Source organism: Peromyscus leucopus, chromosome 7 (genome assembly GCF_004664715.2).
Source record: "Peromyscus leucopus breed LL Stock chromosome 7, UCI_PerLeu_2.1, whole genome shotgun sequence".
Classification (NCBI taxonomy): Eukaryota; Metazoa; Chordata; class Mammalia; order Rodentia; family Cricetidae; genus Peromyscus; species Peromyscus leucopus.
Genome location: NC_051069.1, coordinates 88,190,792 through 88,262,880, shown reverse-complemented (window position 1 = coordinate 88,262,880; position 72,089 = coordinate 88,190,792). Strand labels below are relative to the sequence as shown.

General features: G+C 42.3%; 1 protein-coding gene across 2 annotated transcripts; it reads left to right on the top strand.

Moving 5' to 3' along the window:
• Positions 1-34,933: 34,933 nt before the first annotated feature.
• Cldn18 (claudin 18) lies at positions 34,934-60,683 on the top strand. Of its 2 annotated transcripts, none has more exons than XM_028869996.2 (5): positions 34,934-35,189; positions 54,749-54,913; positions 55,511-55,628; positions 57,418-57,528; positions 59,611-60,683. In XM_028869996.2, the coding sequence occupies exons 1-5, from the start codon at positions 34,970-34,972 to the stop codon at positions 59,780-59,782; spliced, it is 786 nt and encodes a 261-aa protein (XP_028725829.1). In that variant the 5' UTR covers positions 34,934-34,969; the 3' UTR covers positions 59,783-60,683. The 2 variants fall into 2 exon arrangements, with proteins under 2 accessions (XP_028725829.1, XP_028725828.1); XM_028869995.2 differs by lacking the exon at positions 34,934-35,189 and adding an exon at positions 43,030-43,403.
• Positions 60,684-72,089: the final 11,406 nt, after the last annotated feature.

Below are 72,089 nucleotides of genomic sequence, written 5' to 3'. Positions count from 1 at the left end.
CACACAGAACTAAGTAAAACCATCAGACCTTTCCTGTGAGTCTGCCCAGTCCACACAAGGAGGAGAATATACAACCTCGCTGACCTGAGACTGGGAGAAAGTCAGATAGTGAGGATGTCTAACTTGAATCAGAAACAACTCTCCGACAACAGAAGATATTAACATTCTTCAAGCATGCTTACAGATGGTTCACTTTGATTCCCCCGCCTAGGTTTATTTACCAAGTGTTCTGTTCTTCTACAGTTAAGATTCTCTAATACAAATAGCCTAAGCTAGCCTTGAACTCTCAGTCCTTCTGGCTCAGCCTTCCTACTACACTGCCATGCCCAGATCAGAAATTTTATACCCACACAAAAGTAGCCCAGGCTGGCCTCAATCTCATGGCAGCCCTTCTGCCTCAGTCTCCAAATTCTGGGTTATATGCATGAACTACCATGTCTAGATTATTTAATTTTTGAAAAGGAAAAATATATTGCAGAAGTACATCTCTTCCTCGCAGGAAAAGGCTGCAAATTTTCACTGAGTTTCTAGGTCAGGGTCTAGTCCAGGGAGCCAGCTCCAGATTTTAATATTGCCATTGCCTCCTCTATCTTGAGGCATAATTTTCTTTGTGAGTGCCACAATTATGCTAGACAAGTGATGACTTTGATACTAAAGGAAGAAAATTAGAAATAATTTCTTTTAATTGTCTGGCTTCTGAAACTCATTACATGTGACACAGATGCTTTCAACAGCACAGAACCAGACTGAGATTACTAACTCCAAAAATCCAGCTAAAATGGGAGGCGGAGGTCAGTCCGGAGGAGAATAAAAACCAACGTCTTGTACTGCTTCTCTGAGCCCAAGAATTTCTTTTCACAGCTCTTTGTCCCCACTGAAGTTGGTGATATGGCTTTTTAAACAGTCCTTACTGGAAGGTCTAAACCTCAAAGGACTCCCAATACCACATACAAGATGCACGATATCCCCATGAGGGTCATAGCCCAAGAACATGAACGGATTATGGGCAATAAGATTAAATGGACCATAATGTATACATACCTCTCCCCTTCAAGGAAGCACAGGGTAACAGCAGTTTTAAGGAGGCATATTAGCTTTCTCTGGAGGGGCAGGATCAATAAAACATAGACAAAATTATTAAAGAATTTATTAGACTGAGGGGTCTGGGCCATAGCTCAGTTAGCAGAGTGCCTGCTGCCTAAGCATGGAGACTTGAGTGGATTCTCAGATCCCACATAAAAAAAAAAAAAGGCCAGGAGTAGTGGCAGATGTCTGTAACTCCAGTGTGGGAGAGGGAGCGAGGGGACAGGTGGATCCCTGAAGCTCACTGGCCATTCAGCCTACTTCAATCAATGAGTTCCGGGTTCCGTGAAAGACCTTGTCTCAAAAAAATTGAAAATAAAGTTGGAAAGCAATCAAGAAACACTTGAATTTGACTTTTGTCCACTACACACATGCACAGCCACCCACAACCATGTACATGGAAACATGTATGTACTCTGCATGCACACACACAGCAACATACATACACATACACACAGAGCTTGGCTCACACAGTGAAAGACTGAACAGCCACACTGTGCTGGTCTGCAGGAAGAAGAGTGAAGAGTACCAACAGCTTTTCAGTCCAAGAAACCAAAAGCCTCCAAGCAAGAAGAACCAATAATACAGCCTAGGTCCAAGCCTGGAGGCCTGTAAGCCCCCTGGAGAGCTGTTACCACAAGACCACATCTAAAGACTAAAGAATTGGGCTGGAGAGATGGCTCAGAGGTTAAGAGCATTGGCTACTTTTCTAGAGGATCTAGATTCCATTCCCAGCACTACATGGTGGCTCACAAGCACCTGTAACTCCAGTTCCAGGGGATTTGACTCCCTCTTCTGGCATCTGTGGGCACAAGGCATGCATATGGTATGTAGTCATACATGCAGAAAAAAATTGCTTGTACACATAAAGTAGTAAAACAATCATAATGTTTAAAAAAAAAAAACCAAAAAGCTGAAGAATCTGGAATCTGATGTCCACAGGCCATGGCAGAAAAATGTACCCATTCAAGAATGAGTCTTGTCTGTAGCAAGATTTCCCCTTTTCCCACTCTCTGCTCCATCTAGGACCCCAATTATTTACTAGTGTTCCCCACATTGGGATGGGTCTTCACCTATCAGTTCTGTGCTCTCATGCCAACCATCCCTAGAAACACCTTCACAGACACACCCAGAAGTGTTGCCTTCCCAATTTCCCAGGTATCTCTCAGTCTAGTCTAGTTGACAACCAAGGCTAGCCATCACAAAGGTGGTACCATGAAATGTCTCTAGATCTTAAACGCACTGAGTTGCTCAGAACTTCACAACTTGGGTTGTGGTCAAGGCCCGTGCCACTGAGCCTGATGAGACCCACTTGGATGGAAGCAGAAAACTGACTCCTGCAAGGTGCCCTCTGACTTCCACCCACATGTGTCCATGGCATGGACACATCAAAATAAAGATGAGTTTTAAATTTTTTACATCTTTCAAACGTTCACCCATCTCTGTCATAAGAGGCTAGCCAAGGGCACGGCTCTGAGGACAGAGCCTCAGGTAGCAACTCATCCAGTCACATTGCTGCCCAGTGGCAAGAACCCTGTTCTTAGGTATCCCAAATCTCTCAGTCCTCTTGATATGGAGTGGTCCATTCATGCAGGCCCTGCAACTTTCATTGCTTATTAACTTTCATCTCAATGTCTAAATTTAATGGATTCTTGAAGTCTAGAAATCAGAACCCTTTTTGGGTTAAGTTTAAGGCTCCCTGGCAGAAGACGAATCTTTGGGCTCTGTGGCAATTTTAAAAAGAAGTTTAATTGAAGTCTGAAATGTTGCATAAATGGAAGATATAAGTTTTAATTGAAAAATAATTATAACCACTTAATCATTTTTAAATGAGGGCTGTAATTGCAGTCAGCACACAATAGCCACATACAGACAGTAAGATCCCTGCAATAAAGCAGGGATGGTACAGCTTGATTTGCTAATAGCGCTTCCACTTCTCCTCCCTTTTGTCTCAAAGATTAATTCAGGCAAGGGCTATTAGTGCTGTTAATTGGTTCTGCAATTTAGACCTTGTGTCTGTGAATGAATGACTGATGCAGTCGCTCAGCCAATAAATGGGAGCACTTCGTCAACGCTCCCCATTGTCCAGCAGGGCATCATCCTGGCCGCCCAGCCTCCCTCCCACCAGCCTTTGGGGACAAAAGACCCAGGGCCTCTTCTAGGTCACAGCTTCAGAAGGGCCTGTGGTAGGTCAACAGGATGCCTTTGAAATAAGTCTGACTTATTATATCTAATGGATATTCAACTAGCGTCCTTTCCTGCTCACCAGAGGAAGATTTTTTTTTTAATCCTCCTCTCACTTTATTATGAGGCTATGAAGGAAGAGGGGCTTCTGCTATTATGAAGCTTGGCAAAAGAAAGCACCAACTGTAACATTGACTGGAAGATAAATACACCCCAGAGCTCAGGGTGAAAAACCTTCCTTCAGTTGCTGCTCTGCCTTCTTGGCATGGGCATCCTACCCAGGGAGGCTTTGGAGACTTATCAGACCCAATGGGAAACCATATGGATTTTATTCCCCTCAAGGACTTGGGAGATAAGTGTGTGCTGAAACATCACCAAAGACGAGTTCTGATTGAAGACCATGGTCACCAGTGATCATTGGCTGGACTTCACCACTCAGGGAAAGGTGCTGTGGCTCCACACGAAAGCCCCTCCTCTACAACTGCAGACCCTTACACTGCCATAGGCATTCAGGTTGAAGCTGTCCTGAGCTTAGACACTAAGAGTCAACTGCTTGCCTGCCATTTTAGCCCCCAGGAACAGCCTTAAGCCGGGAAAGCCAAAGAGGATATAGTGTGCCATGCTCCAAACCCAGGGAGGTAGATGAGGATGTAAAAGGGCCTCTGAGCCCAGATGACACTGGACATGGAAATGTGGACATCCCTCGAATGTTTGGCAGACTGTATATTGAGGTTACACATTTGGGTCTTTGCCCGTGAGGTGGGAGGTCTGTATTCAGTTTGGTTCCCATTCACGAAATGATTTTTCTCTTCAAAACAAGAGTTTAAAAACCTTTTCTATCCTGACAAGAAAGATTACAGCATAGAGAAGCTCCAGCACTCAGATGAGAGCCACAGCACAAAGAAGCAGTTTCCACAAGAACAAATTGCTGGGCATAGGTCTCCAACCATGAACTCCAATTCAAGAGAAAATAACTCTGTTTAATAAATAAAAATGAAGTTTACTGTGAGACTCTGTTCACTCCGTGACAGAACCTGGAGAGTCCCTGGTCCTCGTGAAGGGTGAAGAAAACAGACAAGCATCTGTGAAGAATTTAAAGGCAATAATCATATTCGCTTAATCTCTGGTTTTGTTATTATTATATGGTCTTTCCATTGATGACAGTGATAAATATTCCTCCTTAAAGCATCTTTTGTGATTTTAACATCTAAATAATTTTTGTGATTGTGCTCAAGTATTGATAATACATATGTAAGTTTCAAATGGGCACATTTTTACTATTTAACTTTGAATAAACATTTTCTATTGAGAAGTTAATTAAGAGTATTCCCAGTTGGCCCAAGGCACACAGACATAGCTGGACACATTTGTTTCAGGGGTACATGCTGAAGGGTCAGGGATCACATGTGTTTGCTTTGGGAACAGTTAAACATGATCGGCTTCCAGGGTGCTATTATCCCCACCTATCAGCAGGAAGTGGGGGAAGAGTAGTAATGGCATTGTTATTGTTAAATGAGGATACTACTACAATTCTGCCATTTTACAAAGCCACATGAAGATTTGCTTGTCTTTAAAATTAAAAGAATGCAAGCTTCATTTGTAAATATTTGCATTTTAAAATATTGGGGCCAGAGAGATGGCTCAGAGGTTAAGAGCTCTGTAGAGGACCTGGATTCTATATTCAGCACCTATGTGGCAGCTCACAACCTGTGACTGACAGTTCACAATCTGTGACTCCAGTTCCAGGGAATCCAGTACCTTCTTCTGTCTTCCACAGGTACAAGGCATACATGTGGAACACAGACATGTAAGCAAAACACACATACATAAAATTAAATTAAATATACAGATAAAAATAGATGTATTGTAGCCAGTGATAATAGTACACACCTGTATCTCCAGCACTCAAAGAGTGGAGACAAGACGATCACAAGTTCAAAGACAGCATAGGCCACATAACAAGACTCTGTCTCAAAAACTAGCAATAGGAAGGTGCTAAATTGTCATAGTCCAGTGAGAATCAGCTAAGGAAGTTCTATAGTCTTATCACCTGCAACTTCTCACCTGCCACCAAAGCCATCTACTAAAGAACTACCATGTACGGTCCATTGCAGCACAGACCCCAACATTAACCATCTACACCCTGCCCCAAGCCCCAGGAGCCTCTCCAGCAGAACAACCACATGTGGCCCAGCCCAGCTTAGCCTAGACAGACAGACAGCTCCCCTGCCTCAATTACTCCAACCCCTCCTCAACTCCAAGAGCCCTCTTCAGCTGACCTTCCACAAGTAGCTCAGGTTACCATGGACCCAGTAAGTCAGCCCCCTTACTCTGACCCACCTCTGTCCCTTCTAATCTTCCTCAAAATACCCATCCCACAGCCAGCTTCCAGACTCCGGCCCAGTGGGTTAAGATATAACCAATAACCCAACCCCACAAGTCCAGGTTTCATCAGAAAAACATAAGTAAGAAAACATGTCTCTCAGTAACCAATCCATAATAATGGTCCCCAAGAAGAATGACTTAAATAAAATTTGAAACTGAGAATCACAATAAAAAACAACTATAAACATGTCCAAAGAGTTCAAAGAATTTAAAGAGGTCATGAAAAACATTCCTGAATGAATTGAGATGGGGTAGGGATAAATTGATTGAAGCCCATAAAAACACAAGCAGTGAGGAAGACAAATCAAGATATGAAAATAGAATTTAATAAAGAGAAATTCAAACTGAAATGAAGCTGGAAGTGGACAAATCTAATTAATCCAATAAAGCCCTCACTACAAAATGGATCATATGGAAGATAGAATATCAGGATTTGAAGACAAGGTAGATGAATAGGATTATTCACACAAAGGAAATGACTGGTTTTTTTTTTAATGAACTAATGGAACATGTAGGATATTTGGGACAACATGAAAAGAGCAAAGTTTGGGGGCACAGAAGAAGAAGGATCTTATAGAGAGAGGTTCGCAGAACACCAAACAGACAGGACCAGATAATAAACCCACTATGACATATTACAATTAAAACACTAAAAACACAGAATAGAGAATACTAAAAGCTGCAAAAAAGAAAAGTCAAATCATATAAAGACAGACTGATTTGAAAACAGCTAGCCTTAAAAAAAAATGTATTCCAAGCTCTGAAAGATCACAAGTGCCAACCCAAAAACATACTCAGCAAGTCAATCTTTTATAAATGAAGATGTTAAAATTTTCTTTGATTAAAAACAGACTAAAGGAATTTATGACCATTAATCAGCTCTACAGAAGATAGTAAAGAATACTCCAAACTGGAGAAGGATAGAGACACCCAAGAAGACACAGGAAAAAATAATACCAAGACAGTCAAATAATGTCTAAGAAAACCCACCAAACTCTCAAATGACAGGAACTAATATACACCTTTCAATAATAACTCTGAATATTAATGGTCTCAATTCATTAATAAAAAGACACAGAGTAGCCTGTTGGATTAGAAAACATGATCCATTGTTGTGCTGCCTATAAGAAGATCAAAGATCTTCACTATCAAAGATCAATTGCACTGAGACTTGAGAGATGTCTCAGTGCTTTAGAGTGTGTGTTCTTCTTTCAGTGGACTCAAGTTTAATCCCCAGAACTCATGTTAGGTAGCTCACAACTGTCTGTAACTCCAGAAAACCTGAAGCCTCTGACCCCAGTAAGCCCCTGAATACATCTGCGCGTGCATCTGCACACACAGAGAGAGAGAGAGAGAGTTTTAAGAGATAGAACATAGCTGGAGAGATGGCTCATTGATTAAGAGCTCTGACTGCTCTTCAAGAGGACCCAGGTTAAATTCCGAGCACTCACATGGCAGCTAACACAACTGTCTGTAACTCCAGCTCTAGGGGATCCAACACTCTCACACAGACACAGACTGCGTGCAGGCAAAACACCAATGCACATAAAAAAAATTAAACAAATAAATAAAAATTTTTGAATTAAAAAAAATAGAAAATTATTTTTGAAAAAAATAGACACTACCTTAGAGTAAAGGGATAAGGAAATGTATGACAGGCAAATAGAACTAGAAACAAAACAGGTGCAACTATTCTAACATTGGGCAAAATCGACTTCAAACCAAAGGATATGCCTTAAAAACCGATATTCTATAATATTTTTAAAAGTCTAGAAAAGATAGATACATTTCTAGATGCAGATGACCTACCAAAAATTAAATTAAGATAAAATAGATAACTTAAACAGACTTATAACCAACAATGAGACTGAAGCAGTAATAAAAAATCTCCCTTCCAATTTAAAAAAAAAAAAAAACACAAAGACCAGATGGATTCAATGCAGAATGCTACCCAACTTTCAAAGAAAAACTGTTACCAGTACTATTAAAATATCCCACAAAATAGAAAAGGAAGAAATGCTTCTAAACTCTTTTAACAAAGTTAGTATTATCCTGATACTAAAGCTAGATAAAGAAAGACCACATACAAAAAAGAAAATTACAGACTGATTTCCTGATAAACATAGATGCAAAGTTTTTCAACAATATGCTTACAAACCAAATTCAAGATTATATCAAAAAGATTATTCACTATGATTAAACTGACTTCATTCCAGGGATGAAAGAGTGGTTTGCCATACTAAATCAGTAAACAAAATTATCACATGATCATCACTAAATGCAGAAAAGATCTTTGATAAAACTCAACATCCTTTTATGATTCAAGGCATGGAGATGTTAGTGATGGAGACAGCATATCTCAGTATCATAAAGGTTATACGTAAAACTTTACAGCCCACATCACAGTAAACGGAGAAAAACCTCAAAGCATTCTCACTGAGACCAGGACCACAGTGGGTATATCTATTCTCTTTACTCAGTCAATAAGGTGCTTGGAGTCTTAACTACAGCAATAAGACAAAAGAAAGAATTAGAAAGGATACAAATAAGAAGAAAAGAGATTAAAGGGTCCTTTTTTCATATTATGTTATTCTATACATAAAAAAAAAAACTCTTAAGGATTCCACCAAAACCAGTTCTTAAAGCTGATAAACATTTTCAGCAAACTGGCAAGATACAGACTTAACACACTGTCTTAGTTAGGGTTTCTATTGCTGTGACGAAATACCATGACCATAAAGCAAGTTGAGGAGGAAAGGGTTTATTTGGCTTACACTTCCACATTGTTGTTCATCACTGAAGAAAGTCAAGGACAGAAACTCAAGCAGGGCAGGATCCTAGAGGCAGGAGCTGATGCAGAGGCCAAGGAGGGGAGCTGCTTAATAACTTGCTCCCCATGGCTTGCTCTGCCTGCATTCTTATAGAACCCAGGATCACCAGCCCAGGGATGGCACCACTCACCATGGGCTGGGTCCTCCCCCACTGATCAATAATTGAGAAAATGTCTTACAGCTGGATCTCATGAAGGCATTTCCTTAACTGAGGCTCCTTCCTCTCTGATGACTAGCTTGTGTCAGGTTGACACACAAAACCAGCCAGTATGCACACAAAAATCAGTGCCCTTCCTAAATACCAATGGCAAACACACTGAAAAACAGCAGAACAATTCCAAAATAATCTGGGGATAAACATAACCAAGGAAATGAAAGACCTCTGTAGTGAAAACTTGAAGCTACTGAGGAAAGAAATCCAGGCTGACACCAGAAGATGGAAAAGATCACTCTTTCTCATGGATTGGAAGAATCAATATTGTAAAAATGGCCAACCTTACCAAAACCAATCTACAGACCCAGTGCAATCCCAATCATGATTCCAAGGACTGTCTTAAGAGACAGGAAAAAAAATCTGAAAATTCACATGAAAACACAAAAGACCAAGGAAAGGCAAATCAATCTTGGACAAAATGAACACTGTAAGAGGTATTGCCATTCCTGATTTCAAGTTGTACTACAGAATCATAGTAATAAAAACAGCATGATAGTGGAACAAAAACAGACACACAGATCAGTGGAAAAGAACAGAGGACCAGATAAAAGTCCATGCAATTATAAATATCTGATTTGACGAAAACCCAAAGGTTGTCACTAGAGAAAAGACACCATCTTCAATAAACGGTGCTGGGAAACCTGGATATCGGCATGTAGAAGAATGAACCTAGGTCCCTGTATCTCACCTTTGCACCAAAATAAAAAGAAAAAAATAAAAAGAAAGGAAGGAAGGAAGAAGGAAGGAAGGAAGGAAGAAAGAAAGAAAGAAAGAAAGAAAGAAAAAAAGAAAGAAAGAAAGAAAGAAAGAAAAAAAGAATCTTCAAATGTATCAAAGATCTCAATATAAGACCTGATATCCAGAAACTGCCAGAGGTAAAAGCAATAATTGGATTTTTTTTAAACTTTTTTTTCTGATGAGGACACAGGAAATAAGATCAACAATCAACAAAAGGATCACAGTAGAACTAAAATGTTTCTGTACAGCAAAGGAAACTAGTAATTGAGTGAAAAGGTGGCCCACAGAATGAGAGAAAATATTTGCCCGATATACATCTGATAGAGTGTTCATAACTAGAATATACAAGAAACTCAGGAGCTAAGCTCCAAAAAAATAAACAATCTAATTATAAAATGGCTTATGTAACTAAACAGAGTTTAAAAACACACACACACACACACAAATGGCCAGGAAAACACTTTTTTTAAAAAAATGCTCAGCATCCTTAACCATCAGGGGAATGTAGATTCAAACTACTTTAAGATCCCTTGTACTTGTTCACCATCTCTGGTTCTTACACTCCTCTGCCTCCTTTTTGGTGATGATCCCTTAGTCTTGGGAGGTGGGGTGCTGTATAGATGATCCGTTTAGGCCTGAGCATTCCACGGGCTCCTATTCTCTTGGTCAGTTGTGGGTCTCTCTGGTTAAGCACCATCGACTACAAACAGAAGCTTCTATGATGAGGGTTGAGAGATTCACTCACCTGTGGGTGTAACAGTAAGTCATTAGGAGTGTATTGAAAACTGTGTTAGCAGTGTGACCACATGCACAAGGGCTGTGCAAGCTCAAGCCAGATCAAATCACGACATGGAGGGGACAAGGGGATGTAAAGTCCCACCCCTAAGCAAAGAGCTATTGGCAATTGATAGCTGCTGGCAAGGAGAAAGTTGGTTTTCTTTAAAAGCGACTTTCTCCTTCCCAGTGGCTGCCACTGTAGGTCGACCAATTGTAATGAAAGGCCACACATTCATAAATGCGTGGGCAGCACAAATTGTTCTTTGTAGGTGAAAGAAAAAAAGGAAACAAAGTTAGGGAGGGAGGGAGAGAGATGGATGTGGGAGGAGTTGAGGGAGAAGATCAATGTGGTCAAAACTCATTATATGATACTACAAAAGAAATAATACAAAAAGAATATAATATTTTAAAAATCTGAAAAGTAATCTGATTGTAAGTATTCATTTTATCTATAATTTGGGGTAACTACTTCTGCCTACCCATTTGACATTAAATTTACTTTTAGAAGATGTTAAATACAATCTTGTCATGGATTTATTATTCTGATTAAAACTTTACTTAGTAACATGAATAAGAAAGTCAAAAGAGAAGAAATAAAAATGTCTACCAAGGCAGGAAGCCATGTTCATCAGTAGACAAATCAAGAACTTCTAAGTTGGGGAGGAGGGACCTACTTGTTCCTGAAATAATAAATAATAATAATAATAATCGAAAACCTTTAGTTTTTAAGTGAATAAAAACTGATCCTTTTAAATCTGAATTTACTTTATGTTCATATCAAATATCCCACCTCAGAGAGTTTATCCTAAGAAAATAATGAAACAATTGAGAAATAATTGGTGTTCTAAGATATCTGCACCATTATCATTCACAATAGAAAATATTAGAGACATACACTAATACAGTGCTAATTAAATTAAGTTATAATGCAGTCACACATTGAGATAATATTAAGCTTTTTGAAAGTTTGAGGTAAATAAGTAATAAAATTTTAAATTATGCCATTAATTTAAAAAATGAAAAGGCATAGGATATGTGACCAGCACATTGAATAGATGCTTCTGTTGACATAATAAAAATGTAGTCAGGGACTGGGAAGATGGCTCACTCCATACAGGGCAGGACCCTCAGCATCCATGTGTAAGGCTGAGCCTGGCAGTGTGTGTCCGCAATCCCAGCACTGGGTGGTCAGAAACAGAAGAATCCCTGAGGTTTGCTGGACCAGCCAAATCTATGAGCACCAGGTTCAGTGAGAGACAGCATCTCCAAAAGTCAGATGGAGAGATGATTAAAGAAGTGTTGACCTCTGGTGTCCACATACTCACTCACAGGAGCATGTATGCGCATGCACAAATGCAATTTTAATTTTTGCCTTTTGTTGGCATTTTATAATTTGGACAGGGGGGTGTTCATTTTTTTTCACCAACTAAAAGTGAACGCAGCACCTTCATGATTCCCTCACTCTCTTGGGCTTACTAGACTTCCCTGCAGTCACTTTATGCTACAGTTCCCACCACCTCAGGTAAAAACAAGGAGAATGGGGCTGGCAAGATGGCTCAGCTAGTAAAGTCACTTGTCACAATCCTGGGGACCCACGTGGTGGTAGGAAAGACTGTATCCCAGCAGCAGGGTACACACCAAAATATATATATTAACTAGAATGTTTTGTGGGTAAACAAAATTCCAGATCTGATTGGGCCGATCTCTAGGCCAATTTGGCATTTGTCTTTTGTCTTTGTTTCTGATGTTTTGTTGTATAGCAAACCAATTTCATCCAGAAGCCTGCAATTGGAAAATGACCAGTTAATTGTCCTCTTCACTCTTCCTTGCAGGAGCGCCCCGCACCCCCACTTTGCTCCGAGGCTTCCTTCCCTTCCATGAAGACCACCAGCTGTCGGGCTCCTTGAGGGCAGGACGGAGTTCACGTTTACCAGTCTTCTGACAATGGCCTTTTTGCTTAGTCAAAGAAGCCAGGATTTGATTACCATGCCACGGATAAAATTTGATCTGAAGTCCAAAGGCTCCTGGTTATGTGGCCAGCTCCGGTGGTGGAGGCACACGGAACAAGACACCCCAACTACCTGAGAAAGATGACAATGAGTGGTTGAGAAGTGCGAAGAAAGATCTGTGTTGGCAGCAAGAGAATTAGTCATCAAGCCATCTCCACCTCTGGGGCAGAGATGCGCGGCCCGCCCTTGGTGGGCTAGCTGCTTTATGGGCATTCCTTTCTCCAGAGCCCTGGGTGTGTGAGCCTCCTTTAACAAAGAGCATAAATGAGGCTCAGAGAGGTTAACTACACAGCAAAGCAAGACACTGAACCCAGGACCCGGGATCCAAATCCCCCGTTCCTTCTTCTGTCTTCCTCAGCACTCAGGATCGTCTGCGGAACTTTCAAACTCTAATCCATAATAATCCTTAGGCGCACCCCCAGCTTGAACTGAATCCAGGCCTCGAGGTTTGGGAACTCACACATCAGCCAGCCAGTCGGTTACCCTCACCGCCTTTGTAGGCAGGGAGAACTGAACTGAGATTTAGTAGCATGGCTCCTGGACCTCGCCCTCGGTACCCTGTCACCTGCTGCCCTTCCTGGGCACAGCTGAGAGGCGGGCGTTGTCTCTACACCGGTGAGGAAGCTCAAAACGGCCTCGTGGTGAGCAAAGCAGGATGGCAGGGTCCTGGTTCCTCTTCCTACCTTCCCATTGGCCTGAAGGGAACAGCCATAGGAAGTGGGAGGGGACGATCTGTTCTACCAAGAGAAAGAACCAACAAACAACTGGACAGAATCCTCCAGAGTGGCTCAGACAGGAAAACCCTGGCTGGGAAAGTGAGTGTGACAGATGCTGAAGAACCCGCGCAGGCAGTGAGTTTCCTGAGCCTCAGGCTGGCCAGGGACTTGAGGTCTGCAGGAGGCTTTACTCTGAGCTGCTGGCTCCCTCTCGTGGTGGCTGCCACCACCGAAATGCGCGCCTCCTGGCGCCTTGGGAGGTTGGAGACAGTGAATTGGAATCCGCTCAGGGCCTAAGGGCTTTTAAAACATGCTCTGAGACAAGAGCCACTGCATTCCAAATAACCTGGAGACAACTGGATCTGTGTTGTCCAATACTGCCACCAGCAGCCAGGAACAGCTATCGACGACTATTCAGTTCTAAAGAAAAATGAAGTAAAAAAAAAAAAAAATAGCAGAAAAATGGATGGGTTTAGAATAAGTGAAACGCAACATCACACAATCTCATGTGCAAAATTGAGCCAAGTGAGCATGTGTTTGCATGTGTTTATATATATGTGTGTGTGTGTGTGTGTGTGTGTGTGTGTGTGTGTGTGTGTGTAAACAAATGCACATGCTGGTACAGTATAACATGAGGAAAAGAGACCAAGAAAAGCTAAATGTAATGGAATTAGGAAGGACTGAACTCACACAATGGACACGAGCTTATATATATAAAGTTAATGTTTTTCTAGTTCTAATTCTGCCATGGGTTTTGTCTGTTTTGGTGGTGATTGAGTGCAGAAGTTTAATGTGAAGATTCAGAGCTTCCATTTTCATTGTCAGTCCTGTGTATAAGTTCATTAAATTGTACAGTCTGTGAGTCTGGTTCACTTTGGTCTGTAATGTTTTTGTTTATTTTCAAAGGTTCTTTTGACAATAAGGTAGGGAAAAAATGAACATTCTAATTGCGGCAGAAGTGCAGAATACTCACTGGATTCCAGAACCACAGGACTAGAAAAGAATTTCTGTATGGATACATGTTGAAAGTTTTTTGTTGTTGTTTTTTGTTTTGTTTTTTGTTTTTTGTTTTTTATTTTTTTTATTTATTTTTTTTTTTTTTGGTTTTTCGAGACAGGGTTTCTCTGTGTAGCTTTGCGCCTTTCCTGGAGCTCACTTGGTAGCCCAGGCTGGCCTCGAACTCACAGAGTTCTGCCTGGCTCTGCCTCCCGAGTGCTGGGATTAAAGGTGTGTGCCACCAACGCCCGGCAAAAGTTTTTTTTTAATGATAGGTTCAATAAATGACATTACTCAATTTGCTTCTTTCTTTTTACTTTTTAAAATATAGCTATTAGAAAGCTTAGTGTTACAGATGTAGTTCGTATCTGCTGCTTGAACCATATGTAAGGCTGCCATGCTTAACAAATAAGAACACTAGGTGCCCTGTTAAATATGAATTTCCAGTAGACACAAAATTTCTTAGTATATCAAATAAATGTTTAAGTATAAATATGTTCATTCTAAAGTTTGGATTATACTTATAATAAAACTCATCTTCTGGAATTCAAACTTAATTAGGAACAGAAGGTATGAATGTCCTATTTGTCTGAACTTCATCTTGTCATCACAGAGACTTGAGCCCTCAGTGACCCTCTCTCCTGCATCTCTACTTCTCTTCTGGTTCCCCATCTGCAATTGCACACGCTAACCATGCCTCCTCTCTCTCTCTCTCTCTCTCTCTCTCTCTCTCTCTCTCTCTCTCTCTCTCTCTCTCTCTCTCATGGTGCTATTTCTCATCTGCCCTTTCCTGAACAGATTTTTGATAGAAAGTCTCTACTGTAACTTCCCCATTTCTCATGTCCTACACATTCCTTCTCTCTCTGTTCCAGCATCCTTCCTTAACATTTGTACTGAAAACATCCTTGGGAAAGGCGCTTGTGAACATCCTTGTCAATCAACCCATAAGATACCCCTCAGCCCTCCACTTGTTTGGCTTCTAGCAGCACAAAACAGTGTCTCACCCCTTCTTCTTCTCCTCAAAGCACCCTTTTCTTTTGACTTCTGTGACCCTACACCCACAAATTCTTTCTGCCTCTTTGCTCAACCCTTTCCAGTCCTTTTGTTGATGCCTCTTGATCTGCTGCCTTATAAGGGTTGAGAGCATTCCAAAGATCGGATCTGGGCTCTCAGTAGAACCAATCTTGCAGCCTCTTCCTGTGTCATTTCAAAATGATCATCTTGCCTCTCTCATCAGGTGTCATCCATGTGCTGAGAACTTAGAAGCCTGTGCCTTCAGATCCCTGCAACTAAGGAACAACACACACACACACACACACAACACACACACACACACACACACACACACACAATCTGCCACAGTCTCCTCAGATACCAACGCTAGATGTTAGGGATCTGTCCCTAATTATTTTTTTCTCTCTTGCCCTTCTGTCCTAGTTGGCATTAACTGTCAACTGAGACAGCCAAATCACCTGAAAAAGAGAGTCTAATTGAGCAATTGTTTTTACCAGATTGGCCTGTGGGCATATCTATAAAAGACTGTCTTGATTGCTAATTGATATAGAAGAGTCGATCCCAGTATAGATACACCACTCCCTGGGCAGGAGGTGCTCAACTGTATAAGAAAGCTAGCTAAACATGAGCCTGAAAGAGTGAGTCATGTATCATTCCCCATGGTTTCTGCTGGACTTTCTTGGCTGAGTCCTCAGTCAGAAAAAATGTCCTGTGGAATAGTATGCAGGACTGGCTCACATCTTAAATGCTAGCTTTCAACTTCTACCCTTCAATATTACAAAATTCAGAGGTTCTAGTTTTTCAAAAACTAATGCTATCCATAAAAAGCAAACTCTGGAAACAATCTAAATATCCAAGAGTGGAAGAGGCAGCCACCAACTTGATGGTGCCACAGAACAAATTGTTGAAACATATGCTGGCAATGAGTTCTTAATGACGGTAATACATTTCCTGAATATAAAGTTAAATTTTAAAAAGCATGACTAAAAACTGCAGTGGGTAGCTGTTCTAGCTTTGACTTGAAAGTGCCACCCCCATTGAGGCTTTGGTAACTGTCACACCTACAAGGCAGAGCAGAGAGAGGATCCCTGAAGACCCAAGATCCGGATAGGCCTACTCTCTCGGTTCCTGAATTCTGGACACTGGAGGTAGACCAAGCAGAGTTCTCCAGAGAACACCACTGGACTGCTCTTTGCCTTTCCCAGACCCTGTTACCTATCCCTTCACTTGTAAGTTACCCCACAAAATAAACCTCCCTTTTAACTACGTGGAGTTTCCTTGATCTTTAAACCAATATCTGGTGCCTGACGTGGGGCTTGAACCCGCGACCCTGAGATTAAGAGTCTCATGCTCTACCAACTGAGATAGCCGGGAGAACTCTGCTTGGTCTATCTCCAGGATCCAGGATCCAGGAATCAAGAGAACAGGCCCATCTGGATCTCAGGTCTTCAGGGGTCCTCTCTCAGCTCTGCCTTGTAGGTATGACAGTTACTGAAGCCTCATTGGGGGTGGCACTTCCAGTCAAAGCTGGAATGGCTACCCACTACATCAAACTGTTATGTGTAGTCTGGTTCTAGCTATATAAAAATATGTACAATACTAGGGAAAGAAGATAGGAGGTAAATAAAGACAGATTGTTATGAGTAGTAACTCCTAAAGGGAGAATTGTACTTTATTTTCTGTGCTTTTGTGCTTTAGGAATTTGAGGGAGGAAAGGGTTTTTATTTATTTTTCACTTTATTTTTACAGTAGTTGTAGGTTCACGTTGAAATTGAGTGGAATGAAGGAGACTTCCCATACATACCTTATCCCATACCCATCCAATGCAGAGCCTCCCCTGTTGTCCAGGTCCCCCACCAGTGATGCTTTTCTCACAGCTCACAAACCTGTGTTACTGTGTCATCACCCAGAGGCCACAGGATTCAGGCTTTGAGTTATGCTTTCTGGAGTTTAGAAAAATATTTAGCAGCAGGTGTCTATAGCACACCATATGAATCGGTTTCATACCCTGAAAGTCCACTGGGCTCCTCCCAGCCATCCTTGTTTGGATGTTGAAAAAAATTTTCATTTTTTTCTCTATTTTTCTGTGTTTCATATGACATCTCTGATAAGGAAAAATAAATATGTCATTTAAAGGAAGTCTTTGTGAGGGAAAATCAGATTGCATTCTTAGTTTCTCCCATGACTCAGAAACACTGTGTGTAAATCTGTAGCTCCCCTGGATAAAAGCACCCCAAAGTGAGCATGCAGTTCACCTATTGACTATTGGGAGATGGCAGGAAGCCAAGCAGGCCGACAGCTAGTCAAACAGAAACCAGCCTTCCCACCTTGTTTGCTCTCACCTGACTCTGCTCCTGATTCCTGAGAGCAGGAAACAGTCCTCTGCTTCCTGATACTAAACATTGCTCTGATAAGGCGGATGCTGGGTGCTGGCAGGTAAACTGAGACATGAATGGTCATCATCCCAACTATTTCTCATGTAGGCATTCTCCTCTCATCTTATTGTCATTACCGAGATAATGTGTTACGTATGTTAGCTAATGATAATGTTATTTTGTACTTAAAAGCTCGCTTCATTTCAATTAATAGAAAGTCAGAGGCAAACTCTCTTTCTCAGTTCATGTCCACAAACATCTCAGTTCGAGAAATGGGACCACTACATAAGACCTTCCCCCAGGAGAGTTTAACATACGGAATCTTCCCAAGAGGACCAGCTATACTGGCTCTCAGCTTATCTTCAAGCTTCAAAGTGAAATGCTATTCCAAATTCTTAAGGCTTCTCACTGCATCATATTCAGGCAATTGTTTTGACTTTCTTGCCAGTGTCCTTTCACACTCACAAAAAATTTGATTTTGTTAAAATATAAAATCTTTGTTTACATTTATTGGTTATACTGTGGTTGTCATACTCAAGTAACTATCCCCTGCTCTGAGACGAAGATACATGTCAATGTTTTCTTCTAAGATGTTTGTAGTTTTAGCTCTTGTGTTTAGTTTTTTGGTCCATTTTGAATTGGCTTTTGTGTGTGGTGTAAGGTAGGGATATGACTCTATTCTTTTAAATGCAGATATTCAGCTGTCCCACCATTTGTTGAAGGAATTATTCTCCTTCTCCACTGAATTGTCTTAAAACTCTTTCAAAAAGCAGTTGGCCAGAATATGAGGGTTTATTTTTGGATTCTGAGCTCCATTCACTGAATCATGAACCTGTTCTTGGATCTGTGCCACACTGTGTTGATCACTGTAGATCTGGAATACATTTTAAAATCGGAAAGATGAAGTCCTCCAATTTTGTTCTTCTTTGTCATTGACTATCTTAGATTCCTTGAAGTTTAGATAAGCTTGTCAGTTTCTACAAAGAAGTCACTCGATAGGCAGAGGAATGTGGAGCTGTAGGCAAATTTGAGGCCACTCTGGTTTACATGGAGAATTCCAAGCAAGTTGGGTGTGCATAGTGAGAGGGGGGGAGGAGGGAGTGAGAGAGGGGAGAGGAAGATGGAGGTAGGGAGGGAGGTAAGGAGGGAGAAAGAAAAGGAAAAAGAAAAGGAGAAGCAAGGCTGAGGCTGACCTTTTAATGGGACTGTATTGAACCCATTGGGGAGATATTGGCTTCTTTATAACACTAAATCTCCCAATCAATGGATGATTTCTCCCACTTATTTCTATCTTTAAATTTTATTTCAATGGTGCTTTGTACTTTAAAGAGTCTAAAGAGTAAAAATGAACCTGGAGAGATGGCTCAGCGATACAGAACATTTGATGCTCTTCCAAATGACCCAAGTCACACATATGCAAAATGAAAATAATAAATAAATATAAATTTTCCAAAAGTAAAAGTTTTAACTTACCTTATTAAACTGACTACAAAATATTTTTTTCTTTTATGTTCTGTGTGTATGTGTATATGAATGTATGCATGTTTGTGTGTAAGCGTGTAAGGATGTGGAAGTCAGAGGATAACCTCAGTTTATACCTTGTTGGAGAGCAATGTCTCTCCTTTTGTCCACCACTGTAAACCAGGCTAGCTGCCCATGAAGTGCCAGGGATGCTTTATCTCACTATAGCAGTAATGGGATCACAGGTGTGTACTACCATGACAAACTTTTCCATAGGTTCTAGGAATATGGGCTCAGACCCTCACACCTACACCACAAGTGCTTTACATCACCTCCCCAGCCCGATATTTTTCTCCTTTTGATACTGATTTGACACTGGGATTGTTTTCTAAATGTTATTTGCAGGTTTTTCATGCCAAAGTGTATGTGACCTTGAACCCTGCAACTTGACTTACCCCATTATTTGGCTTTTTAAAAATGGTTTCTTTAAGTTTTTTCTTATATGTAAGGGTATAAGAGTAAAAATCCTATATATAAGATATTTCCTTAGCAAATGGAGATGTTTTTGCTTTTCCTTCCAATCTGGACATCTTTCATTTCTTTTTCTTGCCTAATTTTGATGGCTAGAACCACCAGGAAAATGATGAAAACAGTCATATTTGCCTTAACCTTATGGGGCAAATATTCTGTCTTTTATTTTTACTTCTGATTTCCGTGGTGCGTTTTTTATTCCTCCACCACACCACTTTTTTTTTTAACTTAGAAAGCTTATAAACATTTTTTTTTTTTACTTAAAACATTTCTTTAGAATTTGCTTTGTTACAAGTCTGCTCTTGGCAAACTCACTCATTTTATTGGTTTGAAAACATTTTTAAATTTATCTCTATTGCTGTAAGATTTTGTTTCCCAAGTGTAGAATTGTACATTGCAGCTACCTTTCTTCAGGTCCAAGAGGGTGTTGTTCCAGGGCGCCTTCTGTCTTCCACTGTTGTTCAGTCTAATTACTGCTAATTGCCATTCCCATAAAGTGAATCTATTTTTAGATCCCTTTGTTTTTGATTTTCTGAAACATAATGATGTAGTTAGGAGTATTCTTCTGATTTATCTTGTTATGGTTCTGGGGCTTGTTGAAGGTGCAAAATATTGGTACCTTTCTGTACTTCTAGAGAGTTCTTGGTGATTACCCACTCATATCAGCATCTGCTGCACTCTGTTTTCTCCTATCTGAATTGCAACTAAACATATGCTTATACCTTATCATGTCGTCTTCCAGGCTCCTCCCTGCCCCCTTTGTACCTTCTTCCTCCCTCCCTCCAAAACCTCTCTCCCTTCTTGATTTTTTCTAAAGATTCATTTTTATGTATGTGTATATTTGTCTGCATGTATGTATGTGCATCACATGTGTATCTGGTGCATGCAGAGGCCAAAAGATGGCATGAGATTGCCTAGAACTGGAGTTACAGACAGTTGTGAACTGTTGTGTAGGTTCTGGGAACCAAACCCAAGTCCCCTTCGAGCAGTTAAGCATTCTTAAGTGCTAAACCGTCTCTCCAGCCACTCTTTTTATCTTTTTCCCCCTCTCTTCTTAATACCTACATTGTGTTCCCTGAATAATTCCTTTAATGGGCCTATCAGCTCATTAATTTGCTGTTTAGCTGTCTTAGGTGATGTTGTGTTAAGTTTTGCTTGTTGGCTCTTCTTCTTCAAATTCTATTTGTACATATCTGGTTATCTTTGACTATACATAAAAATTATTTGAATGAATAATTTGAAGATCACACAGAAAGGGGAACTACAGAAGTTTAGAACTGTAGCTTTGAGGAATTCTGAGCCACAGTTCTTGGCTTCTGTATTCTTTCCCTGCAGATTGACTCTGAGCTTATTGTAGAAGAGTCCCTTGTCTCCTAAGTCTTACCTCCCATGAAACCTTGAAATTTTGTGCCCTGTACCTGTACCCACAGGATGTCAAATTAAAAGTCTTAATTTAGGAGAGTTAACAATGTCCTCAGCTAAAAGTAGTAGCTCCAGTGTCCATTTCTAGCTCGGGGCTCTGCTTTTCCCTCACTTTGAGACTAATAGCTTCATGTTCACTTGTATAGTTTATCACAGTCCAAGCTTTTCCCTGAATATTGTTTCAGCTTTCTAAATTGTGCTCAGAAATTGATCATATGTTCTGCCCTATCATTCCTAGACACAGAAGCCTCCCACATGGCATTCCAATAGCCATTCTGAGACAGGTCCAGCTCTCCCTGCCCCTTTGTAGTGTAATTTGTTGCAGAGTCAAGAGTCCAGCTTCTCTACCTCAAGTCCTTCCATCACCCCTTCCTTCCAAAGCTGGATTAGACCCAGGCAGCTGAAGTACTAACAGTCTGAGGCTTTCAAGCCATCACTGAATAAATTGGAAATATAATGTTGTCTTAGTTAGAGCTTTTATTGCTATGAAGAGACAACATGACCACAGCAACTCTTATAAAGAAAATGTTTAATTGGGGTGGTTCAGTGACAGTTCAGAGGTTTAGTCCATTACCATCAAGACAAGGAGCATAGTGGCATGCAGGCAATTGTGGTGTAGTAGTAGTTAAGAGTCCTACATCTTGCAGGCAAGAGGAAGTCAACTGAGACACTGGGCAGTATTCTGAGCATGTGAAACCTCAAAGCCCACCCCCATAGTGACACACTTCCTCCAACAAGACCTTACCCATTCCAACAAAGCCAAACCTCCTTATAGTGTCATCCCCTATGAGATTATGGGGGTCAATTATGTTCAAACTATCACAGATGTCCATTAATTCAGTCTTCTTCACAGAATACCTTGCTTTGATGAAAAGCTAGATAGCCTCACTTTCCCCAAAGTAGACTGTGCTTTCTGTGGAAAGTTATTAATCAAGTGTTGGTTACAAATTGTTATTGGCCATAGTCAATCTCTTTCTAAAAGAAGAAAGGAGGATATGATATAGATAGATAGGATTAAAGGGTAGATTATTGACTCTACTTTTAAAGAACAACTTGTTTAAAATGTTTTACATTGGTATAGATTTTAGTTTATTGATACAAATTTAAAGTTAATTTTGTTATACTGTATGCATATTTTTACTTTAGTTTAAGGTATTATGTTTGTGCAGCTCATTTGAAATTGTAATGGATAATTAAGAAATACAGATTAATAATTAGTCATCTATGATAATCAAACTTATAGTCATATTAGTTTAGTTTTCTAGGCATACATAGATATATTTCAGATAGATAGGTAATCTTCAAACACTTCGAAGACCTACACAATATGGCATTTAAAATGTTTTGTTGTTGTTGTTGTTGTTGTTGTTTTTGTTTTTGTTTTTGTTTTTGTTTTTGTTTTTTCCGAGACAGGGTTTCTCTGTGTAGCTTTGCGCCTTTCCTGGAACTCACTTGGTAGCCCAGGCTGGCCTCGAACTCACAGAGATCTGCCTGCCTCTGCCTCCCGAGTGCTGGGATTAAAGGCATGCGCCACCACCGCCCGGCTAAAATGTTTTAAAAACTTAGACTTTCTGGACAGTGAGACACGTCTGCCCCTGGCAGCACCAATTTACTTCAAAGAGAAAGATAGGCATCAAAGACACACCATATGGAGTTTATCTTCTTCTTGACAAAAATAGCCATTTGGACAAGAAACTGTTCTTGCCTGGACTGCTTGACACAATGTTGTGTCGACTGGACATGCAGGACCCATAGGAAGGTGACCACTGAACTTTGCAAGTTGAGATGGTCCTTCAGGTTCCTGCTCCACAGAGGAAACTGCCAGACATTCTACAGGACACAGGAAAAAGTGACTGAGAGACTAGGCCTATGGGCTGAAGATGGATGCCCCAACACTGCAGAAGAACTTTGGATGACTGTCCAGGCAGGCAGCTGTCTCTGTCATTCTAGATTTTTGGAAGTTGCTTACAATGCATTTCCTGTTTACTTAGGTAATATTATATCCTTCTGGGGTCTTTGATGTAGTTGAAGATTAGATAATTATAATTATAATTTTCATTGGTTATGATAAGAGACAAGTTAGATATGAAACCTTAGACTCACAAATATAGGATAGCTAGGATATCTTCTTTAGTTTTGCAAAATACAAATAGACTAGATATTACAACTATAATTCTTGCTTGATAATTGTTTTGTTATATGTAATTTTACTATGTTAAAGTTAAAACCTTCCTTTTTGAAAAAAAAAGAAAAGGGGAAGTGTTGTGGATATCACTCTGTCTGCTGTGAATGTATTGCTCTGATTGGTTAATAAATAAAATGCTTATTGGCCAGTAGCCAGACAGGAAGTATAGGTTGGATAAGAAGAGAAGGAGAATTGTGGGAAGGCTGGAAGGCTGAGTCAGCAGATGCCAGCCCACTGTCCAGGGAGCAGCATGTAATGACACATAGGTAAAGCCATGGAATACATGGCAACATATAGATTAACAGAAATGGGCTGAATTTAAATGTAAGAGCTAGTCGGTGGTAGACCAGAGCTAATGGCCAAGCAATTTTAATTAATATAAGCTTCTGAGTGATTATTTTATAAGTGACTGTGGGGTCTGTGGGACTGGGCAGGACCAGAGAAAACTTCAGCTACAAATGGCGCCCATAGTGGGGCTCAAACCCATGACCCTGAGATTAAAAGCTTCGCTGCTGGTCTAGTGGTTAGGATTTGGTGCTCTCACCACAGCTCCCAAGTTCGATTCCCAGTCAGGGAACTGAGCTCACCACTGACTATGGGAAGCAGTGGTTCTATGCTTTCATCCAGCATCATATTATGTGGCTTGGAGACACCACTGTGTAACATACAGGTCAAGCCCACATGCCCTGAACCCGCCAAAGAGTAGCTCAAGCCCGCATGTTGTGGCATCTCACTGCCCACATGAGACATGAAGCAGGAACCTATTTGGGCTCCATTTAGAATTGTTTATTAAGTATTCTCAGGTTTCAGGTAGAAACTCAAGCCATTGGGCACCATTTGTAGCTGAAGTTTTCTCTGGTCCTGCCCAGCCCCACAGACCCTGCAGCTGCATATAAAATAATCACTTAGAAGCTTATATTAATTAAAACTGCCCAGCTAGCTCAGTCAGTAGACCATGAGACTCTTAATCTCAGGGGCATGGGTTAGAGCCCCACATTGGGCGCCAATTGTAGATAAATTTCTAAAACAGTCTTATTAAATAAGAAACACAGAACCAAATACAGGTGTGCAAGCCATAGAGATCAGAGCAATAGTGAGAGCCACCAAATTAACCTTAGCTCACCACACCACTGTCACTTCCCAAGAGAACTGAACCAGCTTCTTCCTGTCTAACCTGCACCTTTATTGCCTTGCTGTTCTGCCTTCTCATTGGCTCTAAGCTCAGCCACATCACTTTCTCATCACTGCCTGTCTATACAGACCTCCAGGTCTCTATGGTTGGAACTGGGATTAAAGATGTGTGTTACCATGCTTGGCTCTGTCCTTGAACACACAGAGACTCTGCCTGCCATGTGATGGGATTAAGGGTGTGTGCTACCACAGCCTGACTTTTGTTTATGGTTTGGTTATGACCTCTGATTTCCAAACAAACTTTATTTATTAACATACAAATAAAATATCACCACATTTCAGCACAAATAAAATATTACCACAACCAAGAGTCTCCATGATCTACATTTTGCTCTTAAATGTCACCAACCCAAAGTTTGCCATCAACAATTGACTAAACTTTGTAACACAGAGATCTGTGTTTATAAAACTATGTCAGAGATGGTGGAATGCCATTTGCTCACACCTGTTGTTAAAGCCTTAGACTCTCTAGAGAGTATCAGTGAGATATCTGCTTCAGAAAATCTTGCTACTACAGGAGAGAATGAGAACTTCAGAAAATGAAAAACATTTCATGTAATTTTTGACATCAGCTCTCACCAATAGAAGTGAATTCATCATCAAAATGAGTTTTTCTTTTTGTTTAATCTAAATAAATGTTGAAGAAATATTTAAAAACTTTGTATTGGACAAAGAACTATGTATTATTAGTCTGTTTGTTCCTCAATTTCATCTTTCCCCAATTTAGCTACTCTTCAAAAGCCACCCCAAGTCAATTTTAACACAGTTTGTCAAAATGTACTGTTAATTGCCTTAGGTAGGGGGAGAAATTAAAATCACAAATACAGTATATCAACAAAATCTATAATTTTCTAAATATCCTTTAGCTTTGGTTCTGAATTATCCCAATTATTTCCCCATTAGAGAACAGTTGTCTCTTTTTATTCCTGATCATTTAACCCCCATGAATCTGCTAACAATCTCTGTCATACTTAAAGGAAAACTGGCAACTACCTCCACCCCTTTCTCTAAGCATCAAGATGCAGAATGAATGATGCCTCTGGGTAGGGCACTATATACTGATTTTCCTGTCTGTATTGGATCACTACAAACTTTGTCAGGATTCTATTAACTGAAAGAGAATGCCAACCAAACCAGCTTGAGCAGAGCATGGGTTGGGTGGTAAGGGTAGATGGAGACATGTTGATTCACATAATGAAAACCACTCATATGGAGCTCCCTTTGGGCATAATCAGGTAGAAAGGCTCAAATATCAGGAACTATGGGTTCTCTTCATCTCTTTGCTGCTCTCTGCCATGATTGATTCTAGTTTCTATTGAAAAGTCTAGCTTTAAATGTTTGCTAGGCTCACTACCTGTGTGATTCCACTGAAAGCATCCCCCCTTTTCTTTCCCAACAGGCCCAACAAAACTCCAGAATTTCTAGGAATGTACCTTAGTTAAAATGTTTGCCCAACCGAATCCAAGAATACATCAAAACAATTATCCATCACGACCAAGTAGGATTCATCCCAGGGATGCAAGGATGGTACAACATATGAAAATCAGTCAATGTAATACACCATATAAACAAACTGAAAGAAAAAAACCACATGATCATCTCATTAGATGCTGAAAAAGCATTTGACAAAATCCAACACCCCTTCATGATAAAGGTCTTAGAAAGATCAGGAATACAAGGAACATTTCTAAACATAATAAAAGCAATTTATAGCAAGCCAACAGCAAACATCAAATTAAAAGGGAAGAAACTCAAAGTGATACCACTAAATTCAGGAACAAGATAAGGCTGTCCACTCTCCCCATATTTATTCAATATAGTACTAGAAGTTCTAGCTAGAGCAATAAGATAACAAAAGGAGATCAAAGGGATACAAATTGGAAAGGAAGAAGTCAAACTTTCACTATTTGCAGATGATATGATAGTATACATAAGTGACCCCAAAAACTCTACCAGGGAACTCCTACAGCTGATAAACTCCTTCAGTAAAGTGACAGGATACAAGATCAACTCAAAAAAATCAGTAGCCCTCCTATACACAAATGATAAAAGGGCTGAGAAAGAAGTCAGAGAAACATCACCCTTTACAATAGCCACAAATAATATAAAATACCTTGGGATAACACTAACTAAACAAGTGAAGGACCTTTTTGATAAGAACTTTAAATCTCTAAAGAAAGAAATTGAAGAAGATATCAGAAAATGGAAGGATCTCCCATGCTCATGGATAGGTAGGATTAACATAGTAAAAATGGCAATCTTACCAAAAGCAATCTACAGATTCAATGCAATCCCCATCAAAATCCCAACACAATTCTTCACAGACTTGGAAAAAAAATACTCAACTCCATATGGAAAAACAAAAGACCCAGGATAGCTAAAAGAATCCTATACGATAAAGCAACCTTTGGAGGCATCACCATCCATGACCTCAAACTCTACTATAGAGCTATAGTAATAAAAACAGCTTGGTACTTGTATAAAAACCAACATATGGACCAATGGAATCGAATTGAAGACCCTGACATTAATCCATGCACATATGAACACCTGGTTTTTGACAAAGGAGCCAAAACTATACAATGGAAAAAAAAAAGTATCTTCAACAAATGGTGCTGGCATAACTGGATCTCAATATGTAAAAGATTACAAATAGCTCCATATCTGTCACCTTGCACAAAACTCAAGTCCAAGTGGATCAAAGACCTGAACATAAATCCAGTTACACTAAATGTAATAGAAAAGTAGGAAGTACTCTTGAATGCATTGGCACCGGAGACCATTTCCTAAATAAAACACCAACAGCACAGACCCTGAGCACAACAATTAATAAATGGGACCTCTCGAAATTGAGAAGCTTATGCAGGGCAAAAGACACAGTCAATAAGACAAAAAGACAGCCAACAGAATGGGAAAAGATCTTCACCAACCCCACATCTGACAGAGGATTGATCTCCACAGTATATAAAGAACTCAAGAAACTAGACATCAAAATACTGAACAGTCCAATTAAAAAATGGGCTAAAGAGCTAAACAGAGAATTCACAAAACAAAAATCACAAATGGCTGAAAGGCATTTAAAGAAATGCTCAACATCCTTAATCATCAGAGAAATGCAAATCAAAATGACTCTGAGATACCACCTTACACATGTCAGAATGGCTATGATCAAAAACACCAATGACAGTCAATGTTGGAGAGGATGTGGAGCAAAGGGAACACTCCTCCACTGTTGGTGGGAATGTAAACTTGTACAACCACTGTGGAAATCAGTATGGCGGTTTCTCAGAAAATTAGGAATCGAACTACCTCAAGACCCAGCCATCCCACTCTTGGGCATATGCCCAAGGAATGCTGATTCATACCAAAAAGATACATGCTCAGCTATGTTCATAGCAGCACTATTTGTAATAGCCAGAACCTGGAAACAACCTAGATGCCCATCAACAGAAGAATGGATGGAAAAAATGTGGTACATGTACACAATGGAGTACTACTCAGCAGAGAAAAACAATGAAAGCATGAAATTTGCAGGCAAATGGATGGAACTAGAAAAAATCATCCTGAGTAAGGTAACCCAAACCCAGAAAGACAGTCATGGTATGTACTCACTCATAAGTGGATTCTAGATATAAAATAAAGAACAATCAGACCACAGCCCATAGAACCATGGAGGCTATATATATAGCATGGAGGTCCCTAGGACGACTGTGGCTTATAATAAATTTTGGTTTTATTCAATTATTGAAAAAAAATAGCCAAACGAATGGAAACACATGAACTATGAACCAAAGGCTGAGGGGCCCCCAGCTGGATCAGGCCCTCTAAATAGGTGAGACAGTTGATTGGCTTGATCTGTTTGGGAGGCAACTAGGCAGTGGGACCGAGTCCTGTGCTCATTGCATGAGTTGACTGTTTGAAACCTGGAGCTTATGCAGGAACACTTGGCTCAGTCTGGGAGGAGGGGACTGGACCTGCCTGGACTGAGTTCTACCAGGTTGATCGCAGTCCTCGGGGGAGGCTTTGCCCTGGAGGAGGTGGGAATGGAGGGTGGGCTGGGAGTAAGGGGAGGGAGTGGGAGGGGGGAGAACAGGGGAACCCGTGGCTGATATGTAGAACTGAATGGTATTGTAAAATAAAATAAAAGGGAAAAAAAGTGTTTGCCTAGAACGCATGAGGCCCTAGGTTTGAGCCCCAGCCCTGCAGAAACTTGGCAGGAGGCACATGCCTGTAACCCTAGCACTGAGGTGGGGGAGGATGAAGGGTCACGTGTTCAAAGTCACCCCTTGACTATGTAGAGAGTTTGAAGCCATCATGGGCTATGTGAAATTCTAGCTTTAAAAGGGTGTCTAAAATTGAGTCTCCCTGGTATTGGTGTCATGTGCCCATCCACAACCCAATCACTGTGACTGGTAAGTGAAAGGCACCAAGCAGCAGCACCTCTGCCCATCCCACCTCTGCAGAAGCAGCCACTCCCCTGGAGTTAGTGAACTGACCAGGGATACAACACTGGTCCTCACAGTAGCAATTAAAGTGCTATGACTCTTAGTCAATTGTCCAGTTTGTCTGAAACTGGGGGTTTTCCATAACCAATGGCTTTCTGTGATAGGAGGGGCGTCCTTCCTAAGCAAATCAAGCTGGCTGGTCCCCTACTGTTATCAGATGACTCAAAATGCTAACACTGAGCCATTGTGCCCTCTGACCTGGAAACCAGAATCACTGAGGCTTAAAATTTTTCCCTCTCCCAGGTTTCGTGTAAGCCCTTCCCACTCTGTCCTCTGCATTACAGAAGCCACCCGCCACCATCATCAGACAGTGCAGTGTGTATCTCATACAGAAATAAGGTGAACCACAGGCCCAGCCTCAAACTGTAGTGGGGTCTAAATAAGCTCGAATTCCAGAGTTTCAAGCTGCCTTTCTGTGGCTTAACTCTGCCTCACTGCCTCATCAATCACTCACTTGTTTTGTTGATTTTTCGAGACAGGGTTTCTCTGTGTAGCTTTTGGAGCCTGTCCTGGAACTCACTATGTAGACCAGGCTGGCCTCAAACTCACAGAGATCCGCCTGCATCTGTCCCCCAAGTGCTGAAATTAAAGGCATGCACCACCACCGCCCAGCAACTCACTGTTTTCTTAAACATTCTCCTTCTTCCTCTGATTCCAAAGTACACTTTATTTTTCTCTCTTCTTTATACTTCATTTCTCTTTATTACACTCTTTTCTCTTTTATCCCAAAGAAATTTAGGCCTTTCTGCCTTTGAGCTCTTTCTCTTTTTCAGCCTCCCCGAAGTCATTTGCACACCTACCTGCCTTTTTCTCTCTCAGTGTGGATTTGGCCATGATCTTTAAGTCCAGACTGTGCACAGGCCAGGAATAGACAAAATAATCCACTGGGTGCAGGGAAACTAATCAAGAAGTTCTGTTTAAAATCAATATTAAACTTTCCTCTTTCAGTTTTCATGTGAAAATATCATGTATGTATAAATGTATGTATGTATGTATGTATGTATGTATGTATGTATGTATGTATGTATATGGGGTGCTAGGGATTGAATCTATGGCTTCACACATGCTAGACAAGTGTTCTAGAGTACATAACACATAACTACATCATCACATTGTCTTAGTTAAGGTTTCTATTGCTGTGATAAAGACTATGACAAAAAACAGCTCGGGCAGGAAAGGATTTATTTCAGCTTGCAGTCCACATCACAGTCCATCATCAGAGGAAGTCAGGGCAGGAACTCAAGCAGGGCAGGAAACTGGAGGCAAAGGAGGAATGCTGCTTGCTAGCTTGCTCCCCAAGGCTTGTTCAGCCTGCTTTCTTACAAGATCAATGACCATCAGCCCAGGGGCGGCTGCTCATTGTGAGCTGAACCCTCCCACATCAACCACCAATCAAGGGATTTCCCTACAAGCTAGCGCAAAGGCCAGTCTGGTGGGAGTATTTTCTTGAGGTTCCCTCTTCCAAAATGACTCTAGCTTGTGTCAAGTTGACATAAAACTAGGCAGTGCATACGTATTTACAATTTATACACACATGTAACTATGTATATCTGGGAACAAAACTACAACTGTACTTGTTTCTACATCACCAGCATTTGTTTCTACATCACCAGCGGTGATGTGTACTTCATAGCTCAACAATGACTTCTTAGACTCATGCATCCGTGAATGGATCAAATCTATCAACCAAAATCCATCAGTCACTCCCTGCCCTGACATTCCTCATTCCTGTCCACAGAATACTCTGAATCCCTCTAAGCACATAGACACCATCCCAGGGATGTTTTGTTCCTTCCTTTCTCGCCTATCCCTTACATGAATTAGTTTCCCCTGACAGCACTTCTCCCAACCTCGGTCCCTGCCCTTCAGCTGTCCTTGGATTTGCCTGCCTTTGCCCTTAAGTTTGCCTCCCCCAAGCTTAATACCTCCCCTCAGGCTCACCAAAACTCCCACTGTCCCCTTCAGCTCAAGAGTTGTATTTTTGTCCTTCATACTCGGGCATGGCTACTTGACAAACCTTGGCAATAAATATCTCTGGCTATACCAGCAGCCCAGCAGCTCCAGACTCCTGTATCCACACTGGCCCATGAACTACCCTGGCCCATGATCAGGCTGTCCTCTCTGAGAAAAAAAAATAATATTAAATATTAATATGTGTCTAGCTGTCAGTGACGTTCTTTTATTCTGATATTGTAGTTTTCTATCTTTTGTATTAAAACATTCTCTTATGATTGTGGTAACTAACAGTGTCCTTGCTTGGGAAAGTGAGTTGGCAGTCTTCTTTGGGTTCCTAAATAATTTACATAAAAATGTATTCATTCATAAAACCTTAAAGGCTTGGGATCACCAAATCATCTGCAAACACAAAATCCTTTATATGGTTTGTTTTTACAGTGGAGAGAGACGTTGTAGACGGAGTTACAAACTAGACTTTCTAGCCCTTCATCATGCTTAGAAGGTAGAGTAGGTAACTAGAGCAGGAAATAGCAGCTAGAAGGACGGTGTTAGAGAAAGACAGATGGGAGAACCAGAGAAGCTGGGATTCTCTGTGGTGATACCCAGTCCTTGCCACAGGCTTGAATTTATGAGCTGACTTTTAAATGTTTTATGACATTTTATTTTATGTACAAGTGTATATGTGTGGGTGCATGAATGGCCTGACATGTATGTGGACATCAGAGGACAACTTGCAAGAGTCAGTTCTCTCTTTCTATAATGTGAATCCCAGGTATCCAACTCCAGTGGTGAGGTGTGGTGGCAGGCTCCTTTACCTCCTGAGCCATTTCACCAGCCCATTGTGAGCTGCTTTTGATCTTAAGCTTTGTTGAAAATTCATATGCTGTTAGTCACTTGACCTGTGCATAAGACAATAACTAGTACCAGAAACCTACTTGATGCTAGGCAGTATTTGGATTATTCATGCTTTCTGGATTTAAAATTTTGAATCGAATGAAATAGAGTAAATGGGCATTTATACTCCAGCACATAGCCACAGGAGTATTATCTCATTACTCCCACAAGCTAAACCAAGTGGAAATGAGTCACTGCTTGGCTGAATCGTGTTCTGGGAACACCCACATTAGACTGAAACTCAGGTTTGATGGTCATTTCTCTGAGTCATATCTAAGTTGGCATTATGAACTCATAACAAGAACATGTTCAATTTCTCATAAGAATCTGGGATAACTGCTTCACCTGGAGAGGGCAGGTATTCCACTCTAGGAAATTTTACTTTGCTTATTGGAGCCCACCTTTAATACTAAAGACCTCTAAATATTATGATGTTCTGCTTATTATTTTTCAAGGTGTTTTTATGCTATGGACAAGAAATAGTCTCAACCAGGCATAGTGATACATATCTGTAAGAGTGAAAATTGTGAATTGGCAGTTAAACTGGGCAACATAGCAACAACATTGAAGACTGTCAGAAGAAAGGTGGGGCAGAGAGAAGTGAGAGGGAGGGTTGGAGGGAGGGAGGGAAAGAGGAAAGGAGGGAGGGAGAGCATGTACCAACCCAGATTGTTATGGTGTAAATAAAAATCTCTCAAAGCTGGAACAAGAATTTATTCTCATTATCACATAAGCTGAGTTTTAATTTCTAGACTGGATAAAAAGCAGAATGAAAATGAACAAAAAACCCACAGGAACTAATCTCAAGTTTCCAAAGCATTTTTGGTTGATGACAGTCTGGTCAGAAGGTAGATATGAGTAGTGTTCTCCTAAACACAGGACCAAGGCGTGCTTTTGAAAGGACACCTTAGGACAGTAACAACCAGGGAAAGGCAGAACTACAGTGAACTTTCCTTCCAGCACTGAAAGGCATATTAAGTCAGGATTCTCTCTTTCCACTTTGGTCCTCACAGCTGCCATTACTGGCATTTTGAATGGATGAACTGACTTCTGTTGTCTCTATGGCAGAGTATGTCACCAGGATACAGTCCCCGTTTGAAACATTAAGACCCTTTGACACGTTGTACAGTTAGATTTTCCTTGGGAGTTCTCCCATCCTTGAAGGCCTAAATGAGACTGGTTTGAGCCCTCATTTCATATGCTAGAAAATTCTTCTGCCCTCTCCAAGATTCATCAGAATATCTAAAAATCTTACATTTTAGTAGCCACCCCCTAAATGCAATGCTCCACCTGCTACTGAAATCTTCCAGATGTGGTAGCACACAACTGTAATCTCAACACTTGCAAGGTGGAGATGTCAGGAACAGGGGTTCAGTGTCATCCCTTGATATGTAGTGACCCCAAGACCAACCTAAGCTACATGGAAACCTCTGTTTAAAAAAACTAAAAAAAAAAAAAATAGACGTAGAGAAACTAGAGCACAGAAATGTTAACTAATGATGTCTAACCTCACTCTCTGAGAAGAGAGCTGATTCTTGAGCCCAGAGCCAAAATAGAAATGGGGCCGAGGACACAGATCTGTGGGTAAGAGCTCTTGCTGTACAAACACAATGACTCCAGTTCAGATCCCCAGGACACACATAAAAATCTGTACATGGCCGTGTGCATGTATGTAACTCTAGCCCTGTGGAAGGGAGGGGGAAGCAGGGGGAGGGGGCCTTGCTGGACTCCAGCCTAGTTTCCAAGTTCAGTGAGAAACACTGCGAACAAGAGTTTACCATGCACATTGTTCGCATACACCACATACACTTACCAACACACACACACACACACACACCAACAAAACACAAAGTAGAAATGATATGTGGACCAAAAACTTAAGTCTTTCTGTAACTAGAGATATTTTGTGAGAGAAGGTTAGGGTTTAATTTGTGATTCACATGAAGAAATACAACATGACAGTTATTACCAATAGCTAAAGCATTTGCTGGTAATATCATCATCTCCCGGTATCTTGATATTTGCCAGTGCCTTCTGAGGAGTGTTCTGTGTATGATGTTCAACATTGCACATTTATTCTCATGTGTAATCTACAAAACAACCCAGATAATCCAACACTATTACTATTATTACATTTACTACTATTACATTTTGTAGATGGAGACAATGAGGCTCATGGAGGTTAAGAAGTCTGCTGTTGTCTGTCTGCATTTGACTGGTAAGCAATGAAATGGACATTGAGTCCATGATGCCCAGCTCCAGAACCCAAAGAACTTCTTGCAGCTTACTTCTGCTCTCTCATGCTTCCACCATGATCTGTCTGTTGGTTCATGCAGACTTCATTCTGATGCCACAGAGGCTGCAAATGACTTAGCCACATTAACTAGTCCCTCCCACCAAACATCTGCTAAAGTTGATTTTCACTACATGCATACTCCATGTTTTCAAATTTTGCTAAAATTTATGTTAACTAAAGTCCATACTGACAGCACTTCCACATCCATATCTAGGAGTGTGCAGAGAGAATGACTTTGAGTTGCCAAAGGAGAGGGAGAGCAGAGTAACTCTTGCCTTCATGTTTTTGCTCCCATATTGTAAATAAGTGTCCTTTCTGAAGTATATGTAGTGACTCCTTTTTCATTTTTTTCACTTCCTGTTTATTTGCTGTTTAAAATGGTCACCATGGACAGTACTGAAGTTCTTTCTGCTGTTTAAGAGCATGAGTAGGTTACCACATCCCCCATGAAGAAAATACTTATGTGAGATGATAGGCATGAATTATGCTACTGACCATAATTTCAATGCTAATGAATCAAAAATATGTATTAAATTAGGTATCATTAAATAGAAGTACACATAAAATAAGGTTATCTATTGATGATAAAAATGTGAACATAGGTTCACAAGACCCTAAGGGTATATTTTCCCCTACAGGCAACGTTCCAGAATTTACTCATTTGATATTGTGATTTTTTAACATAATGACCAGGATGAATGAGAATCAATTCTATTTCAACATATCTTGCCAAAGCTTTTTTAACTAAGGTGGCAGTGCCCTAGGAAGTACCCAAAGAAGTTCAGTGTCCTCCCTTGAAGGATCGCTGAGAAACTGGGTCTTCAAGGGTTTGTGGCTCAGCCCCTGGAAGCCCTTCCTGACCAACATGCCACACCTCCTGAGCAGCAATCCCTGCAGTTGCTCACCCTCTACAGAGGAGAACCTGGTTAATCAGAAAAGAAACTCCCTTCAAAGGCAAACAGTGAGTAGAGTGTACATATGGTGGAAAACAAATGGCTCTTGGTACCATGTTGTGGAAATTATCTCGCTTAGGTAGATAAAGAAGCAAGGCCAGCCCAGGTGGCACTGGTGAGTCCCCCCTCCATTACACGGTCCATTTGTGACGTGTGCACCAGCCTCTGAGAAAACGCCATCCCTACGCTCGGTGCCCTCAGAACCTGTCTGTCTTTTTTGTCCTCCGAGTTTGTGTGGGCACTCTTCTCCATCATGTCTGTTACTGCCTGCCAGGGCTTGGGGTTTGTGGTGTCGCTGATCGGGTTGGCAGGCATCATTGCAGCCACTTGTATGGACCAGTGGAGCACCCAGGACTTATACAACAACCCAGTGACAGCTGTATTCAACTTCCAAGGGCTATGGCGCTCCTGTGTCCGAGAGAGCTCCGGCTTCACGGAGTGCCGAGGCTACTTCACCCTGCTGGGGTTGCCAGGTAAGGACCGGGTGCCTGGCTCATAAGGTGGATGGGGTAGAGAAGAGGGATCAGCCAATACCTGAGACCCCAAAAGAAGGTCCAAGAAGCCAGAGAAACTAATATTCAATCTTGACAAGAGCAATAGCCCCTACCACTGTGGTTGGAGTGGAAGTATAGGGAGAGGAACTTTCTGGAGCTGTTGGCATGTCTGTTCCTTTAGTCATTGGTGTCCAGTTCCTCCAAGGACACATTTTTCTAATTGTTTTTATGTGAGCAAGGGCAGAGTCTCCATTACTCTCAAGAACAAGACACAGGAGACCCAGACACTTGCCACTTTCTCCTTAGAGCCAAGAGCCCCCTTGCTGGGACAGAGACTGCAGAGCTCCTGGACAGACTCTAAATCCAGGCCTCCTGTGCCCACTCCAGCTTTCAGGAATTCTGAAGCTAGCAGCAAGAATGGAAACGGAGCCATGGAAAAGACCTGAAGGGAAGACACAGAGTTCTCAGCATTGCATGAGAGGGGCCTGTGCTTGGCGGTGGGAGAGGCTCTGACCTCCAGGTGCCTGACCTCCAGAAAGTATTGCCCTCAAAGAACAAGACTCTAGAACCTCTCAACACAAGAATGTATACCTGGCAAATGAGTTCTGCTGTGAGGGAAAGGTGTTGTGGACAGCCAAGGCACTTCCCCCTGTTTGCAGGGTAACCACACAAGATTGGGAGGAGGTGTTTGTTTGTTTGTTTTCGTTTAGTGGATTGGTCATTTCAACTTGAAGAGAACTTCAAGTCACAAGAGAATGTTGAAAGTGTCTTTTGCTCATTCAATTGAGTAAGAAAAAGAGTGAACATGACATTTTAATATTGCTTATTTGTTCCTTCCATAGATATACTTACTATGTCTTACTAGGAGAATTGATCTAAGATGAGTATTGTAGGAAGGATCAGAGATAGCATGGGGTTTTCCCCAGGTGGGACTTGCCATTTGACCACAAGGTCAAGATTTAGACACCCAGAAAAAAAGCAAGAGAAGATGGCAGTTATATGGAGATTTGTCCCTTCATAGATTCCCTATCTGTTTGTGGAGTGATCCCAACTGTTGATGCTTCGACCCTATTTCAGTGGGTTGTTTTACAAAATGTCTGTGGCCATAAGATGTCTGAGACCTAGTGCTTCCTTGTAATGGGCTTGCTCATCTGAGGAAAGGCTGCCATGGCATTCCTGAAATCTAGCTCCAATGGCTACATCAACACAGTTATTTCTGGGATTAGATAGATAAAGTTCTTTACTCTGTATTTCTGTTTGTAAGTGCTGCAATCGAGTATGTGCAAAAGTGGGATGTGAAATGCAAGCAAGCAGCACCAATAGACGGACTGCTAGACATGAGCCTTCAAGCTTGGAGCCCTGGTACCACTGGGTGAAGAGAAGTCCCTCCAGCCACTTTGCTCATTAGTGATTGAGTATATCAGCTGGCTGACCCGGGTAGAAATATTGGGAGCAGCAGAAACACCAACTGTGTGTAGCTAGCCAGAGAACCCAGCACATGACTGAGTTTCTTTTTCCTTGTCCTTGAAATGAAAGCAACGATGTTTTAAAATTTCTACTGGGAATGCAAAGATAGATTCTCAGGCTCAGCAAGAAACAGTCATACTCAACACAACCCTCCAGATCAGTGGTTCTCAATGTTCCTGATGCTGAGAACTTTTAATATGGTTCTCCATGTTGTGGTGACCCCAAATATAAAATTATTTTCATTGCTACTTCATAACTGTAATTTTGTTACTGTTATGAATTGTAATGTAATTCTCTGTGACTTCTGATGGTCTTACACCTGATGACCCCAGTGAAAGGGTCATTCATCCCAAAGGGTTGCAACCCACTGGTTGAAAACTTCTTCTCCAGAAGCACTCTAGTCATAGGACTGCCAGTTGCCTTCCTAGAACAAGAGGCATTCAACTAGGCTCACTGCCAGAGGTCAACCTGTTCCAAAATGACAAGGTTCCTTCTTGGGGGAAGAAAAAACAAAGCCCTTTGATTCCCTCTCCCAAATGTAAATCATAGGGGACTAAACAATGACGTAGAAATTGTGACATTAAAAGAAATATTTATTTATTCAATGAACATTTGCTGGGCTTTCTGGGTGAGGGTAACATAATTATCAAGGTGCTTGAAAATCTAGAGATAGTCAGAAAATAGACCATTATCATATCAATACCTATGGATGTATATTTCTCTTGAGGGTCATCCTATGAGTTTTAGTATACTTTACTCATTAGGTGGAAATAGCATTGTCTCCTAAGTCTATTTGTCACTACCAAAAATATCTCCTGACATTTCCAAATATCGTTGGGGTGAGGGGTTATCTCTGGTAAGGAACCACAGTGACATGTACAAACCATCAAGCAGACACCACAGAGGAAAGCTACATGGATGAGCTACTCTAGTTAAAGGACACAAAACAGAACAAAGATGTCTGTGACAAGGGGATTTGTAGGAAGTGGAGACAGTGAGAGCAAACAGAAGCGATTAATTTTTTTTTTATTTTTGATTTTTTTAAAACAGGATCTCACTACATAGCCTTGGCTGGTCTGGAACCCCAATGTAGACTAGACTAGCCTCAAAGTTGTAGAGATCTGCTTGCCTCATATATATGAAAATGTCAAACAAATAAATTTAACTGATGAAAAACGACAATCCAAAATGCTTAACATACAACTACTGTAATAGTCCTTTTTATGCTTTGTATGTTATCATTTTTAAAAGTTTGGGTCATGTGTGCTAAATTTGTGTAATCATACTTGTAGTGAGCTATTTCATAGGGATATATTAAAGACGATTCATTTCTAGAAGAAAGAAACAAAAGAAGACAGAGAGGCAAAGGGTTTTCCAAACAGAGAAAGCCCTATCTGAGTAAAGACAGCATGGTGTGAGAGAATGGAAAGAGCCAGGCTCTGTGTGACCAGGGTTAGGGAAGGAGGAGCCACAGTGCAGTGACGGGCAACAATGCCTGGCGAGTAACACCCATGACAGTTGACAAGAGTCCAAAGGAAAAAGGAAAAAAGGTCAAGCCCAGAGACATTTCCTAAGGTCTTCAGTTTTTTTTTTTTTTTTTTTTTTTTTTTTTTTTTTGCCTCCAACTAATAGTATATAATAATAGTGGATGTTTCAGTCCTTGCTGTGTACTGGGCAATATTTTAAGAAATCAATATATATTAGTATATATCTTACATTATTATATATTCATAGAATTCAATGGCTTGTAGTTTAATGCTTTCAATAATCCTTTGAGGTGAAAACTGTTGTTTCCTCCACTTCGCAGACTGAGGGAACTGAGACACAAAGAGGTTAAAGAATTTGCTAAACGCCATGCAATATAAATGGCAGCCAGGGTTCCACCAAGCTGGCTTTCCACAGAGCCTGGGCCCCTCTTCAGTACAGGAGTTCTGATCAAAGGCTCAGGAGTATTTGACAGAGTGCTTATCAATAAGAAGATGCAAGTGAAAAATGTTTGACTTCTTGTTTAAGAACAATGAAGTGGTGGTCTAACTCTACCAGATAGTCAACCCAATTCTAACACTTGGATAATTAAAGTTGTGTTCTGCCACAAAGATGAACAGATTAATGGAAAAAAAACTAAAATTAGAACAACAGAAAAGTGAGTTTCATGTGAGGTACAGGAAGTTTTACTTGGAGGAAAGGAAGGCTATTCAAAAATGCTGCAGAAATTATTGAGTGGGTTTCATGGGAAGAAAAATACATTAACTACTTTGTAAATATTTTTAATTACAAAATAATTTATAATGTTTCCCCCTACGTGGAAAATATTTTCTAAGGATGAAAACAATGTTGGAAAGCATAAAAGGAAAATAAATAAATGCATTTGACTACATTATTCAACAAATACTTATTGAGCACATTTTATGTGCCAGATACTAGAAAACCCATAAAAGGGAATACATTGTATTTTTTACCAAAACTGTAAATGAATCTAAAAACCCAGTAACCAATCAAAAGCATGACTGTTGTACTTACTGCTATGTGTTACTATAATTAACAAATAGTTCACACAAATTGATGGTAAAAGATGTTAAAGTGCTAGTGAATGGACTGATAAACAGTGCAGGCTGCTAACGCAAGAAAGAAAATAATCTTCATAAATATTTTGTTGTTGTTATGACTTTTTTGAGACAGGGTCTCACTGTGTGCCTCTGACTGGCTTAGAACGTGCTTTCTTTGTAAACCATACTGGTCTTGAACTCATGGCGCACCTGCCTCTACCCTCACCCCCACTTAAAGTGTGCTCCATCACACCCAACCCATAAGTTTTTGGTTTTTTGGTTTGTTTGGTTTTTTGTTTTTTTTTTTTAAGGAAAAACAAAACTCAAACCTTCAGGGTCTTGGGGCCAGTAGCATGCATGCCTCAGGAGTAAAAGTGCATGCTGTGTAAGTATTGCTGACCCGAGTTCAACCCTTAGGTTTCAAGCTGGAAGGAGAGAGCTGACACTGACTCCTGTAAGTTGTCCTCTGACCACCAGAAGTACACTGTGTACACACACACACACACACACACACACACACACACACACACACACCACTAATAAATAAAATTTTAAAAAATCTTTTAAGTGCTCAAACTCAGTGGGCAATAAATTAAAACAAATGTAGGTAAGGATATAGAACTATATTTTCCATCTTGTTTTTATTTTATATGTATGGATGTTTTGCCTGAATGTGTGTCCATGCACTGTGTGCTTGCAGTGGCCTCTGAGGCCAGAACAGGGTATCAGGTCCCCCAAAACTGGAGTTACAGACAATTGTGAACCACCGTGTGGGCTCTGGGAATTGAACCCTGGCCCTCTGGAAGAGTAGCTGGTGTTCTTAACCATAGAACCATCTCTCCAGCCCTAGAACAATCTTTTTAAATACTGATGCTGGGAATAAACTTTATGGAAAATGTTATTCTGCATAAAGGAGATATTATTTCAATACTTCACATTCTTTGACAATTAAGTTCTCCTATGAATCTATCTGAAAAGAATGACCAAAAACGCTGGCAAAAAAATTTACTCATTAAATGCTTATCATTAATTACATTGCTTTAATATGAAAGAAAATTAGAGGAAGATAAATCTAAGTATATGAGAAAAGTAATTTTTATGTGAATAATAGTACTTCTATATAAAGGACTAGCAATTTATATAAGTTATTCTTGCAAGAGTTTTAATGACAAAAAAACAAATAAGTGGGAGGAGTAAATTATCAAACATACAATTTAGACCATGTAAAGTTAGCCATAAAGAGAACTGATAAGAAAAAAGTATGTCTAGAGTTTATCTGTATGAGTGGAAACAGTTTGTCTAGAGTTTAAAAATATGAGTAATTTGTTAAAATGCCTCCAAATCTTCTACTATGAAGACCAAACACTTTTAGAATCATTAGGAATACTCAATGTGATAACTTTTTGAAATAATAAATGTGTCAAATATTCTTTTAGCTAGTTCAGCTAATACCTACCTACAATATTTTCATTGCTCTTTGGATCACCATTCTTGCTAAATTACTCAGTTGCTGTTGTAGCTGAAAAGGTTAAGAAAACTGGTAGGATAATTTCTCTAGTGTCGGCAAAACGGCATCAGCTCCTGGAAAAGCACAGGCTGAAGTTGCATGGAGCTGTGTTTGAGCTGAACACGGGGTGATTTCCCCAAGGATGTCAGCCAAACATCTTGCTCCATTCTAGAGGTTATAAAACAGAGTTGTACCAAAGCTATTACTGTAAACAGAATTGGGTCATGGGTTAACACAGGGATACATGGTCCATTTTAACAACACTTGTTGCCACAAACAAGGAACCAGATCTTCCTCCACGGACCACCATTTGTTCTCTGAGGGAGTCAGCTAAAGCAGTGGTCACTTGTTGAGAGCATAGAAACCACCCCAGAAAATGAAAAATCCACCTGCTAAGTGTTATAAACATATCCTCTAAAGTGTGTATATAATTTCTCTTTTCATTCAGAATTCTGTGTACGTAGGGTTAGCTTTAGTTTGACACTGAAATTAATTTTTTTTCCAAAAAAAAAAATTTCATTGCCATATCTTAACCTAGAAAGAAAGCATCTTACCTAATAAGTTTTTCCCCCTGACTTTTAAATTTACTGTAAAACATCATTGAGAAACTACCACAAATGAAAATAAATAATCTATTTTTTTCTGTTTTCGACTTAATATTTTGGTGGCGTGACAACCGGTATTTAGGAGGAGTGAATGATAAACCAGATAGCTGAAAACCAAACTCATGGAGCTTTGTGGGAATGACAAATATGTCCCCTGGTGGAACCAAGGCTGACAATGTCCCCCAGAAGCAATGCCAGAAGAATTCTGGAATCATTCCACCAGCATTATTCAATCTGATTGATCAATCCCAGTCCACCAGCAGAAACCAGTATCATTTGTAGCAGACTTGGCCAGTAGTTCAGCTCAGGGACACTCAGCCATCATGATGCACCTCTCATTTGTCATATAAATCTGGCTTAGTCCCTTGTTCAGGTTTTTCTGGTTCATGCTTCATTCTCTACAAATATCGACCCCAGAAAGTGGGGTGCAATCAAGAGCAGGGTTGCCTCTATTCACACAAGGGGAAGACCATCCACATTAACCATTTTTGTGTGTATGGGGATAAAGCCTCAGGAGTCGAGGCTGAGTGCATCCAATATATCATTGAAATATGGGCTGGCTTCCTGGAGAACTTGTCATGGCTAGAGACTGGCAGCAGGAATGTGATTGGTTTGTTTGTGCATGCGTGTGTTTCAGGACCTTGAGAAGTTCTTCCCCCCCCCCAACCCCCACCCCACCCCGGAGCTGAGAACCGAACCCAGGGCCTTATGCTTGCTAGGCAAGTGCTCTACCACTGAGCTAAAGGGAAGTTCTAATTAAAATGTCTCTGAATTCAGAGGCCAGGCATTCAGGACCAGCTTGAGGCAACAGGCTAAGAAATTCTCCAACAGAATGTTGCTGTAGAGTACAAATCCAGCTCTGACCTCTTCAGTCAGGCTTTTCTCTACTTGATCATACCGTTTCCCAGAAATTCACCAACTGTAGTGAAAACTTTTCTACAACACGTGGAAGCTAGTGAGATCAAAAAGTGCTCTGATATGTTCTTCATAGTTCCCTATCACACTACAAATAAAAAAAAAAAAAGAAAGAAACTGACCTACAAAGGCCAAATCACCAAAGGCACAGAGCTGGGGACAGGGTGGGGACCAGCTCCTCAACCTCTCGGTGGCCAGGCAGAGACTCGGGCCAGCTTTCAGCCTTCATAGCAACCTCTGTGTGTGTGTGTAGTATTTGTATAGCTCCTGTTTTATGAAGGACAGCAAGAGTCCATTGGAACCTAGCTCCTTGTGTGTCCCAGTACCCCGGAATCTAGGTAGCGTCTCTAGAACCTGGCTTCCTACTGATAGAGAGGGAGGACTAGACTACATCTCTCCTCTTTACAAATGAAATAATATCAGCTGCCCTCTCCATCTGAGATCAGAACAGAAAGGTGACGTGGGAGTGTGTGGATGATGTATGACAATCTGACTTACGATAGAGCCAAATGGGTGCATCTTAGGGATGTTTTATTGCAATTAAGGTCAGCCTTAGCGGTCTCTCCTCACACTCTCCAGGATCGGACAAACTCCCTTCTCCCTTAGACGGTGCATTCTGGGCAGAGACAGAGCTGGTAAGGCCTGGACGAGGGGAGAGTACTTCTGTCCACTCAGCCTGCTTGGCGTTCCAACCACCCTGGCTGTGAAGCTTGACCAGACAAGTGCCTCTTGGGGCCGCTTCCCCAACAAATGAAAAGCTATGTCCTTGAAGCAGGAGTGAAACTGAACTATCTAAGGAAAACAGTGTGAGCAAACACTGCGCTGAGGGGACCTTCTGATTAGGAGACCTCCCCTCCGCCAGCCAGGCTGCACGCCTTCCCAGCAGGAAGGTGGTGGCTTGCTCCTGGAGGCCTGGGACCAGCAGCTGAAGCCATGGCCACCACCACGTGCCAGGTGGTGGGGCTCCTCCTGTCCCTCCTGGGTCTGGCCGGCTGCATAGCTGCCACCGGGATGGACATGTGGAGCACCCAGGACCTGTACGACAACCCGGTCACCTCCGTGTTCCAGTATGAAGGGCTCTGGAGGAGCTGCGTGCAGCAGAGCTCGGGGTTCACCGAGTGCCGGCCATACTTCACCATCCTGGGCCTTCCAGGTAGGCGAGGTCACAGAGGGGCAGGAGAGGATGAGGGGCTGTGCATCCGTAAGGGACTCCGAGGACTGAACCATAACCCTGCCTCGGGTGTGACCCTGGCAGCCTTGGCTCCCAAGAAAAGGTGTGAATAAGAGAAGGGGGCATCAAAGGGGTCAATAGCCATACGTCTGAGAGAATTCATACACCAGCCAAAGAAAATGGCTCTAATGTAAGGACATGCTGGTGATGGCTAATTTGAACCTTATTACTTAAGGAGACCATAAATGGCTTGCTTCTATAAGCAGGAGACTCGCTTCTGCCTGCATATACATGAAAGTAGGGAAAGGGGGTGGTATTTCGTTAAAGACAGAGAAATTTATCCAGAGTGACTTCAATTGTCTTTTCAATTCGATTAAAGTTTTTTTTTTTAATTGGGGTCTCTGTGAGGTGCAAAAACATCATTATAATTAAATTATGGATTTTCTCTTTCTGCATTTGTGATTAAAATATCTGGTATACTTACCCTAAAAATCAGAGTTGTCAGAAGATAATACTATAACAATGTAGACTACAAATATATGACACCATTTCACCTTCAAAGATGAAGTTGAATTTTGCTTCTAATACAGATAATTATTTCAAGCATAGTAGTGACTTTGCATTCTTGATAGTATAGGAACTCAATCTGTACTTAACAAAAACAGCAAGCAAGGGTGTGGATTCTCTGAAATCAGCCCCTCATAAAGAGAGAGAGAGATGAAACAAATTGACAAGTTGTAAAGAGGTTGTGGAGCCCTTGGGATGGAATTGTAAAAAAGCAATTCAATGAGTTCATCTTCATTTTGAGAAAGGAGTAGAGGCTGGGTGTCAGGGTGCGTTCTGTTTGGGGAGTCACTCATTGCAGGGTTATCACGGTCACCGACTCGTGAGACCTGAGTAGGGAGAAAGGAGGAAGAAACAGCCAGAGGAGAGAAAAACAGACTGAGAGACTATGCTATGTAGAAAAGACAGGTCATGGGGAGGCCGTGCAAAACGTGGATTGCTGCATGGCTAGCCACACCCATGTTAATTATTAGATGGAGATAAAAAGACTGAGATCATATTCACATTCCCCCAAGGTGGCTGTCCCATGCTCACCACCCTCTTTCTAGCGCCCACCAAACACTGCTGATCGTGTATTCTCTCACAATTTCTGCTTTGAATCTTCCAAACATCTCCATCCACTCTCATATGGCTCAGCCCCATTATAGAACCTTCACCCCTGTTCCACGGTGGGATCCTTTCCTTTGACCCCCCTGAGAATCTCTCCTCTGTCTTCTGTAGTTCCACAAAACGTAACTTCCACCCAGCCTCTAGAGGCCCTTTGCCCTTCTGTCTTGGATCCTTCCCCATTGATTCACCCCTTGCCTCACTTCCTCACCTTTCCTGCTAGCCTGGGCTCCTGACTTCCTTCCCTGGGGGTGGGGGGTTCATTTCTAACCATTGTTAAGTTTTGCCTCCTTCCTAATCACTGACAACCAAATTGAAAGAGGACATTTTCCCACCACTTCTAGACAAACTCATCACCTTTGTCTTGGCAACCTGCTCCTTTGAGCACAGCACAGGGTTGGAGTGATCCTTCCAACCTCCAGTTCCCACTCCTCAGTCTCCTACCCATGGCAAAACCCAAGAAATCCCCGTGATTCTCTATTCCCTGCTTGATTAGTGAGCAGACGTGACAGTCCAACACAGCAGCCTTTCCACACCCCCTCCTTCCTTCCAGGCTCTCTCTTCCTAAGGTCAAGGCCCCATTCCATTCTTCTCCCTCTCTTCTAGTGTTTTCTGGCCCAGCTGCCCAGAATGTTCCCTTTCACCACCCGCAACTGCCATTTCCACACATCTTTTCTGAAGCTTTCCCACGTCTTCAAATGTAATGGGATCCCACAAACCAGAGCAGCCTAAGCACATGTTCACAGCATTGAACTCCCCAGTCCCTTTGACACTGTTCATGGAGCTGAGAAGTATTTCCAGCATATCTCAGTACACAAAGCAAAACTGGCCTTGTGAGCACCTGTAAATCCCAGTTCAGGGGACATAAGTGAGTCAAAATGTCAATGAAGAGGCAGTGGAGTTGATGGTACTTTTACATGGGTGTTAGCAAAGCAGGAAGACAATGATTATTCCGGGGAGAGGGGGCTGTCTGAACTCTAGGTTAATTGTTACAACAAATACAATGTTATTATTATTAATTCATTATTTATACATTTGTCTCACTCAGTTCTGTGCTAACACAGAGTGAGAGTCTCCTCCCAGTCCTAACCATGGAGCCTGGTAGGGAGGCTATTTAGAACATGGTTAATAAAATACATTGAACCGAATAATAAACATTTATTTTGATGTTTATGCAAGCCATTTGCACACACACAAAAATTACAGATAAGAAGTTTCCTCTCCCAAAAGACGGAAGACTGATTTTGCCTTTGCACTATGTTTTTACTGTCATGTTTCCATGTGTAGAAATAACCTACCTGGTCCTCCTCCTTCTAAAATAGTCACATGATCACCCAGTCTTGTTATTGATAAGTTTCTGCATACTTACTGTATTACCTGGTAGAGCGTCAGAAGCTGTTAGTCAGAGTAGTTAATGCTAGCTGCTGCAGCAACCACACTACACAATTCAGTGGCTTCACACAAAGTAGGTTTACTACCTGCGCACATGAAGTCCATAGGAAAAAAGATCATCGATGGGCTATTCATAGAAATTGAGGCAAGAGAAAGTCCTAAAGGGAGCACATGGGCTTTTAAACATGTCAGCCTGAAAGTGACACGTCACCTCCGCTCAGAAAGCATTGGCTAGAACTAGACATAATGCCCTGAATGGTGAGAAATGTGGGGGCTTATGGCTATTTGGTAAGCACTGATCAGCTCGGCTGCAAAGGTCCTTTGAACAGGAACTGTCAAGGCTGCCAGCTGGCCCCCATGCTGACCTCCCACTCACCCCCTTTGTTTTCTTTGCCATTGTTTTGTTTGTTAGTTGCTTGTGGTTCTTGCTTTATTGGAGCCTAGGGCCAGGTTTCGTGATGGCTAGGCAACTGCTCTGCACTGAGCTACATACATCCCGAAGCCTTACCACCATGCTGATTTCAGTTCTACGAAGCAGGTAATCCCTCAACTGCACAATGGTCAAAACCAAAAGGAGTTCAGGAGAAGGCATGCCATTGATTCATACTCATTTTTTTCAGCAAATATTGCTAAATTCCTCTGTGTGTAGTATGCTGTCTGAGACAAGGGTATGGTTTCAGAGGGCAGACATTTGATAGGAGTGGTCAGGAATCCGGAAGGAGGGAAGGTTGGAGGAGTTTCTGTGAAGAAAAAATTCCTTAGGACTTAAAATCAGATGAGTGTAAACACGGCCATGGAGCAAAGGCACAAGCTTCTTCCCCAAAAACTTAGATGGAGGGAAGGGAAATGTGGCAATTCCTTTATTGCATGTCAGGCCAGACAGGTAGCTTTTAGACAGGCAGCCCAGTTACCACCACAAGCAAGTGCTGAGATGTTTCAAACCCTCAAAGGGAGAGGAGGTCCTGGACTATGCCGAAAGCGTTTTAGGGTGCAGTACGCTGGCAGAAACCACACCCCAAAGACTGCAAAGATGAATGTAAGGTCCCATAGTTATGTGCTTAGTGATGCTAGGTCCAGTTGATCTCTCTGTTGGTAAGTTTGTGGCCAGAGGACCCTGAGCTGCCTGTCTGCATCTCCCACGCTACCCTGCATTGCCCACACACACAACAGTGTAGGGGAATGGGATGGGGCTGCTATTCTATACGGTCTCTCCTCTGTTAGGCTGTGCTGAGCCATCATAGGAATGAGTGTTGGGACAGGGGAATTCCCAGTAGCCACACAGATCCCCCAACACTCTGGGTTATAGGAACAGGATTCTCCTGAAAACCAAGAGAAACATGGCTTGGGAGTTGCCGTGGAATACAGTGTGGAGTAAGGAGGCCCTGGTCTCGTCAGCAGAAGTGACTGTAATTGCAACCCAGACTCATGTGCCTTAGATTTGACTGGCTGAAGGAGTGGGTGGGAAGGTCAGCTAAAGGCAACAACATAAGCAGACGGGGCTTCCAAACGGGAAGTAGAAGGGGTCTGCGGACACTTGTGAAGGCTCTGAGGGAGCAACATTTACCAACCAGAATGCAAAGCACAGAGGAGACCTGTCATCTGAAACAGCTGTGTGGACCAAAACCCAGGCAAGAGGAGAGAAGACTCCTCGGTGGTGGATGAAATAGAGACAATATGAAAGCAGTAGAGAGATGGTGTGGGTAGCTGAATTTTGACCTAGAACCGGAGGGGGGGAAATGCCTGGAAGTGTTAATAGAGCATCACGGCAGACACCAATCATACTTTTGGTTAGTAACCACAACAATCACCACCAGTTATTAAATTCTTCCTAAGTGCAAGCTCTTTCCTTGCAAAATCTTCACTTAATCTCCAAAGAAACTTTTTCATGCCTGTTTGGTGCTTACAGTCATAGAACGATTTGATTCAGCTCAAGCTGTGTGGAGTCTCCTACAGAGAGGACAGGGAGAGAGGAGGTGCTGGTGACAGCAGGGCAGGCCACCAGCTCTGTGCACCTAACAGCTGATTTCCAGTCCAAGCAGCATGCAGTGCACGGAAGTGGAGCGAGTGGCCATATGTCAGGCTGCACCTAGGCTCTCCTACAGGGAAATATGTACAGATGTATTCTTACAAGATAGAAATTGAGACTCCGAGAGGAAGGAAATGGAATATGGCCAAAATCACATGGAGAGAAGATGGCCACAAGTCTGAAAGGTTTTTCTAAACTGTCCTTTCCTCCTGCCTGGCCTGTTTCGACTTCCAGCTGGGAATGGGTTTTTGAAACCTCCAGAGAGAGGGGTCTGGATTTGAGTACAAGAAGCATAAAGGATACACCATCCACATCCCTTTAATAGCAAAATTAACTGTGCACAACAGAGTATCCCTTTTATCCAGAGGGTGGTCTGAGTACTGCTTCCAGTACTTCCTAGAGACAGTGGAACATCGAAGAAAAGATCAGTCAGCAAGCAGGGCAGAGGGAAAGCAAACTTCTACCAACCTCATGCTGCTGCCGCTGCCACCAGGAAGACTTTGCACTCAGATACTATTTGCTTAATGTATTTGCAAACATTTGGACCAAGTTTGGGGCAGCGGTAAGCCCTAGGATTAGAGGCAGGTGTGTCCAGGATATCTTGGCTCCTCACATCTCCTGGCTTCATTTTCCCCACCTCTAAAACACCACACTGTGTGGCATGTATGTGAAGAAATAGGCAGCCTAGTCACAAGATCTGGCTGTTGGCATTTCTAAATCATCATTGTGGCTACGCCACCCACAATATCTGAAGTAAAGATAACTTCTTTTCCCCATCTCTGTCACATCTGTGTCATGAGTCCTTCAGTATTTCTCAACCCCACATCAGACATTAAGAATCTCGGGGGTTTCCATATGAGAAGTATCCGTTCCCCTTTCTGCATCATAGTGTAAAATCAACCACCACTGGAGAACTGGGAACTTTCCCATCAACCACAGTTATAGACACAGAAGGAGGGTTTTCAACCAATCTACATTGAACCCAAAAATCTACAAGGGGAAACAATATGGCTATTCTGAAGAACCTTTTCTAAAGTTGTCCTGCTCACTTCTTTTTGCCCTTGGCTGAATGGTTTCTCATGAAGTCTAATGCACATGGTCATATAAAACCAGCTGGCCTATTCCCAGTTGCTGAGGGAAAAACCTGGTCCTAAGAGATGAGTGATTCCATTAGTCATAAAGTTGAGCGGGAGTCTGGCAGTGCCTCATGGTTTTTAAACAAGCTGTTTTCCCTCCCTTCAAAAGGGGGTGAGGGGGATGGACGTGGGAGGGGGGTGGAGAGGGAGGGAAGCACAGCATGCCTTTGAACTATAAGGACAAGCATTCCAGTGTTTATACATCATCATACATGGGAAGGAGATATCACAGGGAGGTGAGCCCATGTCTACAAAGCTCATGAGGACCTGTAACTTGGATCAAAATGAGTCTACTTGCCTGGTTTTTCCAGGAACAAAGCTGAGGTTTAAGAACCAGAATACACTGAGCAATGGTGGCACACGCCTTTAATCCCAGCACTTGGGAGGCAGAAGCAGGCGTATCTCTGAGTTCAAGGCCAGCCTGATCTACAGAGTGAGTTCCAGGACAGTGAGAGATACACAATGAAACCCTGAATAATAATAATAATAATAATAATAATAATAATAATAATAATAATAATTTAAATGCCCCCCAAAAGAACCAGAATCCTTGCTCAGCTTGGAGCTGTGGTGGTCCTGGTCTCAATGGCAGGGCCAATTCCCACAATGTGGCCTGCCAGGGGCTGGCCTTGTCAGGTTAAGCATCGTTTCTTGGTGAGAGGGCATTAATATCACTAGAGTTATATAGCTGAGTCTTACCTGAAAGGCTGACAAAATACTACAACAAAAGTACCTTAGACTGGGAAGTTGATGAACAACAGCCCTTCTGCTTATTTCTCACCACGATGGAAGCTGGAAAGTCTAAGGTCATGGTGATGGCAGGTGTGCCTATCTTGAGAGATGTTAGCTTTTGCTGTGTTCTCACATCCTGAAAGGGAAGGAAGGGCCAAAAGGTACAGCCAGACTTCCGTGACCCCTTTGATAAGACCTACTGCCATTCCTAAGGATTGAGCCCTCCTCTTGAGACTCCACCCCTCTAGACTATTTATACTATTGTGATAGGGATTAAGCTCATGTGGCTGTGGCTCCTCTGTCATTGCTGGCACGATCCTGTGTGGCCCCCTTGGTCTGTGCTTTTAACCCTCCCTAGTGCCACTAGGTCCAGCCTCCCTCTTCTCAGCCGTCTGCTTTTGCTCGTCACAATCACACACTCTAGGCAGTTTTATCACATGTTCATGTATAGTTTGTACAAGCCAAAGCCATGTGGAGTTGCTAGGAAAATGGTTCTCTTAGGGAAACAGAGGAAACTGGTATTTATCAAGCCTGGCTTCATTTTATTTAGATACTGAGTGGTGCCTGATCCTCATGCCATCTCTTTGCAAATCTGATGGGTGAAGGGTATTAAGGTGTGGGTCTTTATTTCACTCCAGAGTTGAGGGAACTTCATCTGAGGTCAGATGACTTGCCCAGGGACACTCAGCTGGCATCACAGTGTGGCAGAATTCAGAGACATGAGGCCCTCCCTACTGGTTCCTTGAGCTCTTTAGAGAAACCGAGTTTGCCTTGTTCTGAAGTGTCCCCTCTGAGGTCAGCCACAGACTTCCCTACATGAACTCCCCTCCCAGCCCTTCCTGCCTCCAATCTGAGCCCCAGCTACCCGAAATTGCGGGTTCTCGCCCTGCTCCTCCAAGCCCCCACCAGCGGGCCTTTGGTTCCCAGTGAACGACTGTCTTCCCAGCACTACTCTACTGCCAGCTCAGTGCTGACAACTCGGGGTGCTCTTTCCTCCCTGAGCCACCCTTCAGGACCGTCTTCACACTTCACCCTCAAAATCTTACATTACCAAACAACTAAATGAAAGGTTTGAAATGAGGCATAGCATCATCATTTCTCTCAAGGTTCCCAAGCATGCTCAGGGGCAACCAGGGTTGAGACCACACCTTGGTACCCTTCACCCATCAGTCCATGGCTACTTTACTGAATGGGATATTTTGCAACAGGGAGGGAACACTGAGTTTCAACCTTTCTGTTTGTTTTTATCAGCCCCGAGTCTTGCCCTCCATTCTGGCTGATATGGCTAATTATTCACTGGAAAGAATGCGGCAGTCACACCTTTGGTGCAGGGAGATAGACCACAGAGCCTGCTGACTCATGTGGTATCACTTGATAAAGCCTATGTGGCTTGATCAAAATATCAAATAAGAAACCTATGGTTCCAGGTAATTTTCCTGTTTGCCTGTCTATGGAGAAGAGTCTAGATTCCAAATAGTAGAGCCTTCAGGTTGAAAAGGGAAGCTCAGATCACCTTCCTGACTCTCCAAGATCATTACGGATGGTACAAAGCTTGTCCACCCACTTCCTAGCACCTGCCTCCATCACAGTTCCCCTTCCCAAAAGAATCTCAAGGGGTTTCCAATCAGAGAATACCTTGGTCCACCCACATAAGCCTAGGTTCCTGGACCCCAAGCTACAAATCAATGTTGCATCCTTTCTAACTTCATAGAAAAGAGGGGGTAGAAGTATGTAAAAGGTTCTGAAAAATAAGAAGGGGCTCAGGGCCATGCTGGAACCCTGATTCAGAGCAGATCTTGCCTTCATCACAAGTCTACAGGTCAAGAAAGAGCAAGTGAGGAAGAAGCATCTAAGAACCTGCCACAGAAGCTGATGTGACAGACTGTCCAGGTTCCAACCCCCAAGAGTTCCAGGGTACACAGGCAGCATTCCCCAATTTTTTTTTTTTTTTGCCTTCTGCCTGCCAGCTCCCCGCATTGCTTCTCATCCAATGATGTCAGAGAAGCCCCCAACATAGTATACATGGGATATGTTTTCAAGAACAGATTATTAAAGCCACTCAATGGAGTCGGGGCTTCACCTCTGCTGAGGGCGGAAGAAATGTAATGTCCATAGACTGAGGAAGGGATCTTCATTATCCTCTGTGGTTGTTTGGTCAGTTTATTGGTGCTCACTTGGCTTTTTTTATCTGAAACCAGACGCCTTGCCAAGTGTTTCTCAAAATGGATAAATTATATTTTTTTAATAGCTTAGGACTTGAAAGATCAAAGTTAGAGCAGTTTTTAAAATCATTAGTAGGTTCCTGGGTAGAGTGAAAACTTCTAAGAGGACCATGGGAGTAAGACAGAGGGATGTCCATGTTCCTTCATGTTCTCAAACATCCAGTTTCCTGATAGCAACATCTAAAACCAGAACAGCCCTGAGGATATTTATTTCCGGAGGGTGTGGGCTATCTCACAAAAGTCCTCTGAGTCACAGTTCTGAACCACAAAAATTACCGTGTGATTTAACTCTGTGTGTGTGTGTGTGTGTGTGTGTGTGTGTGTGTGTAAAAGACAATTTGACCTATGCCATGGGCTGCTGTCACAAAGTCCTTTGGCATTTATTCAGCTAGAGTATTCCCAAGGTAAGAAGAAATATAGGCTCAGGATTGTGAAAATATGTAATCTCAGTATGCAAAGCCTTGAAGACAGATCATTTCTCTTGAAAGTTTATTCCTCTACAATATCGGAAGGAGGTGCAGAGGATTTGAGCTCTAAATACTTGATGAAAGTCAGGCCTCATAGTGAACACCTGTAATCCCTTACTTGGTAGGCTGAGGCAGACAGATTGTTGGTAAGTCAAGGCCAACCTCAGCTACATAGTAAGTTCAGGGCTATCTTTGAATACATAACAAAACTCTAAACAAATGAACAACAAAAGAAAACCCCTAAAACATGATAGATAAACAAATCCATGGATAAGAATATCAAGGCATTATGAATTCATGGCTACAATAGTTCAGTGTGTGCTGCCTCTCAATACGCAAAGACAGAAGTGAATGCACAAGTAGATGGCATGCATTTGCATTTTTTAATAAGGAAATGAACAAAGTGTTTGCTCCCAGCACACTGCAGGGTCAGCAAAGCCACTGGGCATGGCTCTGGAATACAGGTAGAGCAGCAGAGCCATCATATTTTAGGAGTAGACAGTGTCTTAGTGCCCCTCCAATGCTCATGTGTTATCTGTGTCTTACTGGAGTCACCAATACAATAGCACAGAACTCAACTGTAATCTCAAGATGCCAAATTTATTAGATTTTCCAAGAATGATCCATCGCCAGCTCACATAAACTTGTATTGAGAATGCACCTGCTAATTAGACCAAGGGTAGTGACAGTGCTTATAGAACACTCCTCCCAGGAGTAAAGCAAAGAATCAATCTCAAGGTCCTGAAGGAGATGAGAATCAGAACAAAGTATATGGAAGTCTGTAGTGTTAAGCTAGAGTCTGGGAGATCTCATCTCAGCCAGCCAAGAGGTGTGGCAAGAAGGTCACCAGGAAGCATTTCTATTGTTTCTTTTCTATCCCCAAATTTGAATTTCACCTGAGCATTATTAACTGGACTCACGGAGGCTAAGAATGACATCTCTTTCAGGTGACCGCCCCCATCATTAGAATGGTGTAGGGCCTGTGAATCTATATCTCTACCTGGCGCCTGATTTGGTGCCTTGGGTCTAAATAGTAATGTAACCCTCAGTGGTGTTTTATATGTACCAAACATATGGCTCATATGTACATATTGGTTCATAGCTCATCAGTTGAACTCCACCAGACTGACCCACACTAGGAGACTTGCTCACTGGGAGACACCAGAGGTCATATGTCTTCCTTATAAAATTCTTTATGCTTGCAATAGGCAAGCTTGATGAATGTCTCTCAGCTTTTCATAGTGTTCACTACTGACATCCATCCCTAGTATGGGAGTTTAATAAGTGACTGTTAAGATGAGTTGCCATCTTTTAATATAAACTAGAAACTATGTTGGACACACCTGGAGGTGAGACCATAGCAGGATCCAGTAGGACCTACAGAAACAATTGATTCCTAGAAAGAGGACACTATTGATAAACTATGGTCATGTTGAAAGACTTAATAGTAACATACTGATCATTATGCAATTAGAAACCTACAGTTCACCCATGACCTTAGTAGTTGCTTTTGAAGAAGGACAAAAATAGAGGATTATTGGTATAGTCTCGGTACCTTCATTTCTTCATGCCAGACTTAGTGCTGAGTTGCCCTACAGTTTGTTTCCTTCCCCCCACCCCCCAAGATAGGGTTTCTCTGTGTAGCTTTGGAATTTGCTATGTAGACCAGGCTAGCCTCAAACTCACAGAGATCCGCCTTCCCTTGACTCTCAAGTGCTGGGATTAAAGGCATGCACCACTACCGCTCAGCTTTCCCTACAGTTTGTATGTGCTGCATGAAGCTTTCAATTCTATGCAAAGACAAGCAGAATGATGCATGGGTTAATTGAATTTACTGTCAGCTTGATAACTAATTTGATAATCACTTTAGACAAATGCATTCCTTTTCTGGGCCAGAATATCAAGTTTTGAAGTAAGAATAAATACCCAGAGTTCTCTGAACCTTACTCATCCATAACTCTCTTTCTATGGACATCTGTGTGTACATCTTTCATCACTCAGAGGACTACAAGTGATGCCTTTTTTCATTCCGCGTTTTTGCACAATGTCAGAGTTCACAGTTTACATTCTTGCTAGTCCTCAAAGGTTCAGCATTGGTGGATTGGGGTTGTTGTGTTTTACCAACATAAAACCTAATCAGTGTCGTTGTTTGTTGGCTTATGTCATCCCCCTTCTTCTACAGCCATGTTGCAAGCAGTACGAGCCCTCATGATCGTGGGCATTGTTCTGGGGGTCTTCGGTATTCTAGTATCCATCTTCGCCCTGAAGTGCATTCGAATTGGCAGCATGGATGATCCTGCCAAGGCCAAGATGACACTGACCTCAGGGATCCTGTTCATCATCTCAGGTAAACCCAGACTCCCACTCTCAAGCATGCACCTGCAAATGTTAGAACAATTTATTTTGATAGAAGAAAAGTGGCTCCTCCCCACTATTAAACATAGCTCAGAGTGTTTCACACTTGGATTCAAGGTCTGAGTGCATGAAAGCCAAATTACACTCCACAGAACTATAACCCATTCTAAGGTCCCTCTTAGCTGCTACTGACACTTCAATAGGAGAGGTTCAACCCTAAGGCAAGCATGCGACAGGGCCTTTGAAAGGCATCTTCTTTGTGAAATGCTAGAAAGTGGCTTTAAGGGGAAAGCTCTTGCCAGTAACCAAAGAGCAGCCCCAAATGCTTGGTTTGTTTACCCTTGGATCCTGAGGTGTGAGGAAACATCTCTTTCTGTACACACACATATGAATCCTTCCAGAATTAAATACGAGATGAGCTCTTTGCCTACTGTCTAGCACATAGTTGGAACTCAACAGTCAGTGGTTGCTTGATCATTCTATTACAGGAATGGAATATCCTACAGTCTTTCCACCTGAACTCATTTCAGCACAAACTGCCTCAGAAACATTGTGGTCCCCTAAACTGGTCCTTGTTCTTTTCCCACAGGAATCTGTGCAATTATTGGTGTGTCCGTGTTTGCCAACATGCTGGTTACCAACTTCTGGATGTCCACAGCGAACATGTACAGTGGCATGGGTGGCATGGTGCAGACTGTTCAGACAAGGTAACCTCTTAGTTGGCTTCTTGGTGATCCACAGAGAACATTGTAAGAGGGGACGATTAAACCATGTGCCTAATGTGACTGTCAGCACCGGAAATAGCAAACATTTATCAGCGGCAACCACGCCGTATCATAACTCAACAATGATCTGTAAATTCATAAGCTTCATTTCCATGAAATACCCTTGCTGATATGACTTGAGGCTGATCCGGCATTTACACTGAAATACAGTGACAGTTCACAGTATTTATCTAGCATTCTTACACAGGGCCCTATTGTGGTGGCGATACGACAGGCGTGGTTAACCCAAGATGTAAATGAGCATCAACTTAGACCCACAGTCCATAATGGAAGCTCAACAGGAGCGGTGGGGGGAAAAACCCCCAATAGAAAGGAGAGAAGTCCAGTATGAGTGGGAAGAGGCCTGGTTCCTCCCGGGACTGTTGCCTGTTTCTCTCACTCATTCATTCATCCAGCAAACGTATTGAACACCTGCTGAGGCCCAGGCAGAGACCAGAGTGCAGGAGACACACCCAAGCTCCACACTCTCATGGAGGTCCAGGAGATGGAGATGAAACCTTGCTATAATTTGATGCCTGAAAGGAACAGGACAATTTTTTTTTGAGATTTTATTTCTTTTTTTTAAGATTTTTAAACATTTATTTTATTTTACTTAAATAACTTTTTTTTTCATTTATTTTACATACCAACTGCAGTTTCCCCTCCCTCCTCTCCTCCCAGATTACCATCCCCTGCTTCCATCAACTCCCCATCCACTTCCACTCTTTCTTTTATTTTATGTGTATGAGTGTTTGCTTGCTTGTATGTCTATATATCACATATGCCTGAGGAGGCCAGAAGAGGGTGTCATATCCCATGGGAATGGAGTTGCAGACTGTTCTGAACTGCCATGTAGATGCTGGGAATTGAACCCAGATCCTCTGGAAAAGCAGACAGTGCTCTTAAGCACTGTGCCATCTCTTCATCCCGGGGGGGGGGGGGATTAATGGAAAAGCAATACCAACACCTATATTTGTTTGGACCAAGTGCCAAATTGATGTATCTCGGCAATGAGCACCAGCAAAACCTCTAAGGAGGAAAGTATTGTTTTAATGTAATTTGATGTAAATCCTCTCTACATAGAAGAGCCTGGTATTTCTCCAGCCACCCAGCAAGCGGTACAGACAGGGTATCAAGATGATACAACTGTCATGATCTGACTCTGGAAATCCAGGGCCCATTCACGTTTCTCCTTTGTTTCAAGACTGAGGAGGAACGTGACCACATAAGATGCCATTATTCTGTTCCAGGTCTCTCCCATAGTCTCTTGGTTATAAGAACAACCTGGTAGTAGCTGATCAAGTCATTCCTGATTGCCTGGGACTGTCTCAATTTTAATACCAGGAGTCTCACATCCTTTGAAAGCATATTCTCAATTATCTAAACCCCCCCCCATAGGTCACAACTCCTAAAAGTTCACCAACTCCCAATAAGACTACCTTGGATATCAAGTTTTTAATGCCTGGGCCCTTAGGGAAGAGTCACTATATAATGCCACCCGAGATAAGAACCACTATGAAAACTCAAGATACCAAAACTCTCTGAGAAATAACTTGAGACTGGCGACTCCATCACTCTTAAACTTCTCTTGCCAAGCCTTGCAGGCTCACTCATTGATCAGGAGAGAGGGGAGGGACGGGGGGGGGGAAGACAAGGGGGATGGCATGACTGGAAGCAGTGGGAAGAACCTGGAGGGTTTAGTCAACTGTATTCACAGCATCTCCCTCTTCAGGTACACCTTCGGTGCGGCTCTGTTCGTGGGGTGGGTCGCTGGAGGCCTCACACTAATTGGGGGAGTGATGATGTGCATCGCCTGCCGTGGCCTGACACCAGATGAAAGCAAGTGAGTCCTCCCTCCCACTGCGGCTAGAATTTCATTTGATGTATACTTTATAGCCAGAATAATTGATCCGCATACATGGATGGAAGAATGATATCGGCTATGGGTTCATTGAACTTCCTCATTTATGGGGAATCTAAGGAATAGAACAAGATTCCACCGGGAGTGTTCAAGATGGATACTCTTTGAAATTGGGGCGTGGGGAGTGGGGGAATAGTAATCCCTCTAAGTTTCTTCTAGCTCCAGTACTTCCTAATTCTGTAATCCTTCCCTGGAAGAGATTTTTGCATCAACTACCAACTGCAGAGATATTTGGCAACACCTAAAATATTTGATTGCTTTGACGATGGTAGGGGATAATGAATCTGGTTTCTAGTGGGTATATGCCCAGGGTGGACATCCAGCATTGCACAGGAGCATCCCTCCACAAAGGATTGCTCCAAGACCATAGCCTGTTATTGAGAATACTGCTCTTAACTTTTGCAAAGGACCAGGATCCATAGAGCCAGATTATGTGATGGTTCTACCACTCACCGGCCCTGTAACTATGGCAGGTCATTTCTGCTCTCCTGACCTCTGACAGCACATTAGGATTGTTAGAGCACAACACCCTATGATAGTTAATTTATGAACAATAAAAATGTATTTATCATGGCTCTAGATCTGGGAAGTCCAAGATGAAGGCTTTGGGATTGGTATCTGGTAGAGCCAGTCTTGATGTCAGATGCACCTTCTGCATTCTCTGCAGGAGAGGAAGTTTGCTTACATGGAAGAAGGAACAGGAGGGCAAGGAAGTGATCCCTTTGACTGTCTCCAAAGGCCTATCCCTTTTTTGTTTTGTTTTTGTTTTTTGTTTTTGTTTTTGTTTTTCAAGACAGGGTTTCTCTGTGTAGCCCTAGCTATCCTGAAACTCACTCTGTAGACCAGGCTGGTCTCAAACTCAGAGATCCACCTGCCTCTGCTTCCGGAGTGCTGGGATTAAAGGCTGTGTGCCACCACCACCCCAAAGGCTGGTCTCTTAACACCATCACACTGAAGATTAAATTTTCCTGTGAATTTTGAGGAGCACATATTCACCCCACAGTAGCCTCTGATACCTTGCCTGTTAAAAAAAAGAAAGAAAAAGAAAATTAGAAATTATACAAATGTACATCCCAGCCTACAGATTCTGTGATTCTTTGTCAAAACAAAGTCCCACTGGACATTTAATTAAAACAAAGAACTCAGTAGTCAGTAGCAACCATCTCATTGCAGCTCTAATATGTACATGTGTTAGACAGACAGACAGAATTTCTTATTAATTTTTTTAGGTTAGAACCAAAAACAAACAAAAGCCAAGGAGGTAGACACTGGTAATACCAGCACTGAGGAGGTGGAGACAGTGGGAATCTGGAGTTCAAGGTCATCCTCAGCTACACAGCAAGTTAGAGGCCCAACCTGAGCTACATGAGATACTGCCTTAAAACAAAGACAGACAGACAGACAGGCAGACAGGGAGGAAGGAAGGAAGGAAGGAAGGAAGGAAGGAAGGAAGGAAGGAAGGAAGGAAGGAAGGAAGGAAGGAAGGAAGGAAGGAAGGAAAGGAAGGAGAGGAAGGAAGGAAGGAAGGAAGGACAAGCAATTATTTAAGTTTGCATGAAACATGACAGGTCTCATTATGGCATTTTCATCCTTGTGTCCAGTTTTGTCCTCATTTGTCTCATCCCCCCCACAGGCTCCCCTGTCCCCTCCCTCCTTGCTGACCCTTCCCCTCCAACAGCCCCTGCTTCTGCTTTCACACCACATGTATTCCATCACCCTCTCTCAGTCACCCTTCTCTTCCTTTAAATTTCTCCCTCCCCTCTCCAAGTCTCCATTCTTCTTTGAAGGCCTGGGGTAAAAGCAAGAGATTCTGTTCTGCCACAGACCGCTTATGCCTCTAAGAACATGGTGACTCAGTGCCTTGGTCTGACTAAGACTAACATTATCTCTACAAACACAGAACTGTTGAATGCTGAGACTGAGACAGGGAAGAAAAAGTAACTGGAGAAGCCGGTCTCCCTACCAAAGACACTGGTGTTCACGGATTGTTTCTTTTGCTTTCAGCTTCAAAGCCGTGTCTTACCATGCCTCTGGCCAAAATGTTGCCTACAGGCCTGGAGGCTTCAAGGCCAGCACTGGCTTTGGGTCCAACATCAGAAACAAGAAGATATACGATGGGGGTGCCCGTACAGAGGATGATGAACAATCTCCTCCTTCCAAGTATGACTATGTGTAATGCTCTAAGATACCCCCCAACATGTGCAGAAGAAACCCTACCCCAAGAAGAGCTCACTCCAAAACAAGAACTTTCTACCTTGGTCCCTTATTGCTTCTAACTGACAGTTAGAAGTTGGTTAAGCCTTGATTTCATCCATGGTGAGGTTAGACAGTCTTGGCCACGTGTCTCTGTCTCTAAATATTCCATCACAAAACAGCTGAGTTATCACTTATGAGTTAGAAGGCACAACACTCTCTTAGCCCAATCCTCTGCTTTTTACTATAGACTTTTAAATAAGATGACAGGATGTAACTTGACTCTGTCTAATACTTTGATGACTTGGACAGACTTTCCCTCCTCATATTTAATAACCCTGATGATGATCTATTTCCCAGCTTGATCCTCAAGGAAAATTTTAAAAGGGAAAAAAATAGATTAAAAGGCATTATTTCCTACTAATTTTGCTTTACCCACCCCCAACTTGACTAATAATAATAATAATAATGAACACTGATTAAAGAAAAAGAAATAATAGAGGAGAGATAGTTGAGGTCTCCCCAACATATCATCTGAGACACTCACATGGTGACTCAGTGGTTTTCAGTAGAGGCAAACCAGCCTGTTTACTTCTCTTGGCCTCTGCTAATTTCAACAAGACCATCCCAAAGCTTTCCACCTGAGGTCCTCCTTTTGTCAGAAGTCAAAATTTTCCTTGGAAGAGAAAGAAGTGGAGTTTTTGGTAACCCGAGTCCTGTGTACAGTTATAATAAATAGTACATTAGCAAAATGGTATATAATATCGCTGTAAATTAACCTCACCCTTACATACAGAAAAATCTGGTGGGGGCATGGAAATCATTCCTTGACATTGTCTATATTGTACTCTATAAGGTTCTGCATAAATCCAAACTTCATGAAACGCTTATGATCCTAATTGTTTTCTTTTGAGGTCTCCACAACCCGAGTACTCATAGGTGCAGCCCTTGTTTAAAAAAAAAAAAATCAAATCCCCAATCCTAGAAAGCAGCTTGAAACTGGTTCTTTTTTCAGAGAGAATAGTGAGCCTGTGCATCTTCACTGGTGTAGCTATCGTCACTGTCATTAACAGTGGCACTCCCTTGGCCCTGCGGTCAGTTCTGTGGTTCTGAGAGCTACACCAGTCCTTTGCATGTGGGCCACACCCTTCTCTGTGCTTGTAGGACTGCCCTTTGGAGGAGAAAACATTAACTCCATCCCAATGTGCAGCCAGAAGAGGCTCCCAGGAAACGGAGATGGGATGCTCACTAAAACCCACCCAAGCCCAGAGAGCAATAGTGCTCTAAGAGCCTGGCCACAGTGTTGTTATGGAGGAAAGGGCAGTCCTCTCATTAATCGTGGATATAAAAGTGGCCTCCAGGGGGTGAGTGAATACTCAGGGGTGTCTCAGGGTAGCACACAGAGTCCTTCCCACTGGGGCACCAGTGGTTTAGGCTATATTGAAGAGAGTCTTCCTGAAACTCATTATCTGAGGTGATAGAAAAAAATGAACAGATCAAAGAATTCAAGAGAGGAGGGAAAGAAGAAGGTGAAAATGAGCAACTGAGGAATGGAAGTTAGCAAGGTTCTTGGGGTCCGAAATGGAAGGTCGTCCTTTGAGACTATGGACACAGTGAGCTTCCCCCAACCCCACCTACCCACCACCCATCAGAAAGTCCCTGGTCAGATTAAAGGCAGTGTGTTTTCAGTTAGTAGTTCTCTGTCTAACACATCATTGGTTTGTTTTGTTGTTGTTGTTGTTTTGGGGAGATTTTTTGTTTTGGTTTTGTTTTTCAAGACAGTTTCCCTGTGTTGCCCTGACTGTCCTGGAACTCGCTCTGTAGACCAGGCTGGCCTCAAACTCAGAGATCCACCTGCCTCTGCCTCCTGAGTGCTAGGATTAAAGGAGTGCACCACCACTACCCAGCTTAAGATGTTGTTTAAAAGCTTCCCTATAGACTGTGCTTTGTCATCTTTTTGTTATTGCTCTGTCGTATTGTATGCATTGAGTATTAATCTCCATGTTTTGTTACTTAAATATTAAAAACATGTTAACTTCCATTTGAATAATTCTGTTCTTTTTTCCTAAGCATTGAGATGAGGATATAAGATGTTTCAATACTTCAAAAGCTGAGTGCATCTTTCCAGAATTGCTTCTGCTTGCAGAATCTGTGTCTGCCAGAGCAGAAGCCTAGATGCCTGGAGGCCAGTCGGGTCTGGGCCCAGCCTGGGTAATGGTTTCTGAGTCAGAAGCCATAATGAATCGAGGTTCTTGGAACAACCAGTTTAACCCGTTTGACTGTGGATACACCAAACTAAAGTGTCTAATGTTGTTGGCTTGTCCACAGCCCTGTGAAACAAGAGAGCCAGTGCCTGTCCTCTTGACCTAGGGCTGGGGTGGAAGCATGATAAGCTGTAGTCGTTGAATCGGTATCAGGGACAGAAATTGAGTCAGTTGCAAAGTCAAAACAGCTCACCCTCCGCCTTGAGTCCTGCCACTCCCCAGCTATTAGGCTGAGCAAAGCATCCCACCTTCTTGAGTCTCCGTTCCCTTATCTAAAAATGTGGTACTAAAGACCCAGTAGTAATGACGTATAGGGCCTGTGAAAGGAACTGGTGCACACTTACACAACTTTAAGACAAACAGAATGTTAGCTTTTATAGCTGGGCTAGCTGAAGCCAAGGTTGGCTCAGGCACAGCTGTACTGAGAGACATGAGCAAGAGTCTGCCTTGCTCTGTCCTGCATCTCAGTTCTCTTCCCTGCTCTGTTGTTTGTTTCCTGAGAAGATCGTCTGAGGGCGTGGTAGGGAGAGCTGGTCACACTGCAGGCAGGAAGCGACACGCACAGGAGAAGAGATCCTGACAAAATCCATTGGACTGTGAATTATTCCACATCCCAAAACCACTGCCTTAGCTGGAACATCAGCACCTAGTCTGGCCAAGCTCAGGATGCCCAGCCAAGATACAGACTTATTATGTGCCAGGAAGGCTGTGTCCTGAGGATGCTGTTTGCTTCATTTCTTTACACTTATTTTTATAATTAACACTTTCTTCAATAATTACATATACATATGTAATACATTCCAATCACACTCATCCTCTTATTCTCCTCCCACTCTCCCTAAGCCCCTTCCCAACAAGTCCCCATTCCACGTTCACATCTTTTTATATTCTTTTTGATTTTTGACTCACTAATTCTAACGAGGGCCAGTGGCCTGGGCATGAGTGTGGTTCCTTCATTTCTTTCTCCTTAGATTATGCCTGGACTACAAGCAGAATTTCAGAGTTCTAGCTTCTGGCTCTCTCTAATTACCAAACAGCGTATGTAGAGAAAAAAGGTCCTAAGAGATTCCCCCAGGTCTCGAAAGAAAAGTGTCAGTGATTGAAAATAATAATTTTAAAACTTTGCATTCAATTTTAAGTATGTGAAATTACAAAAGTAGTTAAGATGATCCTCAAGGCTAAGAGTGTAGTCTGTGGAGGCCCATAAAGGTTTCCTAGTAAGACCTGAGCTTGCTTCACCCAGCAGGGCTGCATTAGAGGATTGCTTGACCATGTGTGTGGTTACCAGGTGATTGGAAGGGTCTACACTCGGCTGAGCCAGGGGAAGGTCTTTGCTCCATCCTTGGCATTCCTATAAACAGCCCTTTAGGAGAGACAGGAGGGGCTGGTGGATAAGGATCCAGGTCCTCCTGAGGCTATCCTGTGTTTCTATCTGTTTCTCTATCCTTCCATCTAAATATTTCCCACATCTCCCTCCTCAAGAGGACCCTGGGGGAAAAGTGGAAGGGGGCCTCTCACAGAGAAATGGGCAGTCCTCCCACACACAGTAACCCAGTGTTAGAGAGCGAGCACACTGAGCATGTGTGGGGCCCTGGGTTCAGTCCCCAGCACCGAACAGAAAACAGAAAGGACGGGAAAAAGAGAAAGGGAGAAGTAAAGGGAGGGACAGAGGGGAAAGGAGGGGAAGGGGGGAGAAACGGTTCTCAGGTTTATCATTTGGTGTTTGCAGGATCAATTACAATTATTTATAACACATTTTTGTATTTTCTTTCTTTGTTGGCCTCTTGGATAATCTCCAGGCTATGGCCAGACTGAGAGGCTGAGAGGCTGCCCAGCTGCTCCCATCTGGACCTGCTGAGACTCCTGGAATGCACTAATGGGAGTCTTGACTGGGTGTGGTGGTACACACCTTTTGATCCTGGTACTCAGGAGGAGGAGGCAGGTGGATTTCTGTGGGCTCAAAGCCAGCCTGGTCTACATAGCAAATTCTAGGTCAACCAGGGAAACACAGTAAGATCCTACCCAAAATAAATAAAAGACAGAAAAGAAAAAATGGGGGTTTTGCTGGGCATAATGTCCCAGCAAAACTCTCAGGAGAGAGAAAAAAATAAAAAAAAGAAAAGAACATATTACCTGTGGAATTTAAGGGACAAAAGCTGGGAAACAAGAAAATATTTGGGGGGAAGGGTCAAGCCTCTAGCCAGTCACCAGGAATCACCCATACAAGCTCATGCACTCATACATGCACACAGCAAGATTTCAGGGTCTTCCTCAAGGACCATCATTCCTTTGATTTTTCTATTCTTAAGCATTTGCATGCATGCATGCATGCCTTGGGAATGGTTTTGAACTACTATATTCCTCCCAGCTTCAGTCAGGCTGATTTTCAACACCTCACAATCCAGAGTTTAAAAGGAACAGGGTATTCTATTCATAATGTCCCAAGCAAACGTGAAATGAGCATGTAGGGAATCAAGAATTGAAGATAACATTTCAGCCAGGTGTATGGTACACGCCTATAATCCTAACACTCAGGAGGCAGAAATGGGAAGGTTGTAAGTGTGACACCAGCCTGGATATCATCACAAAACAGCAAGACCCAAATAAAAAAAAAAAAAAACTCCTAAGGAAGAAAATGGTGAACTTATTACCAAATGATTGTTTAGAATGGTGTAACTGGTTCTAAAAGTCTAAGACTTGAAATGGTTTATATATATAAATAAGCTAGGATACAACTATTAAAACTAGTAAGATGTTTTAATAGAGCTTGAGAGATGGTTCACCAGATAGAGCACTGGCTGCACCAGCGTGGGCACTGGGCTGCACCAGCATGGGCACTGGCTGCACAGCGTGGGCACTGGGCTGCACCTGTGTGGGCACTGGGATGCACCTGTGTGGGCACTGGGCTGCACCTGTGTGGGCACTCTCAGAACCACAAGAGCCAGGCAATGTGATGGCCAACCTGTAATCCCAGCACCCAGAAGGCAGAAGTAGGGTACCCCCAGACAAGCTGGCTACCTAGACAAGCTGGAGTCAGCAGGTTCTAGGTTCTGCAAGAGACCCTGCCTCGGTAAATGCAATGGGAAGCAATTGGGGAAGGCATATGAAGTCCATTTTGAGCCACCACACACTTGCACACACACACACACACACACACACACACACACACACACACACACACACGTACCCCCACACAGGCAAACTCACATACATACATACATACACACACCCATGTCACACATATATACAAGCAAAAAAATAAAATTTTAAATATATTTCTAAGGTTTTTTTTTTCCAATGTGGATTATTAAATAATACATTGAAAAATGCCCTGGAAATATATTAATTGGTTGCTTCTAGTTAGAGATATAATTTTCTTCTTTATTCAATAAGAATGAAATTTTTAAACAGGTATGGTGGTGAATGCCTTGAACTGCCACACTCTGGGGAAAAAAGAAAGCAGATCTCTAAGAGTTCGAGACCAGTCTGGTTTACATAGTTGCTAGAGCTGTACAGTAAGAGCCTGTCTCATTAAAAAAAAAAAAAAAAAAAAAAAAAAAAAAAAAAAAAAAAAAAAAAAAAGTCTTTTTAAATAAATCTAGACTAAAAGCTGAAAGCAGATGATTTTTTAAAAACAGAAAATGCATTTCAGGCACCTTGGAAATAAACTAATCGTGAAACCAGAGACTGCCCTTAACAATATGTTCTACTCCACGTCCCTTTGGAGACCCTTTGACATCCATCTCTCCACCTGATCGCCAGGCCCAAACCCTGGTGAGGAAAAGGACCACAAAGGAGACAGGACAAGCTTTGGGGCACGGGGCAGGGGGCAAAAAAGAACCAAAGGATCCAGTTAGGCCTCTTATTGCTCAAAGAGGCCACATGAACCTCACCTTCACCCCATGCCTGCCAGTTCACCTCAGCAGCACTTGCTGACCAGAAGAGCCAGTCAGTGGGAAAAGGTTAGGATGCTTCCAGCTGGGGAGCCTCTTATTGGCAGCTGGTAAAACCAAACCAAACCAGTTGTGTGGGGAAAGCCCAATCAGCGACCAAATATATAACAACTGGAATTCACTACACAGAATCTATAAACAAAGGGTCCCACATGAGCTGTGCAAAGGAAATGATATCTATAGAGAAGGTTTAGGGGTCCTCACTATGTCTCCCAAGATGTCTAAAGGACCATCTAAGTGTCAATTTATGTAGAAGCAATTCAGATAGTTTGGAAGATGGGGAAATTGGCAATTTAGAAGAAGAAGGTAGCGGATAAAAAGTATAAGGAGAAAAAAGAAATCAACATCATAGGCAGAAACATGAAAATAGAAATAACATTGATATAAAAAACAAATGAAAGTAAAAGCTCATTTGGAAATACCAAAAGTAAATAAAGTCAATATTAACATTGTGATAACTATCATCTATTAATAACTCAGAAAACATAATTTTGGGCATTTTTGAATGGTTACTGAATAATAATTTCAAAACTACAGATAAACTAGGGTCTGGCCATAAACCTAACCCTAACATTCCCTAAAACTTACAATAATCCTACCCTTATTCCTAATTCTGACCTTCCACTTAACTCTAACCCTAACCCTAGCCTTAGCCCTAACCCAGGCCCTAGCCCTAAAGCTAACCCTGACGCTAACCCTAACGCTAACCCTAGCCCTAAAGCTAACCCTGACGCTAACCCTGACGCTAACCCTGACGCTAACCCTGACGCTAACCCTAACGCTAACCCTAGCCCTAAAGCTAACCCTGACGCTAACCCTGACGCTAACCCTGACGCTAACCCTGACGCTAACCCTGACGCTAACCCTGACGCTAACCCTGACGCTAACCCTGACGCTAACCCTAACCCTAGCCTTAGCCCTAACGCAGGCCCTAGCCCTAAAGCTAACCCTAACGCTAACCCTAAAGCTAACCCTACCGCTAACCCTAGCCCTTACCTTACTCCCAAAAGGTGTTGTCATCTTTGCTTCACAGTTAAAGACACAAAAGTTGGAAAAACTCGATTATTTTGCCAAAGTAACTGTCCCATCATGCCCAGGGCTGAGCTGGGCTCAGCACTGAAGTCCTGTGTTCTGGAAAATCAGTGAGAGGACTAGGAGGAGAGCATCCAAGCCTATGACTCGCCAATGACTAGGAAGGCGTGCTTTCTGTCACACCACAGTGTCTCCCAACTACACAAGAGGGAACCATCAAGTGGGAAAATACATGTAAAAATACACATAAAAAGAAAGGGAGGGAGAAAAGAGCAGAGGGGGAAATAAATAAACAAGGGGAGAGGGAAGAAATACGAAGCCAAGAAACACAACACTTAAACTTTAAGTCTTAAAGCGATTTGCTGCAAATTTTCTATTTTAATTCTCTGATTTCAAAAACTGCTAAATAAGGGCAAGTCTACCGTGATGGCACACAGTTACACAATGCAGTGGAGAAGAACAGGAGCTTGTATCTCCCGAGCCAACATTATCAACTTCTAGAAAGTTCTTAGCATGCTCATGTGCACACCTAAGGACTTCCAGTCTAAAGAGAACTGCGCGCGTGCACCCCAAAAATGCGCTGTATACAGAAGAAATACCTCCAGGGGAGGCAGGCGAAAGCCCAGACATCCCCGAGACCGGCTTTGGAAGAGGCCCACTTGATGCCCCAAAGCCCTTAACTTGGAGGTTTCTCTAACAGTATCTGGAGTCTGAGTCAGTGCCCCTTTGCGCTGAGTGCTTTTCCATTCCTTTCTTGTCTCAAGTGCAGTGAGAAGTGAATAGCTCACTCTGGTTTCGAGTTTTTGACCAGTCCTGGCCTCTCCTGTTATCAAAGCTGCCGCCTCCAGCCCTTGTTGATGACAAAAAAACATCTTATTTATTTTGTTCAGCAGCCAATTTGAACTTCCCCTAAAGAATATTTTGAAAGTAAAATGTCAAACATATTAAGCATGTAGGACTTGCCACCCATATTTACTGCCCAAAGAAGGGAGGTTGCCATGGCAATGCCCCTGCTGAAGAGGATAGAGCTTGGCTGAAGGGCGAATAAAATACCATAATGGAGCATAGGCTGCGGAGCCAGCCTGCAAATCTCTATGATACTAGGAGTGTTTGCCCTAGGCTTAGGAGCTAAGTCTTCGTTAACAGAGAGAGAGAAAAACAAAAAAATGTCCAACTTACAAAACCAACGTGTCAAAAGGCAGGGGTGTGGTCAGAACGAGTGGAGGTACTCTGTGAGTGGACGTGACCATGGTTTTTGTTGTTGTTGTTGTTGTTGTTGTTGTTCTGAGGACGGTAGGAACAACTACCCTTCCCCACCACACCATATCAGTTCAAACACGCCAACGCCATTCATCCATAAGAGGCACAGCCAGGAGCTGGACAGATGCCCATAGAGAGGTACCTGGAGTCCACTAATCGCAAACAACCTTGTCAGCCTCTTTGGTCACACACAGCAAGACTCCACCTGCCCGTTCCCTTTGACTCCATTCTCTTTAGGCTTTCTTAGGAATCTGCTCAAAGTAAGTCACCCTCACTCCAAAAAAGGGCCCTGGCAGTGAGTTTCAGTGCAAGGTTGTTTTTCACTGTGTAAATCTAGAGCAGGGAGGGGGAAGTCTTAGCAGCAAGGAAGGAATTAAACTATGGTGTGGTAAAATGTGTCTACATTAACTAGGTGTGGTGGCACACACCTTTGATCCTGGCACTCAGAAGGCAGAGGCAGGTGGATCTCTGAGTTTGAGGCCAGCCTGGTCTATACAGAAAAATCCTGTCTCAAAAACAAACAAACAAACAAAAAGAATACATATATATTTTTAAAAAGAAGGAAGAGGAGGATTAGGAAACGTTAAAAAAAAATGTGGAAAGAACATATATTGCTGTTGTAGTGGACTCACGTCTACACCTCCAGCTCCAGAAGATCTGAGGCCTCTGGCCTCCCCAGGCATCTGCACTCACATGTACATACTCATACACAAACAGTAAACATGTTTATTGTTTAATAAACACAAATAAACATATTTTTTAAACCTAAGAAAAACCCTCTCAGAGTACTATTACCATTGCATAACAACAAATTGGGGTGAGGATGCAGACACTTGCTGGTGGGAATGTAAACCATTCCAGACAATCTGGAAATGAATAGTAAAACTAGGCTGGCATTGCCTAGCTCCTAGAACAGCTTACTACGTTCCATAAGACTCAGATTCCTGTAAATTTGAAACATAAATTCTACACATGCTCCTCAGAAGATTATGTAAATATCTGTTTAAGTATATATGCAAATTTTTCCTGAAATTTTTGATTAGCAGACTTGGAGCCCATGGACACAGAGAACCAATTGTCTACATTTCCACATGTGGGGCAAACCGCCCACATTTCTGCAGGTGAGGCAGTCCGAGAACACTGAGCTTCCCAGAGCTGCTGTGATGGTGAAGGGTAATCATTGGGCCTTGGTGTGGGAAAGCAAGAGACAGACTATCATATACTTAAAAAGGGACAGAATATCATATCAAGACAATACGTATAAGGCCTTCAAGTAAAAGAGAAGCTTCCATTTTTTTAAAAGCCCAGCCAGAGATTGAAGACTGAGAAGCTTCATTAAAGGAGAGTGAAGGAGAGAAAGCCGTCATGGACAGGATGATAGAAGATGGCAGAGAAAAGCCTTCAGGGAAATACCCTGGACCAAGAAAAAGACTGACTTTGGAGGTGGGGGGCATGGCAGGTGCACACCACATGGCTCAGTCTGTGTGACCAGGAGCAAGGAGGAGCCAGGTATTAGGTAGGACCATAAATTACAGACTATGAAGTCACAGCACAGTATGGCTTCTCAAGTCTCTGTCCCAGAGGGGAAAAAAAACGATAAAGGGGCATGGCTTGGTGGGTATTTTTCAGACTGTAGGATTTGACCAGCTTAGGGTGACCAGCATCATGATATAACTGTTGATCTGGCATAATTCAGAGTATAAGGAATGAACATCTTAGAAAGTCTCATCTCAAAGAAGAGAAATGGAAAAAGTTTGTATTGAGGATGTGGAAAGCCCCTTCTAGATGTAGTGGTATGGTTGCCATTATAATTACCCTCTAGGGTGCACAGGCTTTTGTATGAGTTCTAGGGCAGGTGCATTGGGAAGAGAACTAAAACTATTAATGGTTGCTTCACTAAAATTCCCTTGGCATTCTCAAATTGTTCAGGCTAAGACCTAGCCTTGTCAGAAGCCCAACTGAAGTTTCTTGGGGGAAGAAAAGGGCCTTTGAAATGCTGGGCATTAAATCGGCACAAACGCATCCCTTTTTGGAGACAGGGGCAGTAAGTAGTTGGATCAGATGGACTCCAACTGATGGTGCATGAAAACCTGTCCTGACCAATTAGCAGCGTCTGTCAGGGACATGGCTGGGAACCAATAGGAGACTGTGTCACACAAACTCCCTCCTGACTCCACCCACAGCTGGACCTCAGCCAGCCACTCCTCCATCACAGGGAGGGTGCCTTCTCCCCCTACCATCCGGTGCACATTTATGACTCTTTTCTTTTCTTCTCTGCTCTCAAGCAAGGATACATTTACAAAAGCACACTCTCGCTGGCCAGTGTAGTCATTGTCCAACAATCCACCAAGCCCAGGAGCTCATTCTTGTCACATTATTGTCCCTTGTGCTTCAGGATACTTGACAGTCCTCAACTGCTGCCGCTTCTCAGAGAACAACAGCTCTCCACCTCGTGGATCTGACTTAGGATTTTAGTGCTGTTGTTATTTTTAGCATTATTCTTGTCTCTGCTTCATCCCAAAGATTGTAGTGGCGAGGAGCTTTGTCATGTTTCAAGGCTCCTTTTGTTCTCCCAGGGAGCTTCTGGAGAGGGTCCAACTTCACGACGTCCTTATGGAACACGGCCATGGAGAATAGTTTGAATATTTCCACAAATATTTCTTGAGTATCTACTTCATGCCAGGTGCTACGATGCATACAAAAATGAATATGGAAGCAATGAGGAAGTATCATTTGTTGATATTCTGATGTGCGACACAATGTACCAATGCCATGCTGGAACTTTGAAGTGTTCAGCCCACTGCACTGCCACAAGAGTCTCTCCAGGCATCATTATCACAATTAGAGCAGGGGAAACTGAGGCTTGGGAAGCTGACTTGCCTGGTTTCTCATCTAGTGATTAACAGAAGTGCAATTTGAATCATATCCATCTAATTCAAGGTCCATGATAATTCTTTTCGCTGTGACCTTTATTCAGCACACTCTTAGGATTCACAAGAAAGGACATGGGAAGGATCTTGGAAGACTGAGGGCCCAGAGGCTTCCTAGAAAGCTATAGGGATGTGATCCAGTTACTTACCTCTGAACCTCAGCAACACGTCACCAGGTCTGATGACAACCTTGATTGTTTGTTGTCAAGATTGAAGATCCATGTAATGCTGCTCCAAAAAAAAACACTCGTTTTTTGAAGAATGGCCACTGTTACTCAGAGCAACACAAAGTGCCATTTCTCAAAGAGATAGACACCATTCATCTACACATGGAATTCCTGGAACTTGCCATGAGTATGAAATTAGGAGATCTAGGATCTATGCACCAAGATTTTTGCCAGATGGCTTTGAGAAGGTATAGTTGTCCTCAAATTCTCAGGAACGTCTTCAATAAAAGACAATCTCACAGTAGATGCAAGTTCAAAGGCTTGTTTTCCTCCTTCAGAATCTCTATTTGGCAGTGCTGTTGGCCAGGGATGGAGATAGGACTTGCCTTTGTTTAAGCCTGCTTGTGAAGTTTTGTAAACAGAATCACCTGGATATGGTCCACCCTGAACACACCCTGATAGCTGCACTGGGTGGAAGGCTATTGTCTGTGCTGCCTAGAATCCCACCTCATGTCTCTGCAGAAAGACACAAACTCACCTTGGGTCTGGCTTTTGTTGGTCTCCGGGGGAATGCTGGCTTTAGTTGTTAAAACCACAAGAAACGTGCACCTGAACAAGGAAACTGACAGGACATTGAGACTGGATTAAAAGCAAAGCCAGCCCCTTGGTGTCTCCGTTTCTAAG

Bases quoted from the DNA above. Each gene is read 5' to 3' on its own strand.
- Cldn18 (XM_028869996.2), top strand. From the start codon at position 34,970: ATGTCTGTTACTGCCTGCCAGGGCTTGGGGTTTGTGGTGTCGCTGATC. The intron at 35,190-54,748 runs GTAAGGACCGGG...CTTCTTCTACAG, and splicing joins CACCCTGCTGGGGTTGCCAG to CCATGTTGCAAGCAGTACGA. The intron at 54,914-55,510 runs GTAAACCCAGAC...CTTTTCCCACAG, and splicing joins GATCCTGTTCATCATCTCAG to GAATCTGTGCAATTATTGGT.